Source organism: Chenopodium quinoa, unplaced genomic scaffold (assembly GCF_001683475.1).
Source record: "Chenopodium quinoa cultivar QQ74 unplaced genomic scaffold, ASM168347v1, whole genome shotgun sequence".
In the NCBI taxonomy this organism is placed as follows: domain Eukaryota; kingdom Viridiplantae; phylum Streptophyta; class Magnoliopsida; order Caryophyllales; family Amaranthaceae; genus Chenopodium; species Chenopodium quinoa.
The window spans coordinates 864,063-925,010 of NW_018742733.1; the positions used below are offsets into that span (position 1 = coordinate 864,063).

The 60,948-nt window shown below is 35.0% G+C and overlaps 6 protein-coding genes across 7 annotated transcripts in view; 3 read left to right on the forward strand and 3 right to left on the reverse strand.

The window, feature by feature from the left end:
• LOC110723725 (kinesin-like protein KIN-14N) overlaps nt 1-2,245 on the forward strand; it is a 6,750-nt gene extending 4,505 nt beyond the window's left edge. For both annotated transcript variants that reach the window (XM_021903094.1, XM_021903095.1), the window contains exons 12-17: nt 196-357; nt 491-696; nt 973-1,054; nt 1,142-1,246; nt 1,339-1,443; nt 1,701-2,245. In XM_021903094.1, coding sequence (XP_021758786.1) covers nt 196-357; nt 491-696; nt 973-1,054; nt 1,142-1,246; nt 1,339-1,443; nt 1,701-1,880 — 840 coding nt within the window. In that variant the 3' untranslated portion in view covers nt 1,881-2,245. The remainder of the gene's footprint in view (nt 1-195; nt 358-490; nt 697-972; nt 1,055-1,141; nt 1,247-1,338; nt 1,444-1,700) is intronic.
• LOC110723727 (photosynthetic NDH subunit of lumenal location 3, chloroplastic-like) lies at nt 2,192-4,095 on the reverse strand. Its single transcript, XM_021903096.1, has 3 exons — nt 3,710-4,095; nt 2,520-2,806; nt 2,192-2,433 (listed from the first exon to the last, which is right to left on the reverse strand). Exons 1-3 carry the CDS (start codon nt 3,996-3,998, stop codon nt 2,335-2,337), a joined length of 675 nt encoding a protein of 224 aa, XP_021758788.1. The 5' UTR covers nt 3,999-4,095; the 3' UTR covers nt 2,192-2,334.
• Nucleotides 4,096-16,899: 12,804 nt separating this feature from the next.
• On the forward strand, nt 16,900-20,251 carry LOC110723728 (transcription factor ILR3-like). Its single transcript, XM_021903097.1, has 5 exons — nt 16,900-17,396; nt 18,502-18,564; nt 19,083-19,160; nt 19,320-19,482; nt 19,572-20,251. Exons 1-5 carry the CDS (start codon nt 17,245-17,247, stop codon nt 19,833-19,835), a joined length of 720 nt encoding a protein of 239 aa, XP_021758789.1. The 5' UTR covers nt 16,900-17,244; the 3' UTR covers nt 19,836-20,251.
• A 12,203-nt stretch (nt 20,252-32,454) lies between these two features.
• LOC110723730 lies at nt 32,455-33,628 on the forward strand. Its single transcript, XM_021903099.1, has one exon. It carries the CDS (start codon nt 32,513-32,515, stop codon nt 33,551-33,553), a length of 1,041 nt encoding a protein of 346 aa, XP_021758791.1. The 5' UTR covers nt 32,455-32,512; the 3' UTR covers nt 33,554-33,628.
• LOC110723729 (probable galacturonosyltransferase 12) lies at nt 33,594-36,839 on the reverse strand. The gene is made up of 6 exons (XM_021903098.1): nt 36,362-36,839; nt 35,897-35,949; nt 35,624-35,782; nt 34,925-35,515; nt 34,226-34,528; nt 33,594-34,132 (listed from the first exon to the last, which is right to left on the reverse strand). Exons 1-6 carry the CDS (start codon nt 36,570-36,572, stop codon nt 33,848-33,850), a joined length of 1,602 nt encoding a protein of 533 aa, XP_021758790.1. The 5' UTR covers nt 36,573-36,839; the 3' UTR covers nt 33,594-33,847.
• Nucleotides 36,840-38,283: 1,444 nt separating this feature from the next.
• On the reverse strand, nt 38,284-47,177 carry LOC110723731 (autophagy-related protein 18f-like). The gene is made up of 8 exons (XM_021903100.1): nt 46,108-47,177; nt 41,830-42,279; nt 41,313-41,753; nt 40,788-41,012; nt 39,905-40,696; nt 39,659-39,822; nt 38,983-39,329; nt 38,284-38,679 (listed from the first exon to the last, which is right to left on the reverse strand). Exons 1-7 carry the CDS (start codon nt 46,315-46,317, stop codon nt 39,047-39,049), a joined length of 2,565 nt encoding a protein of 854 aa, XP_021758792.1. The 5' UTR covers nt 46,318-47,177; the 3' UTR covers nt 38,284-38,679; nt 38,983-39,046.
• Nucleotides 47,178-60,948: the final 13,771 nt, after the last annotated feature.

Consider the following 60,948-nt stretch of genomic DNA (forward strand, 5'->3'; position numbering starts at 1 on the left):
GGATAATTCTGATTGATTACATAATGATTTACAGTTGTCCTTGCTCCTATTTTGATGTTAACAAAATCTTTTTTCTGGAATCCTTGTACCATGCACTATGGCTTCTCTCATGTTACTTCAATTTGCGATTTTGGAAATTTGTTAAATTATACTGAACTATATACTTATGAATTCCTTTATTACTTCCAATTTCAGGTATGCATTTTTGCCTACGGTCAAACCGGCTCAGGCAAAACATTTACCATGATGGGTAATCCTGGAAACCCAGATAGAAAGGGATTGATTCCTCGATCATTAGAGCAGATATTTGAGACAAGACAGTCACTGAAAGCGCAAGGCTGGAAATATGATTTGCAGGTGAATAATGAATCTCTCTGATACATCTATGCTTGACATCATTATTTTTTTTTCACAAAGGAGGCATAAAGGTGAAGTATTGTCATTTGTGGATCACCAAGATGTACTCCTTACTTTACTCTTCTGATTGTAGGTGTCCATGTTGGAAATCTATAATGAGACAATCCGTGATTTGTTGTCTCCACATAAATCAAACTCATTTGATAATGGTACTCCCGGAAAACAATACACTATCAAACATGATGCAAATGGCAACACACATGTCTCTGATCTTACCCTAGTTGATGTTCGAAGCTCTAAAGAGGTCGCATATTTGTTGGATAAGGCTGCCCAAAGCAGGTAACTATCTTATTTTATGCTAAAACAGCGCATAATTATTTTACCATAAGTATTTTCTTTCTCCTCTTTCACAATGCTTTACTGCAATTAAGAATGGAAGAAGTTAAAAATAAAAGTGCTACGAAAGTGAAGAGTACAAAGTTTTCATCTTACCTACCCTAAAAAAACAAAAATGTCAAATGCTTTTTATGAAGTTTCACTCATTATTGTGGAGAATTTTTTATGTTTTTGAGCTAAGGATCACATAATTACTATATTGTATGTGGTTTCTTGCAGGTCAGTGGGCAAGACGCTGATGAATGAACAATCATCACGTAGTCATTTTGTTTTCACGTTACGTATATCTGGTGTCAATGAGGTATTTAAAATTTGACAATAGCCTAAATTTTATCATATTGTTGTAGTGTGTAGCAGATTTACTGATTATGCACTTAATTTCCTTAAGAGCACTGAGCAACAAGTACAAGGTGTACTTAACTTAATTGACCTTGCTGGAAGTGAGCGCCTCTCGAAGAGTGGGTCCACTGGAGATCGACTGAAGGAAACTCAGGTATTGCAGTACTTTCTAATCTGGAATGTGAAGTTATGGATTTTCCTTTGGTTTGGACTTAAAACATTATGGTTTTATTCTGTATTTATCAGGCCATCAATAAAAGCTTATCCTCTCTAAGCGATGTCATATTCGCTTTGGCGAAAAGGGAGGATCATGTGCCATTTAGAAACTCCAAACTGACTTATCTCCTACAGGTATGTGTTCTGTATCTTTTGTCACATAAAACATAGGTAGTGTTATATACCGATACATATATTATTTGTTGAATTGAATGCCAAAATGTGACAAGGAATGTTAAAGGTAGTTAGGATGCAAATATGTTGCTTACGTTTAAAATTCTGTACGAATAAGGCATTCAGTAATGATTATGATGATTGAATATTTTGGTCTAATACGAAGTATAAATTCAATGAATAGTGTTTTGATTATCAATTGCTCAATTGTGGAATAGCCTTGCCTTGGTGGGGACTCGAAGACCTTGATGTTTGTGAACATCTCTCCTGAAAACTCCTCGTTGGGAGAGTCATTGTGTTCGCTCCGATTTGCAGCCCGAGTTAATGCTTGTGAGATTGGAATTCCCCGGCGACAAACCAATATGCGGTCCTCAGATAATCGTCTGAGCTATGGTTAATCTTCTGATCAAGATCAGCTTTGTTCCTGTGATACAGCAGGTTGTGCATTTTGTATTTTTCGTTGCTAATCTTCACCCTCTGAAGCGTAAAATAAAGACTAGAAGAGCAGGGAAGAACAAGGAAAGAAACATCGATCGATAATTCTAACGTAGGTGAGAAATGATTTTGTATAGTAGTTAGTATAAATGGAAATGTTGAATATGTAATTTCTGATATCGGGGCTTCATTTTAAACGTTACACTGAGGCTGATGTTTATTTTTTCTCCTCATGTGTATTTATAATTTTAATACTTATGTGAATCTGTTCATGTATTTTTACTCGAACCACGGATAAATATATCAGTGATCTCTATCTTGCTTAGTACTCGTATCTTTGTTCTGTTTAATTCTCGGAAATTACTTGTACAATAACAGAACGAAGAAGAATGGAAGAAAATTATCTGCAGAGTTGAGTTACGCAAATCTATCCATCACTTCTTGCAGGATGACTGTTGTGTCGTCGTAACAAGATTGTGTTCGAGCAAGGTCCTTCAGTTTTATAGCTTCTTGAATCTGCCAACATATTGATGATTCATAAATCAGTATCTCTTAGAAAAAATTGACAGTTGAGGTATGAATCTGTTTGGTTGGATAAGTACCTTTTCGAAATTGTTGAAGAGTCGATTTGCAAGATCTGTGAGAGGCTGTTTATCATCGACGGGTGCAGCAGAGATGACCTTGTCGAAATCATAGTACATGAAGGTGCCCTTAAGACGGAGGTACTTTCGGACGTAATTCAAGGTATCTTGGCCTATTAGATCTCCCAAAGCCATGAGATCAAAGGCATATTTTCCAAGCCTGTATGCACTTCCTTTGGTTCCTATGTTAGCCATGTAGAGTCCCGTTTTCAGAAATGATCTTGTTCCTGTTTCCTCATTGTATATTTCTGCAATAATGCACAGCCAAGTTGGTTTTAATAAAACCCGAAAAGTAAGCCTATAAATTCTTTTGTGTAAAGAGAAGACGGGACACAACTATCACATTGTCACAACCCCTTTCATATCACATTGTCATAACCCCTTACGCTCGTAGAGATGATGACATGATTTCATATGAAAGTAATATTAAAATTAATTTAGTCCGTTCTATCATATGATCATCAACAAGTGTCATTTTGGAAAATCCACCCCCAAATCACTAATGCTACAAAACATACGACAACTTTTACCAGACATCTTAAAATAGTATATGACTACTAATTCTTGATAGAAAGAGAGGAAATCGAAAAAGTTTTGAATCTCTGAACCTAGAAAAATATATTTAGCTACATTTACTTGGACATTGCACATAAAATTCAAGCAGCAATGCAGCATTGGAATTCTTGCATGGAATTGGCTTAAATTGACCCCTTTATTTTTTCTGTCACCATCCTATATTCATATACAGCTTGAACTCATGAAATATGATTCTTAGTTGAATAGTTTGAATTACTTAGTCTATTTGACGTCAATTTTTAATTAAACCAAATAATCAACTAGTCATATTTTTTAATATTTTGATTAGGTACCAACTAGTCGTTGTCTAAGAAGATCATGATTCTGCTTCTTAAACAAATGCTTAGTTCTTAAAAAACATTATCTTGGATTATGTCTTAGCTAAATTTATTATGTACATAGCTTATATGAGGCTAAGTAAGTCATAGCCAATCATAGAAATTTGATAAAATATATAATCCAATCTCCAGTGTCTTTATTTTAAAATTTCTCACAACACAGTCAGAATACTCCCACACGTCCCTAAATATACACAATATAGAAACAGAACAATCTTAAAGACCGCCAATACTTACTGTTTTCGGCTGGACGTAATCCAGGAAGAGGGTAAGGGTAATCGAGCCACAACTTATTTTCCTCCTCAGCCAAAGAAGCATTATTAGTACCAAGTTGTGAAAGAAGAGCAATAGAAGCAATGCTAATAACAGACCTTCTTGAAGTATTTTGATGAGAATCCTCTAATTTTTTGGCATGGCAAATTATGTTACATGATTTTTTAGTAGGTGCCCTTAAAATGTAGGGAACCTTAGGAATTGCTGCTGGTAAACTTTCTGTAACACCATATAAGTTTCCCAATTGAGCCATGAGGTTGAGGATTTTTGAGTTGTGTATGAAGATTAGATGAAGTGGATGTAATCATCTTTGGACATTAGTTTTTTACAAGTTTGTGAAGTTTTGGATGAGTTATTGTGTATTATTGACCACCCAAATTGATATACTTATTGAGGGTAGTTTAGTAAATTAAGTTTCAATATTACAAATTTTACATTTTTTTTTTGAAGAATTGTCATTTTGCTTATTTTAAGCTCTTTAATACTACAAAATGTGTTGTGATTTCATGTTTTATCTTTGTAATCCGTATTTTTTTTAGCACAAGGAAAAAAGTTATATTTTTGGAAGGTATGGCAATTGTAATTAAAATACTCGTATTATTTTATACTAATTGCTATAAATTTAGAGCTAATTGTGATGTGTTTGGAATTTAAGAGAAATTCAGCAAGCTTATAAGCTTTACCATGTATAAAGGGGAAAATGTATAGGATGTACAACAAGAGTCTGTTCATTTCAGCTTAATTTCAGTTCAGTTCAGTTCAGCTCACCACCAATCAGTTCAGTTCAACTCCTAATTTCCTTCTCTCATAAAATATTCATTTTATTTCAGCTCAGTTCAGTTCAGTTCAGATCCAATCAGTTCAGTAAATGTGAACATGCTCTAAGTATAATGACGAGAATGATGACTAATAAATTGGAACAAAATTGATGACTAATCAAATTGGAGCTAAACTCATCTTAATTCCCAATTATCAAATTATACCTAATATATTAAAATCGTATTATCTGATAACCTAATTTAACATTTGACAAAAGTATTCATCAATTAAAATGTGGTAAATTATTGTATCATTTCATAAGTCAAACTATCACCATCTCATCTAAAGTCTTCTTATGACGCTACATCTTAAACGCTTACACGTAAAGGCATTGCTCATTAACAGCTTGTTGCATTGAGATATTGTCATCAAGATTAATCATAAAAATAGTTAATTAAATTATTAATTAATTGATCATGAAAAGTAGCCTTATATTTTAAATACCCTTTTTCTAGTGCTGACAACTGAAACCTAAAAACACAAAATCACTCACAAAATTAAAGCTTAAAGTAAACAAATGGAAGCAAACATAATAGATTTATTTATTAATTTAGGATACTTCCCATTCGTTTGGTCATTTGGAAAATGGATTAGTGATGTAAAACACTAATTATGTCAGTGGAGAAAAAATAATGGTCACATCAAATTTCCAAATTTAGAGATTACTCATGCATTAACTACTTAGATGATGTATTTGACAAATGATTAGAGTTTGATAACCCGAAAAAAGTTCTTAAATATGAAAAAGCCATAATGAATGAGTTTAATTTTACACAATAATTTGGTACACTTTAGGTAAATGTCATTGTAGCCTTTGTAGGTTAATAATACTTGCATATGATCATTAAGCATGTTAAATTTGGTTGGGTCCAAAATTGTAGATTCCTAATTTAATCCAGCTTCGACGATTAGAGATTAATTATCTACACTTTAAAATTAAAAAAAAAACTCCGATATTTTGGATTCGAAAGATGAATCAATACATCAAAAAAATGTGGTATGATGAATGTATATATTTAAGCTTGTACGAGCTAACCCTGAAGAGTTGTTAAACAGGGTTGCAGCTTTATCAAGCCTAGTCTAGTTTGTGCATGTCTATTGATATTCTCCCTCTATCAAATGTTCCATACTTGACACATAGATATCGTAATTTAAATTGACAGTGTGACGATTGAATGTAAACGGAGATTTTATTATATGTGCAAAATTTCAACAAATTAAAAAAAAAAATTATTTTACACTACTAAAATTCAGTCAAATTGCGACCGCTTCAAACGGTCGCAGAAAATAGCAAAAACAGTCGCAAAACATAATTGCGACCGTCAACGATCGTAACATGACGGTCGTTATTCTCTTGGTCGCAAAAAAACAAAATTACGACCGTTTGACGGTCGCAGATTATTTGCGACCGTTTTTACTATTTTCAACGACCGTTAAGAAAACGGTCGCAAATAATAATAATTGCGACCGCTTTATGAAACGGTCGCAAATCTTGAAATTAGCGACCGTCATAAGCGGTCGCTAAAAGTTTTAAATAAAACAAAAAAAAAGGAAAACAAACCCACCACCCACTCACCCTTGACCCAAATCCACCGAAACTAGATCCCACCTACCCAAGCCACCACCATTGCCCACCCTAAACAACCACTATCCGCCGCCCTCTACCCACCACCACCTTCGCCCACCTTCAACCATCAATACCCACCACCACCCACCCACCCTTAACCCAAAAAAACATAAATTTATAAAAAAAAAATCAACCTAGAAATTGAACCAACAAAAACATCCAATTAAACCAACAAAAACAACCCATATAATTTCGAACAAATTTACAAAAATCAAACAAAAAATCGAAAAAAAAACAACATAAATTAATCAAAACAATTTAACCCACAAATAAAATGCACAAAAATTAAATAAAAATCAGGAAAAAATACGAACACAAATCAAACCCACAAACACTAAGCAAAATTTGAACAAAAATTCAACTAAAAAACCCACAAAAATTCGAACAATCACACAATTTCGACAAAAATCGAACCACTATTTGAGCAAAATCAACAAAAATTCGAACCAAAACTCAAACAAAAACACACAAAAATCGAACCAAAACTCAAACAAAAACACAAACAAATATCGGGAAAAAATTGAACAGTCATGGAAATTAGAAAACAAAATAAAACAACAAAAATTGAGAATAAACAAAAATATAATAAAAATTCAGAGAAGAAATACATACCTTTCACAAAACTTCTTCCTCTTTAGGTTTATATGGTCAAATTCGACCGGTAAAACTCCAGATCTGGAATTTTTATGGTCGAATTTGACCATTAATACCAAACTTTGACGAAAATACAACACCACAGTTCATTAGTTGACAGAAATCCTAAGAAAAAGATAAAATGAAGAAGAAACAAAGATGGAGGAAGGTGAGGAAAGAGAACGAGAAGAGGAAAGAGTACAGGAGGAAATTTAGAGAAAGAGAATTAGAGAGAGGAACGTGAGAAGGAAAGAGAGGAGATACGAAAATGAAGGAGTAGCGGCTGTGAAAATATTAGGGTTAGGGTGAGTTTCCATCTCTTTTATACCCTATTTTAAAAATTAAAAAAAATATATAATTACGACCGCTAAAACGGTCGCAAAATTAGAAATCTGCGACCGTTTTAGAGGCGGTCGCAGATTCTGACATTTACGAACGTCTCTTTGACGGTCGCAGATTATGAAATTTACGAACCGCAGATTATGACACACTACTACTAGAAATCAGCCAAATACCGATGGCCAAAATTCATTGGTAAAAGTATAAAAAACCATCGGTATTCAATTTACCGATGGCTGCCATCGGTATTTGGCCCTCGGATGACAATTTATCGGTAAAAACGAAAATACCGATGGAAAAGCCATCGGTAAACCGGATACCGATAGTTTTACCGATGGCCAAAAACCATCGGATTTTTTTTAAAATACCGATAGCTTAAGCCATCGGGATATTTTACCAATGGCAAAAACCCATCGGTATTTTCGTTTTACCGATGGGAAAAACCATCGGTATTATTTAAAAAAAAAATTAAAAAAAAATAATACACCCCCAAACCACCCACTGCCCATACCCCTACCCCTACCCCTACCATACGTCCCAAATTGCCCACACCACCACCCAAAACCATTTACCGCCACCTCAAACACCAACCGACAATCACGACCACCCTCCGCCCTGGTAAAACATGCAAATCAACCCAGAAAACAAAAAACAACTAAACTCAAGAAAATAACCAAAATTAAACAATTAAATGAAAAACAACAAAAAAATCAAGAATAATAACCAAAATCAAACCACATAATGCAAATCAAGAAAAATAGCCAAAATTAACCCACATACCAAAAACCAAACCAACTAAAAAAGCAAAATCAACCCACAAAATCAAAGTATTAAACCTACTAAATAACTCAAACAACCCACAAAATCAAATAAAAAAAAATATAAATCAACACAAAATCAAACAAAAACGAACATACCTTTAATTTTATGGCCAAAATTCATCTACTTAAGGTTTAAATGGTCATATTCGGCCATAAAAACTCCAGATCTGGAGTTTTTGTAGACGAATTTGACCAAAAAGACCATAATGTCGCCGAATTCGCACAAAATTCATCTACAATGACCCTTAAAATCCACGAAGACCATGAGAAAAATAAATCGGAGGTGAGAAAATAGGACGAAATCGAGAAAGAGAAGAGAAGAGAAAGATAAAGAAGAAGACAGGAGAGAGAGGAGTAGGTGTGTGAGGGAGGAGGCGTATGAGAGAGAAGAGGAGAGGAGAGAAGATAGAGGAAAGAAGAAAGAGGCGTAGGAGAGAGAAATAGAGAAGAAAGAGAAAAGGGGAAAGGGGAGCGCCCGGATTAGGGTTACTCTATATTTTTTAATTTTGTAAAAAAAAAATATTTTAAAGAACACCGATGGCTTAAAGCCATCGGTAATTTTTTTTTTTTACGGATGGCTTTTAACCATCGGAAAATAATTTTAATTTTCTTTTAAAAAATATACCGATGGTCAGGCCATCGGTATTTTAAATACCGATGGATTGAAAAAACCATCGGTAAATTATTTTTTTACCGATGGCTTTTATTGACCATCGGTATTTTCCATCGGTAATTGAGCTTTTTCTAATAGTGACATTTACGATCATCTCTTTGACGGTCGCAGATTATGACATTTATGACCGTCTTTGACGGTCGCAAATGATTTAATTTAATTTAGAATTATTTTTAATTGTTCAAACATCCTAGTGACCGTCTAAAAGGCCAAAAACGGTCGCAAATTTTCGTAATATTGCGACCGCATAAAAAACGATTGCAAATTTCATAATTTGCGACCGTTTTTCAGACGGTCGTAGAAATACGGTCGCAATTTAGCCGAATTTTAGTAGTGTTAAAAGAAAAGGAAAATTTGATTCTAATAATCCAACCTTTCGCCGGTCTTATTTTATTAATCCCACCTTTCGATTATTGCTCATTAATCCCACCTTTAAGGGGCATCTCATTCTATTAGGCCAACCTGACTGGTTACCTATTATACATGTAATTTTTTTTTTAATTTTTCTAACAAAACAAAAAGGATTTAAAATTAAAAATAAAATAAAAAACACAAAATTTTAAAAAAATCGGGTGTACAATAATTATTGTACATCCATTATAAAGATATCATAAATTAAAATGATTAAAAGTTACCCTTGAAATGAGTAAAAGTTACCCCAATATGCGTAAAAGTAACCCAATTCAAATAAAAATTATCTACGCTTTATTAGTAAAGAATCACATTTTAATTGACAAAAATCAATTATTAGTGATTGAATGTAACTAAATTACCTCAATAAAACTTTTCTTGTTATCTATTTATATAAAAATTGTATTATGTTTAAAGTTACCCAAAGAAAGGCAAAAAGTTACCCTAAAATTAGCTAAATGTTACCCTTATACTGCTCGATGTACACTAATATTAGTGTAAATCGGATGTATACAAAAGTTTTTGAATAAAAAAAGCCTCAGCAACCACCCATGACCCACCTTCCCCTAAGCCACTCCCAAGTCCCTCATGGATTCCGGCAGCCTAGCTGTCACCCAATTTCGGCCAGTCCTTCCCCCCTAACCTTCCTTTTTCGACTCCCCTTTCCTCTCTCTTTCCATTGTTCCGACCAACCCTTTGTAGGAAACCCTAAACAACCTTCCGGCCACTCTTTCCCCTCCCCCTAACCGCCTTGTTCCGGCCAACTTGTCCCCCTTCCCCTCTCTTTTAGGCAAACACTCAAAAATCTCTGAAAATCCTCAACAAAAACACTCGAAATAACCCAACCCGTTGGAAACCATCATTGAAACCTTTGAAATTCGAAACCCCACCCATCGAAATCCTTGAAACCCGAAACCCCACCCACCGAAATTGAGAAGAGAAATTAGGTTGGGGTTTCGGGTTTCCGCCGGACTATATAATAGGGCGGCAAGGGGGAGATCTTGGTCGTGGTTGGTGACCCATCGAAATTCTTGAATCCCGAAACCCCAGCCATTGAAACTGGAAAAGGGAAACTAGGTGGGGGTTTGGTCGTGATTGGGGTGGCTAGGGAAGTAGGGAAGGGTAGGAGGGTAGCTAGGGTGGTTGGGGAAGGGCGGTAGAGGTGGCTAGCTGGGGTGGCTCGGAGTGTAGTATTAGGTTTCATGGAGGTGAGGGGCAGGAAAGAGGGGAAAGGTAGGGGAAAGAAAAGAGGAAAGACGGTAAAAAAAAAGGATTATAAAAAAGATTTTTTTAAAAAAAATTTCAACCAACCGTAGTAAGACACGTGGACAGGTAGCCCACTGTAGAAGGTGGGATAACCGGTTGGGCCGGATAAAATAGAAAAGGGTGTAAAGGTGGGATTAATTAGCAATAATCGAAAGGTTGGATTAATAAAATAAGACCGGTGAAAAGTTGGATTATTAGAATCAAATTTTCCAAAAGAAAAAGAACTATCTTTATTTATTTATTTGCAATTGCACCTTAATATAGAGTTGTTTAGTTCATGTCTCGCCTTTAAAAATGATCGAGTTATCTTAATTTGTAAATCAATTTCCAATTTATCACATATTGCTTTGTCACTTTGATAACCCTAAAAATTTGTTCTCCTTAAAATACTCAAATTCAATTCTATTAAGACTTGCAATTATCTTTATAAGGGCTATTCAAATTTAATTTGGCCGTTATGAGTAAGCTATTCTTAATTTCTTATCACTCAATTTTAGATATAGTGTTAATATCGAACTCATATCATTATTAACTTGGGTAAGAAAATGTGACAACTTTTTCCACTTTTAATGTGTACGGTCTATCATGTTTCATGTATACATCTATCACGGTTTGTGATAAACCTAAAACATATGAATTGAACCCACTAAACAAGTATTGTCGCATATATGAGGAGTAGCTCCTTTTAAAGATTGATGGTGATTAGACAAATAAACACACCAGCTAAAAAAGAATGGTTTTCAAAGGACAAATAAAATCTTCAAGGGTCAATTACAAAGAAGAATATATAAGATAGCTCCATGTAAATAAAGGATCATATCAAAAGAAGTTGTTCCCCATTATAAGTCTTTTCAATTCTTAGTAAATTCTTTCAACGTAATTTCAACTTTTTAGAACTGTTTGGCAGTTTGGTTTGGATAAGGGTTTTATTTTTTCCTTGATATTATTAAAATTAATTTCTATTGAAAATAGTGATAGATCTTGCTTGAGATATTCTAGATATTTTAATGAAGGTTAAACGTAAAAGAATCGTGACTTTTACTAATTGTCAAATGATAAAATACAAAAAAATAAATAAATAATAAAAATAAAATCCAAGTCTTTCTTATAAAAAGAAAAACATATACCGCCTTCTAAGAAGTTAAAAGTAGAAAGATAAATAATAAATAAACAATTATTACACTGATTTACTCATAAATTGTCAATAAATTTTCAACTTAATACGAAAAAAAATATTAAATGCTTATATGCAACACATTACCCCTTATATATAAAATGATAAGGGTTATGCTATATCTAAAGTTCTATATAAACATTAAGTACACTCCTTAAAATTAAATAGTGTGAATTTAGAAATTCATGACAAAACACGCATAGATCAGTGTAATTAAGATTTATATTTAAAATATCCTTACTTTTTTAGCATTAATACATTGATTTACACATGTTTTTAGAAAAAAAGGAATTAATAACATTGATGTACATGTGTATTTTTTTTCATAAATTTCTAAATTTGTACAATTTTAGAATTAATGCTTATACGTATCTCTTAGGAGGGTTGCATGTAGCATTACCTATCTCGAACTCCTTAATAATCACTTGACTTTAGTTATCAAAACACAAAAATTTGATGATAATATTATTACTCCTTATAATATATCATATCTAGTCTTAATGTGCACAATTTTTTATATGTGGTTGGTCACACCGTGCGACCGGGGTTACTTATTTTAAAACACAAAAATTTGATGATAATATCATTACTCCTTATAATATATCATATCTAGTCTTAATGTGCACAATTTTTTATATGTGGTTGGTCACACCGTGTGACCGGGGTTACTTATTTTAAAACACAAAAATTTGATGATAATATCATTACTCCTTATAATATATCATATCTAGTCTTAATCTGCACAAATTTTTATATGTGGTTGGTCACACCGTGTGACCGGGGTTACTTATTTAAGGGTTACTTATTCAAGAATTATTACTCGATCGGTCAATGGTTACCCTGTCGGGGGTTACTTATTCAGGGGTTACTCGGTCGATTAGAGATTACTCTCACACAGAAAAGATGCTAACCGAATGAGTAAATTTATAATTAGTAAACCCTGACCGACTGAGTAACTAAATAAGTAATCTAGGTGAAAGCGCGTTAACCAACTGAGTAATAAAAAATAAGTAACCCTTGACTAACTAAATAACCCTTATAAAGTTATAAGTAACCCCAATCATACAGTGTGACCAGATATATAGAAAAAACACCACTTAGGGCCCGTTCTTTAGAGCTGCTCAGCTGCTCTGCTCTGCTCTACTCTATTGAGCCCTGCTCTGCTCAAATCAAATCTGCTCTGTTTTGCTCTACTCTGCTTAATTTTCAAATAATAATTAATAATAACAACAATAATAATTAATATTCAATAATAATAATTAATATTGTATTGATGATAATAATTTATTATTTTGAATAATTATAATAATTATTAATATTAAAAATAATTTTAATACTTAATAATAATAATAATAATTTTATTAATAATAATAATAATAATTTTAATAATTAATAATAATAATAATTTTAGTAATAATTAATAATAATAATAATTTTAATAATTAATAATTAATAATAATAATAATTATTATTATTATTATTATTATTATTAATTATTAATGATAATAATAATAATTAATAATAATAATTTTAATAATTAATAATAATAATAATAATAATAACAACAACATTAATAATAATAACATTAATAATAGTATTAATAATAATGTTGAAATCTGCTCTGCTCGGCTACCCTGAAATCTGCTCTGCTCTGCTGACCCCTGCTCTGTTCTGCTCTGCCCAGAAGCTCAAAAGAACAGGGCCTTAATGTGGTTGTAAGAGTTTTGATTAGATTATTGATTCGAATTGATGTATTAGCTCGATCATAAAGTCATATTAACATGAATTATTCCAAATTTCACTCGTTATTTTTAGATTATTGATTGGCTAAATATTATATGTCCAATGTTGGAGCGAAGGTTTAATTTTTAAAAAGCTAGTCTCAAGTAATTTTTAACGTACTTTTAAATTGGAAAAACTATATCCCCCCCCCCCCTTTCCCCCTCTATCTCAAATCAACGTATTTACCATCACAACAATCATGCACAACGTCGAAGGCCTCAAGGGTGGTTAACTGGTTACTTTAGATTTTAGAATATTTTGAGACGACAAAATTCCAACATAAAATAACTTTTTTTTTTTGTTAATTAAAAGTGTGGCTAAGGAAGTAAGGAAGCCAACATCGGTGTGTTGCTAAACCAATTGTTAGACATAATAATATGTAGATAACTAGATACTCCATTATTTGTCCATAATATTTACATATAATTATGTCTAACAATAATAAACTAGTGTTAGATATGTAGATATTATTTGTCCATAATTAGCTTTGTATATACTAGTGTATTGTGTATTATTGTAAACCCTAATAGAGTTGGGGTGTATATGTTGTGCTTAATCAATAGAAAGCCTCCGAGGAGTATTCTACTATCTTACACCAATAACAATTATTGATGATAGATTGATTAGTTAATGTTCCTTGTCACAACTAAATTCTCAGGGTGCCCTTCTTATCTTTTCTTTATTTATTATACTTGCATATTTGGAATAAGCCAAGGACACTCATCCTTTTGATAAGCCAAAGACGACACTCATCAGTTTAACTTACATGCTAAAATTTAGTACGTCATTTTATATCTTCTCGACTTTTTTATAATGATTGATCGAAAGTGGTAGATGTATTATATCTTCTCGACTATCAATTTAAACTTTAGTTTGAGTTGCCCTTTAACAAAATGACTAATTTCTATTTATTAGCGTAGTAATTTATATGAAATCCTTAATGTTTACAAGAATAAATAAAGTATGTAGTTTGTACTTTAGCGCAGACAATCCAGACATAAACTCATGTTATAATATTCTCATTCTCTCTAATACATGATGTTTTCACGAACCTATTTAAAAAGCTAATCGATCATATCTTTGAAAAAAATGCATAATTTGATTTACTCCATTTTGTAGAGGTTAATACTATTTGACCGCAACTTGAAACAAGTCTTGGCATCTTCTTAATTAAAGAAGAATCAAGTTCCAATTTAAACGGACCACATGCTAAGAGAACTTGTGCACATAAAATAGAAACAATCAAACGAAAACGATGTATGATGTATGTGACTATGTGAGAGTGTGTGACACATACTTTAAGCCACTAAATCGCATAAATAAATAAACATTATCACCCTTTTTGTATTAATATAATCATTTGATGGCCAATAGCTTGGTTTTTTTTTTTTGACTAAATTTTCAGCTTGCGTTATCCTTCCACTTTCATTATTTGTTTTTCAACTCTAATTCACAAAAGAGTAAATGTGCACTTACTTGTATTGTTGTCCCTACATGATTATTCTATGGCTCTTTACATCCTTTTAACATAGTCCGACCCTTTCCTTCTCTTATTAGCTAGTGAAAGGTAGGGAAAATAATCTTACAACAAGGTTTTGTTTGGATGGATGATATTACATTAGGCTCCACTTAAAAGGTGTTTTTTTTTTCAAATGAAATTGAGAAATAATGTAAGAAGTCATATATAGAGGTGTTTTGTGTACAAATGCAACTTCTATATTCCTATAAGATAATAAGATTGATCTGTAACTGATTAATCAAAATCAAACTATCTGATTTGGACTCAAGTTGTACTTGAATTAAGATAACTCGATTATGATTGATCTTATTGAAATTGACCTCAAAGCATATTAGTTTTCGATTCAATATACACATGCAATATAACTTGGAGCATCATTTTGTAATATAAGTATAATTAAGAACTTTATATACAATATATAAAATTGTGAATAGACCTAAACAAGTTAAAACTTACCTCCTTCGCTTTATTAAAGAATATACTTATTATAATAGCTTATGTTATCTTGTAATATGGATTGATTGGATTGAGTTCGAATGTGATGATTTGACTTTTGGTTCAAATGTCAAGTAATTTTTGGTTCAAGTCCATCAATCAAAACTTGTTCAGATCCAAAGCATTTTGGTTAAATGCATAAATGATTTTTTTTTTTTGGTGCGAAGGAGGAGCAAGCCCCTAAATGAGAGAAAAGATGATACATAACTAAAAAGAAAAAAGCAAAAGCATAACAAAAACAGCAGAAAAACAAAAACAAACTAAAGCAAAAAACAGAAAAACTAAAAAAAAAAAAAAGAAAAGAAAAAAGAAAAAAAAGAAGAAGCCTTGACTAACTAGTTACCCTAAGACGGTACCATTCTAGGCCCTATTACCCCTCTTAAATCCTCCAATAAAACGTTTAAGCTAAGACACCTTTATTATATACTCATTTTTGTGCAACACATATGTAACAATCCTCTCCCAACAAGATATACAACCCTATGTCACGTATATGTAAACCTATCTCAACAAGACATACAACCATACATGACGTATAACAATTTTTGTAAAGTGATTCATACAAAGATATGGGCTTAATTACGGTGGAATAGTATAAGTGACATATGGTTATATTAACGTGTCAAACCTCATTCGACCGATTCGATCTAGAAAATACTCGATTCAGATTTTGACTTGTATGAACACAATATTATTAGATGACTGAAATTTGAAATAGACTCAATTTAACACGACCTTACCAAATCCAATCCGAACACCCGAATTGACACCTCTAGATTTATACAAGTAAAAGCAAGTCGAATCCTTAATTTTTAGTTGATTAGTGTTTACTAGCTAGGTTTAATTGTTGTCCATTTAGTTAGAAGAGAAATGGAATCGTTAAATTTACCTATATGAGTTTAGGTCGATTAATTTAATTCATATAACTTTCAAGTTTATTAGCAAAGATCTTATCATAAAATATAGACCAATTTCAACATTCATTACCATATTTATTTATGAAACATGTCAATGTAGGTTAAGTAAATTCCAATTCAAAAATTAGGGCCATCAAATGTATATACATGGTTCCAAAATTTCACATCGGATCATTTTTGCAATGTCTTCAGTAGACAAAACTAACTCATCATATGTTGAATAACCTAAACCCAACCAAATCAAAAGTGGATGACCAAAGACTTGCATGAACTGAAATTGACTTGACTTAAGGTCGAAACAAAATGAATAGAAACTTAAATGGATTGAAATTACTGCATCTTCAATGATATCATATATATAACTAAAATTAATTTGTTCTAGTAAGTTTATCATCAACAAACTTGAAAATGACCTAATTTAATAGGACCCAAATTTGACTTGTATCCGATTGCACCTAACTCGTATTCAACCCAAAACTTTTGTCACCTGAATACAATGCATTTTGAATGAATTTATCCTGTATTTGATCTAAACGACCTATTTACTACCTCTACTTTTAACTATTTCGTATGATTCTACGTGTGGAGAGAACGAAAGGGATGTAGAATTGATAGGTTGGGTTAGCAAGCCCATGTACATAAGTAGAACACGCTCACACAATCACACCCAAAGAAGAAAGAAGGTTCCTCTTTTTTAAGATGGTGAAATCAATCAAATCATTGATTATTGGTTGATGCTTCTTGGAATCTCCTAAAAAACAATTCCTCCAAAAAAATTCACTCTTTTTTTCAATTGTCACAGATTCTCACCCTCCTTTTTTGACACTTCCAAAAAAAATAAATTTAACTAACAAAAAATAAAAACAGTTGTATATTATTAAAAATAAAAGAAAAATACATCCTCTCTCTTCCACCGCTTTCTCTCTCCACCCTACCCCCGAAAATCCCTCTCTTTCTCTCTCTATTCTCGCCGGAAAATTCCGACCCAATTTTTCCTGGAATTTCCCGGCAATTCTACCGGAGATGGTGTCCCATGAAAACCCTAATTGGTTGTATGATTATTCTTATATAGATGATATCCAGATCTCTGTTCCTGATTGTAACTTTTCTGCCCCTAATTCTGCCTTCAATAATTGTCAATTGCAGCAAGCTTTGAATGTTCCATTTAATGTCAGGTAATTTCCCTTTATTTTTGTGTTGTTTGTAATTTAATTTTTGGGGGAATTTCATGTGAATTTTTTTGTGAGGTTAGGGTTTTCAATTTTGACCCCACTTGATGATTTTGTTAATTATGTGGCTAAAAATTAAAATTTTGGGGAATTTGTGAATTACTTATTATTTTTTGAGGAATGAATTATATGGGTTTTTATTTTAATTTGATTTTGCTCTTTTAATTGAATTTTCGGATTCGCCTTTCCTCTGTTGGAATCTGGTGAATATATGATTAGGGTTTGTGTTTTTTTGAATTATTTTTCGATTTTTCATGTACTTTTGTTAAATTTGCAACGTGCATATAATTAGTCAGTCTTGATAATGATTTTATTAAACATTATTGTATAAAGTTATTTTTTTTTAATGCATCAATGAAGGATAGATGTTTCAAGTTTGGTAGTGTTATGTGATAGCTTTTGATTTCGAAGTTGTTCATTAATACTAGTGAATTGTGGCGCCATCTTAATATTTATCCACCACCTCTTGTTCGAGTTTGAGATGATGCTTCATACATTTTGTGAGTTGGTAATATAGGAAGAAACCATCAATATATTTTATGAAGTGCATTGCTGAATGAATGAATGGTTAAGTAAAACAGGTGGAGTTGTTTGGGGAGATCGAATACTAGGACCCGAGAAAATTAGGTGATGAGTATCGAATTTAGGATTTAGATGGGATTATGGAGGTGCAATAAGTTGTGTGATTTTTGATGTCTAAAAATTGTTCCTGTGGCGATGATTCAGGAATCCTTGCTATTACTTTGATGTTTAGATTGTGGAGTTATAATGTAAGGGTTCCATTGTGCACAGTTGCACACCTTAAGCCAGTATGAAGAGCTCAATATCGGGATGAGTCATTCTGCATTGGGATAAAAATTTCCTTGTATTACTTTTAATGCTAAATCCTGGTTGTGATTAGTTACTTTTATTTTGTGGTGTTCTATGCAAACATGACACACTCTCTAATACTCATAGTTTTTCTATGTTAAAAGGTATTCTTGGGATCACACTCTCTAATCTCAATACATAATATCAGTATTTTCTTATACTTGCTCATTGTTTATCTCAGTGCGGACATAGATGGAACTTATGGCGATTCAGATGCCCCCAAGGAGATCAACTCAAAAAAGAGGTATGCTTTATGTTCTTTTTATTTCATTTTGCAATCTTTTTCTTGGACCTTTATTATTTAGTTCTGCAGCTACTGATTATGGCGAAAAAAGAGTTCAATAGAGTTATGTGACTTAGAACTTGGAAGATCTATTCAAAATGTGCTAAGTTGGAGAGATTAAGAATGAATCAAACTGGCAGAACCTTTGTTCTTGGACTGTGAGCTTGTGAGAGATTGTGGCCTTGTTTTTTTTGGTCCTTCTTTCAGGTTACTGCCATTGTGTTTATTGACAAGACATGAAAGGTGGCTTTTATTTTTATCAATAAATAATAATTGAGTATCAATCTGCATAATGTGGTAGGCCTTAAAAGATATTTAATCATACTACATCACTTTTCCATCATATTCAATTTATATTTGTAAGACCTCTCTACATTTATGCATTGGGTGCCTCATGTGAGGCATTAAGGGAATGTTGTTGTGTTGAGGTATGTTTTTATTGGTAATGTTAGTAAATCATATCATGTTCCCTATTACAGGGGAAGATCAGAATCATGTGCTCCATCTAGCTCCAAAGCTTGCAGAGAGAAGGCACGTAGAGACCGACTTAATGACAAGTTAGTTCTCCTTCCTTCTATATAAGTTTGTCAGATTAATCGGTTTGCACTGGTTATAGATACGGCTTTTTATTAGAATTGCTTGTAGCAGGATACACAATAGGTACTTATTGTTGCTTTGCATGTGTTAATGAAATATTGTTGTACGTCTATGTGTAGGTTTATGGAATTAGGTGCAATTTTGGAACCTGGTAGAACTCCTAAGACTGACAAGGCAGCCATTTTGAGTGATGCTGTTCGAATGGTGACACAGTTAAGGAGTGAGGCCCAAAAGTTGAAGGACTCGAATTCGAATTTACAGGAAAAGATAAAGGAATTGAAGGTCTGTGTTGACTATCAGTTTTTGCTTAGCATTGTAAATTTATAAGATCTTTGCAAAATGATAATAAGTTTGTTTATTGTCCTCTTTAGACTGAGAAGGTTGAACTCCGTGATGAGAAGCAAAGGCTGAAGGCTGAGAAGGACAAGCTAGAGCAGCAATTGAAGACCATCAACACCCAGCCAGGATATCTCCCCGCCCCAACTGCTATCCCTGCTTTTGCTCCACCAACTCAAGCTCCAGGAGGCAAGTTGGTACCCTTCATGGGATACCCGGGAGTTGCTATGTGGCAGTTCATGCCTCCAGCTTCAGTCGATACATCTCAGGATCATGTGCTCCGCCCACCGGTGGCTTAATTGGATGTCATTAGTCCTTTGTTCAGGATTACTATCATCACCTCTTGATTTTCTCCTCCCTCCCCTTTTTTTTCTCTTCTTTTCAGGGTCCTTTGTCAATTTGCCATTTGACTGTGCACTACTTTTGTGCTGAAGTCTACTAACAAACTACATTGATGGAATGTGGAATGTGGAATGTGTATGTGAACAGTGGAACTTCAATGAAAATGCCGCTTCTGGTGGTTGAAAATGAAATTGTAAATGTCTGATTAGTATTGCTGCCCTGTTTAGCCATCTTGTAAATCGGTTCTTCTGCCCCCTTGACTCCTAGTCTCAGGTTTACCTAGGTCTCATTTGATTGGATGTAAGCGACTTTATGAAAATTTTAAGGCCTTTGGAAGGACGAGAAATTGCAATGTCTTGTTCACTTGCTTTCATGGAATAAGTTTTTGGAATAAGTTTTTCCTTTGGTACATAAGTGTTGCTATTGTTACTTGGTTATATGTGGCAGTGGTCTTATTTGGTAATAAGCTGTTGACTTTTTTATCTAGCTGGTTTGACTAGTTGGTATCATCAAAGATTTTATAAGCAATGTTAGTCAATGGCCAACTCTTAGCTGTTTATATGATAAATAATCAACATTAGGATAATGCTATCAAAAGTCAATGTTTAAAGGTGGTTGTTGCCTTAAACAACAATATTCTCATTTTAGTAAGAATTTGCTTTTTTGCATTATTAGATTTTCTTGTATCAAATATATTTACTCTAATTTTGGCTGTTTGATCTCATGAAAAAAGTCAAAACACGAAAATAGTAATGAATTACTTGTATGGTCATATTCGTATATGATAGCTATTCATATTGTTATTTAGAAAGTTTGTAACTTTATCTAAGAACAAGCCTTGTTTGTAATTTTAATGTTAGGTGGAACACAAATTATGCAATTTTTATGGGTCTTTTTCAAAAATGGAAGATGAGGTTATTGTTAAAAAGTATGGTTTGATGATTTATTGAATCGCCATTGAAGCTCCATAATAGGATTAGGACATTATGACTAAGTCAAATGGTAGCAAATGCTTGGTAAGCACGCGTAAAAGTTGCCTATGCAAGAAACCAAATTGTGCGTAAAAAGTAGTGTTGAATTAGTAAAATTGGTCTTAAAGTATTTATTTATCTGAAAGTACATGTGATAACAATACTAGTGAATTGAAGTTTATGCCAAATTTATTTGTACAAAATACTGAACCAATATAAATTAGTCAAGCTTGGCTCGCACCACCAACCGTCAAGGCGCCAAATTAGACTGGTCTTCTAATGTAAGAATCCAAACAAAGTGAGTCCAATAATATGAAGGAGATTGGAAAATAGATGGAAAAAACTCATTTGGATCTGGTACAAATTCTTAAATGGACCTGGTTTACACTAATTTATTATGGACCATTAACATTAGAGATAATATGATTGTTTTATTAATAAAAAAAATAGGTCACTATATTAAAATAAAGGTAATTATGTTGTCTATTAAAAAAAAAAGGTAATTATGTTGAAATAAAAATTAGTGTGACATTATAAAAGCTATGAAAGGTTAATTTTTTTAATGAAATTTTTAATATAATGGTAAATATGAATAATAAAGATCACTATGTTAAAATTAGGTCACTATTCAACATAATGTCGTACTCTAAGTTCATAATAACATTAAAGATCACTCAAAATTAAAAAAAAAAGGATACTATGTTAAAAATAAGGTTACTATGTTAAAAATAAAGGTCACTATATTGAATATAATGTCAATTACGTGTGAATAAAACTTAGGCTCACAATAATGTTATTGTGAACCAGTCCACGCAAGATTTTATGTGGATCTGGTTCAAAAAAACATTATCGTAGATTTGTAGACATGAGTTTGTTGAATTAAATTAATATGATAACCCTAAATTTAATATAATGATCTTTATTGATATTGTGTGAATCTAACTCACAATATTATTAATTATAGATGTGAGGTTTACGCGTGCAACTAATATTATGTTGATTACAATGATCCTAATTTTAACGTATTGACCCTTATTATTTATATGGACAAATGTATTAAAACTCTCGTTATAAAATTTATTACTCTAATCTTTATTCCAACATAATAACATTAATTTTAATATAGTGATCTTTTTATTGATACACCAACCTATAATACAAAATAACAAAATTTAGTGTTAAAAAAAAAAAGTTTAAATAGTGACACTAACATAATTTTACATAAATCTGATGACTAATAATCAATTTCTCACAACGCTATTAAAGGATTAGGCGTATCTAAGGCTTTTTACTACTCAGTTGTTTATATGGATAGGTAAAAATTAACGTCTAATAACCATCAAATATAGACTTGGATACACCTATGACCTATCTTTATACTTGTATGATTGAATATTTGAATACAAGATATAGATTCTCTGTTATTTAGTATGTTCATTAATTAAGTGAAAAGAAATGAGGAGATGGAGGGATGGTTAGTCCCTCTATCTCCTCCCCATGTGATAGGGGTTCAACTCCTCGCAGCCCTCAACCTCTTCCATTATAACAAGCAACACTTGTCGTTTCATTGATATGCACCTATTCTTCTTTAGTATAATTTCGTACAGAAATCAACCCAAAAAAATAATATGTCAAAATCAATAAAATTTGGCTAACTTTAAACTTAAAATGATAATGTAAAAGATATTATTTGAATATATTTTATCTTAAATCATAATTTTATACTCAAATTAAATCAAAATTAAATAATTTATATTATAATTAATTATAAATTAACAAATTACATGAAACTACGTATATATTGGATACAACATCCCGTGCCAAAGATTTGACAACGGTTTGTTGGCCTAACCATTTTTGGAAGGCATGAACCCGCCAATGTTAGGCGGGATGAGCTTGAATTGCTAGGGTCATACATGATCCCTAAGAGTGAAAAGCTCAATATAGTCCACAAAATGGCCAACCACTTCCAACGGGTGGCCAATGCGGTCGAGGCGGGTAGGTCTAGGGTACCCATTTATTTCGATGGCCTAGTTACACACATAGCAGTCAAACACCTTAGCTTTGTCCCTAACGATGACGGTAAGGTAGCCGGCCTAACTATTATGGACCTACCCTATTTAGGTGGCCTTAATTGGGTTAATGTCATGGGAGGGGAGACTTGGTGGGTGATTCAACGAGAATCGGGTAGGAGGGATAATGCTTTCACTTTACCCAACCCCACCTTGACCAAATTTGAGAAGGGGAAACCTTCTTACACTTTCGAGATTCACGGTCAAGGTGAGGTTCAACCACCTCACCCTTCACCTCAACCCCACCAATCTCCCATAGACCACTCACCTCATCACCATTCACCACACTATCCACCACCTCCACCCTTTACATATGATATTCCCACTTCCTCAGCCAACTACAACATTGACCCCAACGCCCCTTATGACTTCTCGGCTTTTAGGAGCCAATTAGATAGGATTGAGAGGGGGCAAGGGAGAGTTGAGGGTATGGTTAGGGACTTGGAAGCTAGAGTAGGGTCTCTAGATAGAAGGGTGGGGTATGTGGAGAGGAACCTAGGGAGGGGTTTATACCCCATGTATGATGATTACGCCCGTCGGGGGGCTATTCCCCCCGATTCACTTGTCCCCGATTGGTTCCAATATCCGCAAGGTGGATATACGAACCCAAGTGTCTACGGTACCTATGTCGACTACTCATCGGTCCATGGTTATGGGACCGATGTACCTTTTGGTGGGCTTGGGGGGAATGTGGACCCTAACTACTTTGCAGGTGGTTCGGGTTATAGAGGTGGTGGCTCTAGCCATGGAGGAGCCGGTTCTAGCCACGGAGGGGGCTATTTAAGGATGGATGAGGATGAGGAGTAGACTACACTCCCAAGTCAATGAGGGCATTACTTGATTTGGCTTGGGGGGGTGTTCTTTCGCTTGGTAATTCTCTTCCTTTTGTCTTTTTATTTGCTTTCTAGTGTAGTTTTTATTGTTTTCCTTGTGTAGTTTTTATTGCTTTCTTATATATGAAAAATACAAAAAAATTGAAAAATAAAAAAATTCAAAAATACGTTCCAATGAATTGTAAATCATGCTTCCCTGTGTCCCATACTTCAGAAAATTTGTTTTGATTCTTGGTTATTGATAATGAGCATTGTGGATTTGTTGGTCATGATTTGAAGTTTAATTGATTGGATTCCTCAACATGAGTCAATTTTGCCAACTATATATTTGTGAATATAGTGCTTGACTAGTTGATTTGGTTAGGAAATGTGTGATAGTTCCATAATTCCTGGTATGTCAATGAATTTGAGTATTGATTTGCAACTATGAGTAGTGTTTCATGACTTATTATTATGTACACGAGGAGGACGAAGGCGTTCATTCTTTTAGGTAGCCTTCAGAGTATTTAGATACATTTGTTCCCTTCTTGTTACCCATGTTGTTGCTTGTGCCATTTTATTGTTTATTTAGCCACATTACAAGCCTATATGAGCCCCATTGGTTACTAGTCCCAAGCTTGGCTTGGGGGAGCTATTAGTTGGTGAGGTGAGGGAGTTGTGGTGTGCACATTATTTGCACAATGTGGGAATAAAAGAAGATTATTTGTTCTTTGATTTTTGATTGGAAAATATTGATATTGTGTTTCAAAGTTGAAATTTCCAATATGAGTTAAAAAGAAAAAAAAAGAGCAAAAGAAAAAAATTTAATGCTCAAATGTTCTATTTGAAGGTTGTTCAAAAAAAAAAAAGAAGAAAAAAATTCAAGTTGAAAAAAGAAAAAAAAAAAGAATGAGTTCAAAGTTTGTTTTTCACTCAAAGTTCTACATTATCATATTTTTATGAGTGATATTGTAAGTGTTGGGATTGTTTATGATGATTAGAGTTGTATTTGGTGATTTTTGTTAGAGTTGGTTGTGTTGGAGATGTATGATCATCATTTATTTTGATCATGGGTTTATTAGGATTTAGCTCCCTTAATGCATAGCTTTTGTCTCACATAATCCCAAATTTATCCTACCCTTTACCATAGCCTTATATTACAAGCTTTAAAGACCTTCCGACCTTGTGCATAGAAGTTATGTAAATGTGAAAGTGTTGTTTATCAATGCAAGTTATGACTTGGCATATTTCGAGTCGACTAGTAGGATGAGCGTTCATTGTTTTTATACACACGAGAGTGTGAGTTGGGAGGGCATTGTTCGCATTAAAGGGGTTGGTTGGAGAGCGATCGAGTACATCTTTTACTCGCCACATAAATGAGATTTGAGTGTGTGAGCGTTAGTCTTGAATTCTATATGCTCTTGTGGTTTGCTCTACTTAACAATTGTTGGGGAGGAAGGGTGATTAGATGAATAATATTGATTGATGTTGAAGCGTGTTCATTAGATTTGCCTTGAATCGTTGGTACTTGATTTGATTATTGGGGCGAAGTATGTTTTATATGTTCATTGATGAGCTCTTTGCTTAGGGACAAGCAAAGGTTTGGCTTGGGGGAGTTTGATGTATCCATTTTATGTAGTAATTTACCCCCATCCCTTGGTCATAATTAGTAGTGTTTTTGGCTCTTTCGAGCCACTTTTATTACTAATTTGTGTTTTCTAGTGTTTTCGTAGTCTTTGTTGAGTTTTAAGAAATTGAGCCTTTGGAGCATTTTCTCGGGTTTTTCATGGAGCGACTACGGGAATTAGAAGTGCACGACCATCTTTGAAGCCCAAGACCGGTTAGAGTCATCGAACCGGTGATTAAGGGCTCGGTAATTGGGATCCCGAGGTATTTGGACCGAGTATTCAAGACCCGAAGAGAAAATCCGGATTGGGCCGAGAAATCAAGCCCAATTGAAGTCCGAGCCTCAAAGTGAAGCAAGGGCCCGATCGGGCAACCTCTAGCACGATCGGGCGCGGCGCTGCTGGTGCTGTGCGTGGCTCATAGCGCCCCGATCGTGCGAGCGTCTAGCACGATCGGGCGATGCTGCGGAGGAGGAACGCGAAGAAAAAGGCGGGCCTGATCGGGCGGCCCTTCACCCGATCGAGCGCACGTTTTTATAGGACCTGTTTAGTTTAGTCTTAATTTTTGTTTTAGAAAACGTTTAAGTAGGATTTTTGTACGAAATTTTGATTATCTTCTTTCTTAGACTTTCTCTCTCTACTAGGATTTTTCTCTCTCTTAACTCTTCTCTCAACTCTTGTTCTTAATTATTTCCATTAATACAGATTAGTTTGGTAACGATTTCTCTTCTCTTAATCTTAATTATTTATTTTACTCCTTTCATCATGACTTATTTTATTGCTTTGATTAGTTTAGTTTTTAATATGTGTGAGTAGTTTTATTTCTAGGGTTGATGAGGATCCATAAATAATATGAAGGGGTAATCTATTGTTGTTAATTATCAATGCTAGATTAATTTCCTGTTGATTGATTTAATGCTCTGTGACTAGATTAGGCCTATCTTTTATGCATGAGTTTGACAACAATGATTTGAGATTCGACAGATGAGAATTAATGTTTAGGTCTAGTTTCAATAAGCAGATTAATTTATAAATGGTTAAGTCGAGATTCGAGAGATGAGATTTAATACCGGTAAATTAATTGTGTGATTGTAATACGTAGCGAAAGCCCTTTACAATCTGGTTAATTGATGCATTGATGGTTGACTATTATTGATTATTGGTATTGCATGATAATTTCTTGTTGAATTGTTTTAACGTTTTACAATTGCGGCTTGTAAAAGTATAGCAATATTGAATTGATGAATCGAGCAGATGTTGATTTGATATTAAAGGCTATTTTCAATAAGAACTTAGATCTAGTAAATTGCGAGAGCCTGTTAGATCTATGTTGATTAATATATTGCGAGAGCATGTTAATCATGTTATTTATGTAATGTCAATGATTGATTACTATGTTTTACCCTGGAGTATTATTTATTGGTGTACCTATGCCCTAGAGCCTTTTATATATTGTTTTCTTCCTATTCTCAATCTTAGTAGTCAAGTTTTACATTCAAATATAAATATTGGTTACTTTATAATCTAGATTATAATAGTTAATTAGGAATAAAAAGACTTGTTTCCCTGTAGAGATCGACCCTACTTCTCTATCTACATTAGTTAGAGGACTTAGGAATTACTTTTGATTAGGGGATACGACTTTACCCTGTCAACAACACACAAGTTCAAAACTTATATATATATATATATATATATATATATATATATATATATATATATATAACCAAATTAGATACAAATTGTTAGATTTGTTACTATATACTTTGTATGTCACACTGTGTAGGGTATTAGGGTTACGAGTTATGAGTTATGACCTCTCATCTAATGAAAAAAATAAGTACGAGAAAGTTAGTTATGTAAAATATTTAGATATTCGATATCACATCGCTTATATTTATATAATAGTGTACTTTTTGTAATTTTATTTGTAAATATACTAACTTGATAATTTTGTATTACACTAAACTTAAAACTAATGATCTAAAAGTATTTTTACTAGCTAATTAAAACTTATATTTACTGCTTTTCTAGTTCTTATTAAAATATATTATAAATGGATCCCATTTTAAAGAACTTTTTAAAACGAATTTTATGATGGAAATAGTAATAAGTTATAAGATATTTATTAAAAGTTATAATTAATTTTGTATATATGAAATATTAGAAGTATATCGATAATAAAACACTATACAACATTTTTATCACAAAAAATATATCCAAAATTCGCCTACTTAACATCCTACGTGTCACAATAATACCTATTTGTTGCTTACATGGCTCAACACTTGGCGAAAACTAAAATGCCAAGTGTCGATGTCTCGCATCTCGTGGCCTGGCTGCTAGACCGGATTTATATATTAGTGATATAGGGTCTGTTCGGCAAAACTAGCTATAGTTATTGGCTATAGCTTTTGAGTAGCTATGAGTTGTAGAGGTAGCTGTGAGCTGTCAAGTAGTAGCTGTTAGAGGTCAGTTGTTAAGGTAGCGATTCATACTATGAGTGTTCTGTAAATGTAGGGATTGAAACTATAAAATACAATCATTATTATTATTATTATTATTATTATTATTATTATTATTATTATTATTATTATTATTATTAAATAACAAAAACCTACAAAGTCAAAAGATTTACAAGAAATTAGTGGGGAGCCGAGATACAATCTGGGCCCCCACCCCTCTAGCTATAGCGAACCCAATCCTGTTAAAGATGTGAGCAGCCGCACGAGCTCCAATATCCTGAGTCCTAGCGAACGCCTGAACCCGTTTCAGCAACGCAACGGCATCCTTCTCTAATTCCCCCAATGAAGAAAAGGAGAAAGGAAGAAAACCATATCCAATAGCCCTGCAACGCGCCCCATACTTGTCTCACTTCCGCTGAGCCGCAACCGACATAACACGACCAGGAACGAAGTCAGACAACCCAGATTGAGTCAATGGAGAGGACCCCGTCAAGTCAACACATACATCTAGGCCTCTATCCCAGGAGTTAAGCAACACATCTGCTGGCCGAAGAGCCCCGTCGTTCCCTCCAGTTAACCCAACGTTCACCTCCTTCCTTGCAGAAATCCCAGAGCGGAAACAAATATCAACAAGGGTATCACGAACAACGTTATGCCGATGTTTAATACCCACCATCCCAGCACAAGACACTGCATGATCCCCATAAATATCCCCATCAAAAACTCTTGAGCAAGCAAAACAAGGTGCCGATACGGAGAACAAGGGAACACCCAACCGGTAGCAAAGGACACAACGGTAAGTCTTACCATTCATAGTCTGACCCAGACCTGATATCGGGACCGCTCGCAACCAGGCAGAAGAGTAATCCCCCTGCTGGGACTTCCATAAGGCAACCTGACGCGGAGACAAGGAGAAAGTGGATTCTGCAGATGCAGTGACCTTTGTGAAATATATATCTGCCAATTTCTTCATGAGTTTGGGGGCAGCGATCTCACCAGGGTAACGCAAAAGGTCAGTCTCCACAGTCCTATTAAAAAGACTAAGAGCTTCGTCGAAGGCCGGACCTGGACCAACAATACCAGAATTGCAAAGAAGCGAAGCCTGTAGACCAGAAGACTGCAAACGCGACGCAAGGAAAGCATAGTGTCGAACATCACCCGCTGAATAGACACCCAGTCCTCCATAAGAAAAAGGTAAGGTGGCAAGGCGCCATTGCCAATCACCAAAACCTAGCCCCGAAGCAGTTACAATGCGCTCCACAGAACCTCGAAGGGCCACATCAAAAGAAATCTGGGCCGCTTCAAAAAGACGAGGAGGACAAGTGCGCATAGAAAAGTAGAGTTTTGAAACTCCAGTACACGCACGAAGAAGTAATAACTCACATTGGGGATCCTCAAGCTTAGCAACAGCATCCATGAGCACAATGGTCTTCGACACCCTCTGCGAAACAAGCTCACCACAGAAAGAGGCATCCGCACTGACAGGACCCCCAAGCAACTTAACACCATGAGCAGGACGAGCAATATCTGGAGGAAAGACACCGGCCAGACGGCTACGAGGGTCCTTCGTGGGCCAGAAAACTTCCGTTTTCTCAACGTTAACATGGAGACCAAGACGAGGTCCCTCCACCAAAATCAACTCCATAACCTTCCCTACCACCAAGGTGTCACCAATAATAGTACCATCATCCAAATACCAAGCCTGCAAACATAAGTCAAAAGAATCCCTAATTTGACAAACCAACGGATGGAGCACCAAAGCAAAAAGCAAAGGGCCAAGTGGATCACCCTGCTGCACACCCTGACATGACCTTAAGGTATGCTCCCCATAATAGAGCCTGGCTGGAGTAGAGTAACAGAATTCAACCCAACGCGAAAGAGCTGGACAACGGAGACGAACCTCACGCAGTAAAGCCGTACGATCAACCAAATTAAAGGCATTCCGGAAATCCACCAGCAACATAGAGAGGCCAACATCACCACCTCGAGCCTCAACCAAACGATTAACAGCATGAAGAATAGCCTCGCCACCCGCCGGCACCCCAACACCAAACTGAAGACCTCCTAAATAGTTCCCCATACGCGGACCAACTAAAGCAGCCCCAACCTTTGAAACCAGACGCCGCCAAACAGTACCCACAGCAATAGGACGAATACCACCACCAGGCTTAACAAGTGGCGTGAGAGGAGCACTAGCAATATACTCCCCCAACTCAGCAGGACAATTTCTTGCGAGAAAGAGATTAACCACCTGCGTAATAGAGCCCACCAACTCATCTGAAATAGCAACCGCAGCACCACTCAAGCAATCCAGAAGGTGCTGAGCACACGTGTTATGTATCAAATGTTTGATAATCTAATATATATATATATAAAGGGGAGTTTTTTCCCGAGTTTTTAGAGAGCCACGTAGGATTCAATTTTTTCAGCATGCCACGTAAGATAATAAATTTTAGTGGTAGCCAATTAAATACGAGATTATTAATTTCTTTTAAAATTAAATAATTTAAATGACACGTAAGCAAAATTGGTGAATGAAATATTCCAATTTAAATTAATTAAATATAAAATATTATCTTTTGATATCAGGAATTTTATCTAAATATATAACAAATTTTAGCGCATAAATATATATATAAAAAAAATTATTTAAAAAAAAATCAAACAACCGTGCATCGCACAGGTTTTAGAGAGCCACGTAGGGTTTAATTTTTTCAGCGCACCATGTAGGATAATAAATTTTAGTGGTAGCCAATTAAATGCGAGATTATTAAGTTCTTTTAGAATTAAATAACTTAAATGACACGTAAGAAAAATTGTCGAATATTAATGAGATTTTTCAGTTTAAATTAATCAAATATAAAATATTATCTTTTGATATCAGTAATTTTATCTAAATATATAACAAAATTTGTATATATATATATATATATATATTTTAAAAAATTCAAACAAACCGTGCATCGCCCGTGCTTCATCTAGTTTTAAATATTACATAGTATAATATTTATTGCTAATAAATAACCAGTTTAAAAAATAAGATAGAAAAAAATACTCCTCATAAAATGAAAGGAAAAAAAAATATGAATAGAAAATTTTGATATTATGGTTGACTGAAACAAATAACACTAAGGGCATGTTCGGCAAAATATAGCTGTGAAGGTAGCTGTAGTTGTGGAGATAGCTGTGAGCTGTGGAGATAGCTGTTAGCTGTCAACAAGCTGTTAGCTGTGAAAAAAGATAATTTAGGTATGATTGTTCGGTAAAGTAGTGGTTGACTAGCTGTTACATTTAAGAATCAATATTTTATTTTTAAAACTATACATTAAATTTTCAAAAGGTACCTCTAACTTCAAAAGCTAATAATCCTAGCTTTTAATAAAAGCTACATTCACCACTAAAAGCTACTAGAACCATTACTTTGCCAAACACTCACATTTTTTGTTGAGTAGTGGTTTGACTTGGTCAAACCACTAAAAGCTACCTAAAAGCTACTCAAAAGCTAGCGTCGAACACGTCTTAAGTCAAAAACATAAAAACATAAAAAAAATAAAAAAAATAAAAAGAAGAAGAAGAAGAAGAAGAAGAAGAAGAAGAAGAAGAAGAGTTCATTATAAAAAACAAAAAAAAAAAAAAAAAAAAAAAAAAAAAAAAAAAAAGGTTGAACGCTACTTTACAATTTCAAAAGCTATCTTTTCTAGCTTTCAACAACAGCTACTTAAAAGTTACCTCTACCTCTAGCAGCTACTTAAAACACTAGTTCACCAAACACTAATATTATTTTAAGGTTGTGTTTTGACTAGGTTTAAAAGCTAACAGCTACGTTAAAAGCTAATGTCGAACAGACCCATAATATGTTAACTAACTTAATTTAAATGGTAAGGATGATACCTATAACTTATATACACAAGTGTGCGACTTTGCGTGCGCACATACATGTAATCTTGTAATTGCAACAATTTGACCATCAATATTCAATACCTATATTTTTATACTAGTAAAATCTATATATTTTTATACTAGTAATAGAGGGAGTAGTCCAGTGTTTCATTTTTATTTACTACTTTGCTACTTTTTTTTGAGGGGTACTACTTTGCTACTTCATTATAATTAATATTATCTTTATATGAAGTATTGATGTTATTATTGAATATGAGAATTACCCAATATGAGATGTAAAAATAATTTTTGTATACAAGTATGACATACCAAACACATGGACTTCTCATAATTAAGTGACGAGATGTTGTAACAACTATTTTCATATATGAAAAAAAAATGTTTAATTTTAGGGACTTTTTTAAAAAAAAAAACGGAGAACATTATTATTAAAATTCCTACTACCTCCGGTCCAAATTACTCGCAACTTTGGAATATTTTATATCTCACAAATAATACCCCAAAGTTGCGAGTAATTTGGACCGGAGGTAGTATAAAAAATTTTAAACTACCAAGGGAATGAGCTTATTTTTCTCCTTAAAAAATGTACCATGGGCTAGAACTTTTCTTATAGTCCAAATTCAATAATGTATTAATAGGCACAAATTGTTATAAAAAAAGGCCCAGAAAATCAAGGATAAAATGTGAGGCTAAGATTATCACTCCACCTTATCCTCTATATATATTTGCTGCACTTTCATATGATCATATTCATAATAACAAACCCTTGAATATCATATATAATCTCCAATGGCTACCAATCTGCTCAAACTCCCTATTCAGACAACAAAGTTTACAGGCTCTCCTCTTCCATTTTCGCAATCGAAAATCGAATCTCATTCTCTTCCTTCCTTTTCAAACCGCCCTAATCATCTTTCCTTACAAACATTTTTGCCTAGGAAACCTCTGAACACACCAAAACACCAAAATTTGTCCATTCAATGTTCAGTCTCTGACACTTCTTTCCCTTCACCTCCAATTACCAAAGAAGAAGCTATTCTTCAAGCCAAAAGTAGCCTTTCGACCGCCTTACAAAAGCCTCTTAACAGTCCCAAACTCACTGGCAAAATCAAAAAAGAAAAACAACCAAGATTCAGGGTGGAAATACCTTTGATTGATGACTCCCCTGAGTCACTCACCCAGCTCGCTTTCGACGTTTTTAAGGACCTCTCAATCAAGAAAAAAAGCTCACCGGTTCGAGTCTTACTTGTTTGGCCTAATCCCACTTCAATGGCTAGTGGAATAACAGTTTTTCAAGGCCTTCCATTTGGTTTTTTTGAGCATATTGAAATTAGTTCTGCTATGACAGTTAATAACAGAATTTTGAATTCTGCTGATGTGGCAGTATTTTTGGCGCCAAATTCTTCACAGTTGGCAGTTATGAAGTTAGTTAGTGACAGTTTGTACCCAAGCCCTTTGGTGTTGTTTAACCCGAAATGGGCATTCGAGGAAGAAGAAAGCTTTGGTGATTTAAGCGCCTTTGTAGCTTCGTTTGATGTGCTTTATGCATTCCTAGGATTGGAAGTTAGAGGGCTTTTGAGTAAGAGAAAAGGAGTGGTTTTCAAGTGTGTTAGAGACGGCGTTGTGAGTGGGGAGAAATGGAATGTGTTGGTGGAAGAAGAAGGTGATGCAAGTCAATTGAAGGTGGTTTCAAGATTCAAATCCCGGCCTTCGATTACTGAAGTAGAGTATGTTTTGTACAATCTGATGGCAGTGAATTCACCCATCACTAAGACAGCTAAATACTTGAAGGATTTAGTTTCCAATGTAACAGGAAAAAAGACTAGTTGATTAGGCTAGATGTGTCTGATTATGATTGCAATTTCTACCATTTTTTTCTGAATAAATGCATCAAAATTATTAGTATATTATGAACTGAAAGAATATAAGATAAGAGAATACACAAAAAAGAAAACTCCTAATCTAAGGAGGCTTCTGTTAAAGTACATGATTATAGCTTCTTTCTTGTTCTGCCTCCACATTTTGCATTTTGCTCTATAAGGCCCCTTGAATTGGCGAAAATTCTGTGCGCGCCCCTAGCTCATGTACAAGAATATTCACCTCATTCTCCTCTGAAAGAAACTCTCATGAATCTCTGATATGACAGCCTTTGATAAATTTATCAGAAAAGTCGATATATTTAGCCCATAATGGCCTAAGCTGTGGAAAAGCTATATCAAGCCAGGGCTTTGCCCTCCCATTAAAATGAATAACACCAGCATTTTCAGCATCTGCCAGACTTGTATTTTCTTGATATCCAAGACCCAACATATGCCAGAAGGGATCGATTATTTGAACGTGACCATGGAATGCTATTAGTCCCGGTGGTAATGTTCCTAGCTGCCATAAACTTAGGTCTGATTTCAAGTTCTGTTTTCAAAAATAGTCATATCAGTAGATAATATTAGCAGATTATGTAGTAATACTGATGTTATTAACAAATCATATTTCTGAAATATATACCAGTTGGAGCCAGTGATAGTAGGTTTGAGTAATGTCAGACTTCCTCCAAGCCTCTAAATCAAAAATGTTCATGCCATAAGCCCAAGCACATTCCTCTGGATGAAAATTATTCGCTATCAAAGGATGAGAGAAGTTCAAGTAGTTCTTTAGTTTCTTTGACATTACAAATCTATCATCCCCACTGCAAGTTTGTACTGCTCCATTGACCTTTCCATCCATATCAATGTCCCATAAGGGTGACAAATCAGTTTGTATCACGATATCATCATCGAGGAAGACAACCTTATTCAGGCTTGGAAACAACTGAAACCATGAAACAAAGAACAATTAACATAAATTTGGATGGTAAAATGAAGAAAGAAATGAATATTATCAATAGTTTAGGATCATATAAAGAAAGAAATGAAAAAGAGCATGTGGGCAGGATTTAGAGAGGTCTAAAATTCAGTCTTTCTCTTAATCAGTCTTACCAATAGAGATACTGTCTCTAACAGACCTACAGAAGAACATTTTTTTTTTATTTTTTTTTTATTTTTTTTACCTTATACAATAATCCGACTATCATATAATTATGCACCAATGGCTAATTTTTCAACTCTTTTATCAGGGAACAGTTTCTCTGGTAAGGATTATATTCCACATATCATCTGTAGTTTAGTATCATATAAAGCCGATTTCTATTAAACAAATTGACTATACCTCTGGGAGATGAATTCTGATGTGATTCATGATGGAGTTATATTTGGGACTCATAGCCTGAAGCTTAGCAGCAATAACATTAGGCCTTTCAGAATCACTAGCCACAATTGCTTGGGATCCGCCTCTAAATTGTGATCTAGCCATTTGATCCTTTTCCATGGCCTCCAAAACAGGCACTTTTCCTTTACTAATCCACTCAAACTGGTGCAATGCCTTGACCTCAATGACAGCAGGTGTCAGAGGATGTAAGGAAAACCAAGCCTGCATAGGTGCAAAGGTCTTTTTATCGGTGATGATGTGCAAAATAACCCTCTCAGGGTGGAGAGAATTACGAACAAGAGAGTTGGCCACAACTGATGCAGCTAAAACATTGTCAGAGGCCAGAACAAAGTGGAAGAACGAGTTGTCAACGAGGTAAGGGACTTGCTCAGGATTTGGAAGCTGCATACGAGCAGCTGAATTCATGCTGTGCTCATTGGCTAGCCTTAATGTCAGGCAGTAGAGTTGTTTTGGTATGCTACTAGATGCTACATGCCGGTATAGGTATTCTTGAATCTTAGCTGTTCGCGTCCTTTGTTCAAGATAATTCACCTGTAAAAGGAAATGCATGCTTATTTATACTGTTTCCCCTGATAAATCAGAATGTTTTTGAAGGGAAATTATGCGCGTTTATTTGACTAGACATATGCTATGATCTACCATTGTTTTTAGCTTCAGTGCAAACGTTCTGGCATCCGGTCTGCTCTCTCTTACTTCAGCCATAAAGTCTTCCAGTGACTGAGGAATATCAGGTCCCGGATTTTTTTCATCTACAAGACTACTTGGTTCTTCAAATACGTCATATAAGACTTCTGGGACCTGTAATAAGTATAAGATAAATATAATCGCTTAATGTTAAAAAGTTTAGGAAGAACTTCACCTACTGATTAGGATACAGTCACACAGAATTTCGAAAAAAGTCAAGGAATTTACACTTGAAGGAGAAGTTCCTAGAATTTTTGGTGCCAATCTTTTTCCCAAGCAACCTGAATCATTGAAACATGTTTAGTATTTGATCATACACCGTTTTTAAGACTAAAAATAGCTGAAAGAAGAGTGACTAAAATCTTCATCTAATAGCCTACAAGTACTCTGATATAAATTCATGTTTGTTGAGCTTGTTTTTTAGGACTTAAAGTGCATAAATGTATAAAACTTAGGTAGTTAGGTGCAAAGCAACCAAAATAATTGGTCTATACATGTTTCGAGCAATGGTAAAACGCTCATGTTTCGAGCAATGGTAAAACGCTCCCATTTGATATATGTTTCGAGCAATGTTTCCTTTGTAAGTATGCAAAGCAACATACACTCAACAAATTCTAAACTAAAGATATACACAAATGAATAAGACTTCTCTTAATAAAATACAATTTCAAGAAGGAAGAAAAGATGAATTACCTATAGAAGAACATTTTCTTTGGCCATCAATTGTTTCTACCGCGGTCATCACAAACACAAAACGCAACAAGAATGTAAAAAACAAGAGCGAGTACAACACCATCCTATACGAAAACCGCCTTGAACCAGCTTTTATTTTGATGAATTCTCTGACTCCTTTGCCCGGAAATACAGTTACATGCCTTAAACTCGGCGAAATATGAAGCTGCATTGTAATTGTAGTATTACCTTAACCAAAATGATACAAGATAGTTTATCCCAAAAATAGTTTAACCCAAGCTAATAAAAGCTTAACAAGCTAAACGCGCCGAAAAGACTTAATTTGATGTTTTCTACTTGCTAATAGTCATGTAGGAATGACTCAAAAATGGGAGTATGTAATGTAATGCAATGGAATGTAAAAACATAGGAATTGTGTAAAGGAAAGTTCATGGGGTTGTAGTTCAAAGTTCCTATCAATCACCTAACTTTGCTTAGCAAATAGGCATCTTATATAATTGTGCTTATAACATATAGTGTAATATTTGAATATTTGACCATAGTTTATGAAGTTGACATAAGAGTTGTTTGAAAGATTAAGACATTGGACTTACATAAAATTATGTCACACATTTTTTTGGGTCTTAATATTATTATTATTATAAGGTGAAAAAATGGTAAAACTAAAACAAGAAGCAGATGAGAAGGAGCTGTTTGGTTATTTGCTTTTCTTAAACTCTACATTTTCTTCAGAATATATGCTATGGGTTTATGTGGAAGCATGCTATTAAAGGATTCTTTTATATTTTCATCGTAAATTCGACTTCTTTGACAGAAACAGAGTTTCTACAAGGAAAATGACACTTAATTCTATGTGCTATTTTATTTTAATTACAATTTTGAGGAAAATATTATCTAAAATATGATGCAGTATTCCATGTATTAAAATATATGGTATTTTATTGTTAGGAAATTATAATTTTTTCTTAGCCTTTAAAAAGAAATGCTATGAATTGTTTGGTATTTTAATTATGCATATTTGGAAAAAAGTACATTTATTTTATTGAATTGATAGGAGAAAAAGTTACTTATTAATTAATATGTTTTCATGATTCAAAACTAGAAAAATACAAGTAATAATATTCTTGTTTGCTGCTTGTAATGTAACGTCATTATACATTGGTGACAGAGAATAAAATATGCCTACTCAAGAGTACAAGAGAATCATCTTCCATTTCTATTTCTAATACGGATCTTTCTATAGTTATGTTATAGTCTTAAACAAAGTTATGTTATGCACTATAATATACGGAATAGTAATCATAGTATAATCTGTATATGCATCTGGAACTCTGGAAGTAGTTGCATCCTGCACAACTAATCCTTTTCCCAGAAGCAACTAAGACCGAGGCGCGTGTATATACTTCATACTTTCATAAAGAATATACTTCATTACTGCTAGAGATATGAGATACAACCAATATTTTTATTTATTTTTTTGAAAGCATGAGATATAACCAATATCGGAAAATAAATTGATTATATCTCATATCTCTAATAATTACTCCGTCCTTTAATGTGATTAAGAACATCCAAGAACCTACTTGTGTTTGCTCTGGGCTACATTACTCTGAACCTGTTCAAATACATACAAATTGAAACGACACCCAAAATTATCTACTGAATGACTAGACAGAAAAGCTTTTCAGTTTCTAAATATCAGCAAGAAGGAAAAAAAAAATAACACTTTTTTAAAAATGTACTGTAGTAATATAGCAGAATATTTACAGTATTTTGTTTTTGAAAAAACTGCGTTCAACCAACACCACATGTTTCTAAAAAAAGTAACAGAGATTCGGTTGGAAATCCAAAAAGACCAAACATATCAATTCATCATATCAAGCAACAATAGAAGCATACAAAAATAAAGAAATGTTCCATCACAAACCAACCACAATAAGAGACTTCTCAATTTCATTATGGTGAGTTACTTTGCAACAAATTCTAATTTTTCTAACCATGGAAAATGACTGCTCTGATAAATCGGAGAAATATAAATAAAGAATATGACTGCTCCGAGAATCAGATCAAAATAAATAAATATAATGACGAAAATTGGAGACAGTGTTAAGTAGCTATTATGTACACAGTATAGATTATTGACAAGAACGACTATTATGTACAAATCCAATGTGAAGGAAACCGCCCAACACCACAATATTAACAAAGTTCCAGGCCCTGGAATAATCACAATGTCATGTCTTAGTCCTCTACAGATATCACGGTAAATATAAACACGAACTTATCACACACCTTGAGAATAAAAGAATAGCCGCATCCTGTAGAAGATTAAGGAAACTGGTTTAGTGTCGTCCAATATAAAACATAGCTGAAATACAGGAAAAGAAAAATAGAGACAATAATATTGCTAATTTCCTTTTACCCTCTCCCCACTCCCTAAAAAAAGAAAAAATCCTTTCACTGCTTCCAAACCATCATTGCACGGCCTTTAGCCCTTCACATCTCATAAGCTATTTATGTCATTTTGATTTCGACACTGGATGTTTCTATTCAGTAATTGTCAAAACTTGGAAAAATATGCAATCTCTTCACAAAAGTGTAACAACCACTAATATCCTTACCTCAATCAAACTTTCAAATCTTTGCCTTCAAACTGATTCTCCATTTTCAAGGCTTCGCTGTAATTTATTTACAAGCTTGGGATGAGTCATCCATTTTCAAGTGTTCTCTATCTCTATTATTTACAGACTGAAGCTCAGATGACTTTCGTTTAGGGCTGTCATTAGTATTTACATAGCCCATTGCATCATCTGCAGGCTTCAGTATACCATACTTGTTTTCTCCAACACCGCGATGGTTTTCAACACCATTTTCAGTCAACCCCAAAGCATAAGGCCTAACCCCATTTAGAATATTCCCATTTTGAGGCAGCTGCCCTGCTTCAATCTTGCTATCTGCAGCAGAAACTCTGAACAAAGAAGCACTAATTAGAACATGTGAGAAAGATTATACCTAAAAGACACAAAGCAAGAAAATAAAAAATTATTATAACACGTGAGCAACATGAACATCAGATGCTTTCTCTCTTATATCATCAGGACATCAGGTATGGTAGTTCATTGGAATTTTAGTCTATACATTAGATTAATTCCCCCACCAGTCCATTAACAGAAAGCATCACAGAATTGTAACATAGAAACTTGCAAAAATAGACATGCTAACGCAAAGTCAATAATACAATTAGCAACATTAAATTCCTGCCTTCCAATAGAAAAAATACAGAGACAGGGAGATTACCTTGCCAGTTGAGTTTTGGGATTGTCCAGATAATCAAAAACAGGAACCAAATTCTTGGACCTAGATTCGATCGTGCGTAGAGGAATGTTTTCAATCTCCATTTCCCCTCCAGCATTTTCATTGTCTATCTTAATGGCATCATCCATCATTGATTGAAAGTAAATCTGTAACAATTAGATGAAATGCGTAAGACATCTCATCTGTACAAAATTCTCATTATGAGTATAGATAGATGCCATAAAATACCTGAGATTTTGCCCAAAGTGGGACCTGCTGATCATGCATCTGCAGTTCAGCTTCGGAAATGTAAAGTTGATTTCTTTCTTCAACACTTAGCTTTGATCTAGTACCATATTCATTTCTAGTCCCTTCGCTATGTATTTTAGAGGACTCTGATATACCATTTTCACCATAGATATCAAAGTTCTCTTCTCTTTCCCTTCGTTTCTGACAAATATTCCATTTCTGAGTAGGCTCGACCATTAATTTTGAATCATTGCCTGGAGCCGATCCATAGGCAAAATTAACTCCAGAAACAGCAGCTAATGCATCTTGCGCAAGAGGAACTCGAAGTGCATATTGTATCAAACTACCAGAAGGAGAGAAAACCAGCATGTGGTACTTAGACTTCATAGCAAATTCATTAAGATGCATGTCATTGCCTCGGCATAGATGGAAAGCAGCAGCAACAGCACCAGATAGAGAACTATTCTTGCCTGTTGCAACAGCTGCAGCACCATTAACAGTGCCTTTCCAACCATTATTTCCATTTCTTATCCTGCTAACAACAGACAGGGTTATAGGTGGACCAGATGCAAAAAGATTGTTCTGATTTAACATTAAACCAGCAGGTTGAGGTTGCCATGGAACAACTGTACTGCTTGCAACACTAAATCCATTACTTTCAACATTAGTATCTGCAAATTGAAGATCCACAGTACCACCAAAAGGGGAGATAGCAAAGAGATGGTTTGTGCCCCTAGATGAACTTATCATGATCCAGCGGCTGTCATCACTGAAAGTTATATCCTGTATAACCTACAAAAAAGGAGAAGTGGAGTATAATCATCAGCAAGGAAGACACTTTGGCAAGAAGGGCTAGTGAGCAATGATAGAATAGTAGCCTCACCGCATTGGTAAGGCCGCGCTGCAGTCTGTAAAGATGAACATAGGATCCATAGGCATCCGATGCAGGATGTCCAGGCATAATGCGGAAAACATTGATGTTATGGCCTTGAACTGAAGCTGTCACCAACAAAGTCCCACTGGGATCAAAACATAATGAAGCAATAGGGCTTTTGTGTGCTCTAAACTGAGTGATCACATTTTTACTGACGACATCTTTAACAATGACCTGAAGAAAAAATGGGTTTAAACTATTATATAGCACAATGATCCAAATGATTACAAACCAAACATGCCCATAAATATCAATGAAGAATGATGAAACATATGAGTCAGCCAGCCAGGAAACATTTTATAATTGGAATCAGATTGAAGAAACAAAACATAAATAAAAACAAAAACACAAAGACAAAGACAAAGACTAGCAATCTCAATAACCAATCCCAATTTCAAGGAGATTTTAAAAGCAAATTTGCAATGCAGAAATATAAAATCAAGACAAGCAATTATGACGGTGAAATATACATACCATTCCAACACTATCTACGTCAGGCAGGTGACCATTATGCCCATTAACAGCGCCGTTGACTTTGCTTCCAGTAACTCCAGATTGAACTGAGTGATTAGAATCAGGCAATAGCTCAGAGCAATAACGAGACAGCTTTTTATAACCCATATCCCCCAGTGTCACAATTCCTGCAGCCAGATGCTTACTGGAGTCCACTGCATATTGAGCCACACGATTACCATTTGATTCTGAACTGGAAAAAGTTGCTGAAGGTGTAAGATGCTGTGGACTGACACGACCTGCAGTTGAAACATCTATTGGATTACCACTGTACGCCAGCCACCTAGGACCCAATGCAAGTGGACCATATCCTATGCCACCAGAACCAGGGCAGCCAGTCACAACAGGATTTGTAAGGATGGTATATTCCCTCTCCAAGGTAGCAGCATTAAAACAGTGCACCTAATATTATAGAATATTATCTTCTGCACTAACTTCTACAAAACTAAGAAAATCTCAAAATATAACACATAATTACCTGAGCTGCCTGCGAAACAGCTACGACCCGAGGACTGCACCTAACAGAATAAACAGCTGATCTAAACTTTAAACTATGTACATAAGACTGGGAAGTTAATGAATAAAATCGAATACTAGAAGGGCCATAGAGGCCATTCCCAGGAACACTGCCATTGGAAATGCTTCCATTGCACGGAGCAATTTTCCCATCCAGAAGACGAGATCCATCTGTATACACTACCAGCAGAGGACGACTGTCAGAAAATTTATCTTCAGATGCCATAGTTGGCAATGGTTTTGGCAGCATTTGCAAAAATGAAACGGGACCATCATGTTTGGACACCAAGTCATGAACATTGTGAGCTTCCTCCACATCCCATACCTGAAAACCAGATCGATAACCCAACAGCAGAACCTGCCGTACATTGTCTCCCTCAAATTCCAACTTGTCAAACCCAGCCCAAAGCACCTTCATTTGGGTAAACATTAATCAAGTTACTACAAGAATTCAGATAACAAACCACAAGCAGGTAGATGTAGTGATGTTTAAGAGATTCTTGATTGAAAGACACATTAGTATGATATACATTTACAATGGGGGAGGAAGAAATGAAGAAAACATCTTGATATCCTGAACCTCTTATATGAAATGTGTACAGCCATGTTGCGTAAAGAGACAACTAACAATGTTAGAATAATGGCTCAATTCATCCACTACCTCCATCCCATAATAATTAACACAGTCAAACTTGGTACATGCCAATGCACTAGTGTTTTTTTTTTTTTTTTTTTGAAATACATGCACTAGTTTGATTTAGATATATATAATTAAATACGAAGTATTAGAATTAAGAAAAAAAAAATGAAAAGTTAATATTATGAAACATTATATTTTATGAAACTTTATACCTATTAAACAACACATTTTATGATAAAATTTGTTCTCATACGTTACTAAAAACTATTGTCAAAGTTAGTATATAAATAATGAAAAACATGTCAAATGTGTAAATTATTCTTGAACAGGGGAGTGTTCTCTAGCAATCAGGAAACATAATGAATGGTTAAAAAATATCTATTCTGCAGAAATTATGTTTAATACAGAAAGTGCAAGAGATAGAAGAAGGAAAAAAAAATAGTAAGCAAAACAATCACAAGATGATTACCACATGCACACAATGAAACAGCGCCCCATATGAAATCTAGTGACACAGATTTGAGGTCTAAAGGCCCAACAATAAAATTAGTTAAAGGAAAATTGTATGTATATGATATTGTGTAAAACACTCCAAAAAGTCCAAATAATGTCTCAACCGAAGAAAATGGATCCGGCTCATGTCATAACACATTTAGGAGATATACGCAGAAAGTCTGCCACTGCTTAATAGAGATAAAAAAAAAAAAAAAAAAAAAAAAAAAAAAAAAAAAAAGTGGGACTCAATTTCTAAAGTCAATTGCAAGACTTGCAAAAAGATAATAGGTGGATCTAAGGATTGATATGATGGACAAAGAGCGACCTTTAATTCAAAGTTAATGTCTAACAAAATAAGGGCAGCATAATAAAGAGAAAGAGAGAGTGCATGAATGAGTGAAAAATATACAAATAACAAAATTTAAACAAAATATCAGGGCAGCATAATAAAGAGAAAAGAGGGCGCATGAATTGAGTGAAAAATATACAAATAACAAAATTTAAAAGCCATCAGGTCCAGCATGTCCATCAACAACCCACTCATTTAAGCGTTCCAAGAAAAAAAAAATCATTAAACTCTTATTCAACCCCTTCAGAGTGATTCAATTCAAGCTAAAAGCACCTTTAAACTTTTGCTAAAAAAACACTAATCACTGCCTCCAGCTGCAAAGGGCTAAGCAGCTGATCAAGGGCCTTAGGGGTAGTGAATCTGGGGCAACGAAAAATGACAAGTCAATGGGAAAGGATAAGGGAAAAGAAAGAAGAGGTTTTTTTTTTTTTTTTTTGGGTGGGTGGGGGGGGGATTCTTTCTTTCTTCATTATTTTATTTAAAAAAATGAAGTTTTTTTCATTTATAGAATTTTTATTATTGATTCTTAATTTCTGACAGAATATACGTGGAGACTCAATGAAGATGGAATATTTGCAATCCGCCTCCGGCAACACCATAATACCCATGTCATTATCTATAAATGACCCCGAGTTTGTATCTTGGATGGCAAACTCCCAAGGTTCATACGAAGTACTCCATATCATATACCACACATAGTTGAAACTTCATACTCCCTAACATACAACGAAAAACATAGTCATCCGGGATCTTGATAAATGTTATCAATGATTTCAAAAACTTTAAATAAATTTTGATGATACGGAATAGGAGATATTGACAATTAAAGCAGTGCATTGAAAAGTGTGAAAAAGCAAATGGGTATATCAAAAGAAAACAGAGGGAGTATTATTATAGCAAATTTCCTCTTCCGTGAGATAAAGGGGCCCCATAATTGTTTCTACAAGAAAGTAGAAGAACAAGGAGTTAATTAAATTTTCAATAAATGAGAGGGATCTCGACCATCCCCGAGACAAAAATATAAGGAATTATGGAGCCGTTGGCTCCTTTACATGTATATATAATGTGTACAAGTCTTTAATAATCCATTATGTATTGAACTCTCGTAATACACATGTTCTTATCGCACACATCTCAACCCTAGCCCTAGCCCTAGCCATATGAAGAGTTTGAAACCCCAAAGGGCATTTTCACCACTTCATATAGGATAAGAATCTACATAAAAGAAAAGTGCGGAAACAAAACCCAGCAAAATATGATAATAATTCCCATGAACTAAGTAGAAATAGTTATTCGCCATCAAGCCTCTAGAGAGTCTAAGGGTATCAAGAACATACAAAGTCCATGAAGTCCTATTCTGCACAAGTCAATCCTTCATTGCATACATTATTTCTTTAATGCATCTACCTAAATAACATAAGCAAAGATATTTTCATCAACCACCGTATTCATAATCATAGACAATTACTACGTAAACATAATGCCTATGTTTTTACACATCAGAGATCCACAATATAAGTCTCCAACGGAAAAATCTTTGGAGACAGCTCAACCAATTATTGTACCAACATTTCTCCCATTGAGGCATGAGTGATAACCAAATACCAGTAATTTAACAGAAATTATTTCAATCACCATGCTATGAACCAATAGTGTGGCAATTGCTTGCTAGAAAGGTTAGCGAGCAGAAATGACCTCAAGCATCACACAGAAAGTGAAAAGCTCTGCTCCAAATACTTGTCTTCAAAAGTAAAATAAAGGTACAAAAGACTAAAAGAGTATTGTAACATAAATCATTAAATAATCACTGACTGGTTTTACATTTGAAATCCAACTTAAAAGACTAAGTAAGCCTAACTAGTGTTACTGTTTTAAGAACTTATTCATACTCAACCACCATAGACTTTCAGTCAAGCAAATTAGCAACTATGCAACTCCAAATGCACCATCCCATTTATCAGCAGACTACATCACACAGTTAACAAAAAAGGCTAAAGTTTGGACAGTCCTCAAAAGTACTCCGAGTGACAGAATCTTGTATCCAACTATCCATTGCCACAAACCAACCATCCAATAATACAATCCCATAATATTATGTTGCTAAATTAGACCTATGGAACCTTGTTCTTCAACTTACGACAGCAGCCACCAAAAAGCACTAAATGGATCCATTTATATTACCATTAACCAAACGATTACTCACTTGACAAGCATGTAGTACCACCATGAATAACAGCCCCAATAAAATGGTTCCACTCAAAAACAACAAACCGTTGCATACCCTACAACCCATCAAATTGATATGCTGGCATGCTGCAAAACACAAAAGCAGCAGCAGATTGTGTAATCCAGTTATAGCTGTTAGTAAAGTATCTTTCACTCTTTCAGCCCCAAGTCTAGTCAAGTTGAAAATATGATTCTAAGTTTCTAACTCCAATTATCCAAGTCTGGCCTTATATCACTAAAATTGGACAAAAAACCTCGTCAATGCAACAAGAACACAGCTTTCAACCACAATTCATTACCATCTTCTTCTCATAATTCACAGAACATGAAGACTAACAGAAACATCCCGATTTATCATATACTCTTGTTTCAATTGCCCTATACACATTGATGATTGAACTAAATTCCAAACACAACAGATATGCATTACTTTCAACTGATGGTATAATTTTCAAGCAATAACTATAAAATGAATCATAATTTCAAATTGCAAGTTACAGCATAAAACCCGGGCACACTGAAACATGTACCTGATCATGGCGAGCATCATCATCTCTATCCACCACAATCGACGAAGCCGCTGACCGGACAGTGGACGCAACGGTTGAAGCACCGGACGATACGATCCTCAGATAACTCGAAAGCGCCCGGAACGAGCTCGGGATGATCCCATTGGGCCGGCCCGATGAAGAAGCAGCAGCTGCCACTCCTCCACGAGCTTTTCTCCCTTCATTCCTCATCAACCAGCCCTCTCAGTAAAAGAGGAGACAGAGCAACGCCCAGAAGTAATATGATTATAAATTGGGGATGATTTCCTCCAGATTAATTCAAAAGTTCATGTTCTTGCCTAATTTTGAAGCCCAGAAAAATTCACAAATTCCCCATTTTTGGAAAACCCAGCAATTTTTGAAAAATTAACCAAACCCTAATCAATCAAACCAAGCACAATTTTCATAAAAACACTGAAATTGATGGATTGAAAAAGAAGTTATTATTTGACAAAAAAACAAAGAAATGAAGAGATTATTCGAAGTAATATGAACAAATTTACAATATTTACGATTGAAAAAAGAAAGAGACAAATCAATCAATTCAAACCTTTAAAAAAAAACTGAAAATTAAGAAAAATGAAGTAGTTTACAATCGAATCATACTAAAAACAAAGTTCGATCATAATTTAAGTAGAAAAGATAGATTAGGGTTCTTTGCCCCTTTGGTTGGAGAAGATGAGTTTCCGTACAGAAGAAGGTTCCAGAGAGAGAAAGTGAAAGTTGAATTAGTTTTAATTTTATGTGTGATGATCGGATAATAATGCAAAGAAAGAGGAAATTTAGGGAAAGTGGGGAAATTAATTAGAGTTGAAATTAAAAGATGGAAGTTTTTTTTTTTTATTTGAGGATTTTTTTGAATTATAAGAGACTCAATGTTTACCGTTTACGTCTCTTGCTATACCTCATTACCACTAATTAAGTAATCAATGAATAGGGGATTAGGGGGAATATAAAATATGGTGTGTGGAGGGAGGAAAACTTGCCCGCACGTCTCTTGGTCTCCAAGGTCAACGTGGCTACCGACCTACCGCCTCGGCTCTTCCTCGACATCCACCATCGTCGTCTGTCTTATGGAAGAAAATTAGGAACGGCATGAATTCTATTAAATTGGTTTTTGTATATACAATGTGCATGTTTGAACATTAATTAATATCTTCGACGATATATTTCATATCACTGACATTATGAAAAGTTGAAATTTCAAAAATTGATAATTTGATATTGATCGATACAAATCTAATAAGATTCTTCTTACCAAAGTATTAAATTTGATCAACTAAATACGATCAACGTTATTTCACATTAAGCAAATTAAGAGTAGGTGGGTCATACTTTTAGAAACGGGGATAATATGAAATTAATTAGCAAATTTTGGTCAAGGTTTTCAACTTGATTAAGTAAAGCAAGTTGTCTGCATTAATTAACCAGTAGAGTGGCATGGTCCTTATGAGCAAAAAAATAACTCATATGGAGTGAAACACTTTTTTTTGAGTGAAACACTTCATAATAAACATATAGCTCAAACGCTATGACCATACCTCGTGATTGTTATGTTTATATAATTATATTATTATTTTTGTACAATATTTATATATGTCCATGTTTTTACTGTTATTTTTAAATAATAAGAGTCATTAATCGTCTATTGTATATGGCAAAAGCTAATGAGCGCCCCTGGGGCGTAAGATAAGAAAATTAAAGTGCTAATATTAGAGTAAAATTAACATTAATTACACCGAATGACGCATGATCTTGTCATGAATTCCTAACTTAATACCATTTCAACAAATATAATTTATCCTTATCTAACGCCTCGGGACGCTCGTTAGCAAGATCCATTATATATATATGTCATATGGCTTTAATCAATGAAAATTAGTGTGTTATATATGATTAAAAAAAACAGTAAACAAGAGTTCGAAAAATCTTTCTTTTCTCAAAAGCATGAGCCTAACTAGGTCAATCACCTGGATAAGTAAGTTAAAAGGGTCATTTATGCAATAAATAAAATGCATTTTAGTAAATAAGTCCTCCTTCCTTCATCTCCTTCTTATTCATTATAGATGGGTCTTGGCAGAAGCACACATGCAATACGACAGGGTTGGGTTGGAGTCTAGCGTTGGATGATGATGTTTTCCAGGAGGGTTGTGGGCACTATTGTCATTCATGCGGAAGTTCTAGCTCGTCTAATGGCAATTAGATGGGCTCGCACCAAGAACATGCAAAAGATCATTTTGTTCACATATTCTGCTATTCTAGTTAACATTCTAAGCCAGCAGCAGGTTCCAAACATTGATATATAATGGACAATTCGGGACATCCACAGGAAGGCGAAGTGGTTTACAGACTTACGTGGTTTGGAAGGTTTATAGGGACCAAGTTCCCAAGGCACACTTAATTGCTAATGGGTAAAGAACTAATTTAAATAGCTTTGTTATGTAGTTTATCTTTCTCTTTTGTTGTTGTCAAAAAAGAAAAGAAAAAAATACAATCCACCCACGTTCATCATCATCTCCTTCTTACTCCTCATTTCCTCATCTTCTTCATTCATCGTCATCTTCTTCCTCCTCCTTCCTTCACCAACTCACCCCACCTTCATCTTCATCTACTTCTTCCTCCAATCCCCACTCAGCATTGTCTCCTTCCTCAATTGAGATTTCACCAACAATGATGCTAACTCCACTATCTAGTTCCCATTGAAGTAAACGAAAAACCCTAAGAAAAAACATAATTAAATAAAGGACGAGATTAACACTAAAGGGTAGGTGACCTTTCCATTTTTCGTTGATTTCTCCATTGAAGTTATATATGATTTCTATTCTTGAGTTGCTTGTGAGCCTTCTCCATTAATGGTGAAGCAAGAAAGTCTGGATTTATCCATGTGTAGAGTAAGAAATTTATTATAATAGTTATACAGAAACTAATATTATTAAACATTTATATTTCTATAATGGATCTTGCTGCATACAACGAATGCTACCGGAGCGTTAGATAAGCATTTAAAATACTTCATAATATAAAGTGGTATTTATTTGGGAATGCATGTCAAAATCATGTGTCGATCGATGTAACTAATGTTCATTTTATTTAAATGTTTGTACTTTTAGTTATCTTATCCAATACCCTGGGGCGTTCGTTAGCTTTTGTCATCTATTGTATAAAACAAATAAAACATAACACATACCTTTATAAATGATTTGAACGGAACAACAACAACTATTAATATGGAAAAAGAAATTAAGGACTTGTTTGGTTGGTAGGAAATAGTGGAGGCAATCAGAATTCCCAGGAATTGGTAGCATAGGTTGTTGTTTGGTTGGCATAAAACTGAGAAAATGGGGAAAGTCAGAATTCCCAAAAATTAGAAATTCCCATAGATTGTGGGAAGTTACTTACCACCACCCCCTTAGGTAAGTCAGAGTTCCTGTGATTTATAAGCTCCATTAATTAGCAATTAAAGTAAAGATATCTTTTTTTGCTAAACCATTATCTCTCCTTAAGCTGTAGACTTGCAGATCTTTTTTTTTTTTTTTTTTGTGCAAACTTCAATTCAATCTTCGTTCTCGTACGTGGGTAATTAATTTTTGTTAACAGTCTTGAAAAGGTATTTATGTTCATCATTTCATGCGTTGAATCGTTGATATAGAGGTTAAAGAGTGTAGACACCTGATTATGTTTTCTCAAAAACCAAACCCAGTGATGAGTACCTTTCACGTCATTGATTAATCCAAAATAATTCATTTTATGTCCTTAAAATCATTCATTTTGTGTCCTTATAATAATTCATTTCGTGTCATTAAATCATTTATTCGTGTCATTAAATCATTTATTCGTGTCCTATTTATGAAAAACGTCCAATTCAATTTATTTTGGTCCATAATCCGGAGTTTTAAACATTTGCTCGATTTAAAAAAAAACGTAAAAAACGTTGCTCAGCTTCTTTTTTTTTTCTTTTTTTTTTTAATATATATTTTTTTATTGAGTTATTTACTTTTTAGATTTATTCAAACAAAAGAGAGTATAGTACAGTAGTTGATAATTACATTACATACTTAAATATTCTATGAAAAAAATTAGTTGATAATATTAAATTATAAGTTAACATCAATTTAATATAAAGCTATTGATATTATTACATGGGAAGTTCAAGTTCCTTAATATCAATCAAATTAAACATCCCAAACTCAATTCCTAAGAATTTTACTACGTACAAGGTATGTAAGTGAATTCCCATAAATAATTGTAATTTCCCAAATTTCCTATGGCAACCAAACGAGCCCTAAACATGAATAAAAAGGGGCAAATACTGAAATAACACAACTATTCATTATGTCTAATGAAGAGTTGATAAAAATAACACAACTATCTCACATTAAAATTACCAATGAAAAGTTACAGTAATCCAAACATACAATCCAAATATCCATACGACTACTCTACATTATTATTGTGTGGATAAAATAACACTCGTACTTCATCAATACAACTACCCACATTAGAATTACCAATGAAAATAGTCATACAAATAGCCATACGACAATACTCTACATTGTTATTGTATATATAGATACATTATTCTTCATTAATATACAAAATATAATTAGGAAAATAAATATCCAACAAAATTTGCTTTTCTTTTTTATTTTATTATGGTGGTATGAATATTAAAGTAATTAATTTACCTAATTGCCACTAAATAAAAATTGTAGGATAAACTTGTATTTCCTCCAAAAGTATAACCTGGCTCGACTACTTGAGCAACAAATGTTAGTACGTAGCATGTAACTCTAATTTACCACCCACAGGGTCCTAAGCAACTCCCCCCAACCCACAGACAAAAAAAAAAAGGTAAGAATTATTATTATTATTTTATACCACATTATAAATTACTCCCTCCATTTTTTTTATAAGCTAAAGTTCTTATTTTCGTCCATTTTTTTATAAGCTAAAGTTAGGCCTGCACAGAGTGCGATTTGCTGTTTGAAAATTGAGGTGCGGTTTTTGAAAATGACTCACGATTTAGACCGGTTTCCAAAAAAAATTGGACCAAACCGCATTGCAAACCACATTTTATGATTTTTATACTACAGTTTTATTTTAAAAAATATATAAAAAACAAGAATATATGAGCTAATCTTTGAGTATTAGATAATTAAAGGTTAAAAAAAAGAGTTTAATATTTTAATTATAAATTAATAACAACAAAATGAAAAAAGTTTTGTTTTTTTTTAAAAAAAAAATAATTATAATTTTAAAAAATATGGTTAAATCAAACCCATCTTTATCCATCTTTATCCTTATTCATATTTTTGTTATGCTTTGATTCATTTTATTCACCCATATTTTTGGAAAACATTTATTTTGCTAATACTTTCAATTTGGTTCACAAAGTTTGATTGTGCAATCAACTACTTTGATCTACAAGGTAATCACACTCTATCAATTTGGAGATGTTTGATTAATTTGATTGTATTATTTATTATGTGTAATCACCCTATCTTAATTAATTTTTTTGATTTGTTTGATTATAAATTGTTATTATTAATTGTACCCCGTATTGTTATGTGTAAATTTTATAATTTGTGAATTATATATGATCATGATTTATTTGTATATGATTAGTGTGTGGTATTATATGATTTAATTGTCGGATTGATTGATTGTGTTATTGCTAGGATTTTTAATGTTGTTGTTATAGGGAGTATTGTTTTATCTGTTGGGGTTTGGTGAGTCTGACTCACCGCGGAAACAAACCCAAAAACAAGACCGCACTCGCAATAAATAAAACCATAAACATAATTAAATTAATCACGAGATTAAGATAATCTAATTACCTTTGATGCGTGCTTCGCTCCAAAATGAGCTCTTACTTGAAAGCTTCAAGTCCCGCTCACATGAAGACCTCCAACGAAGTCCACCCGCACCAACAAAACCGACTAGGTCCAATGTCTTGGGGTTAGCAAGACCCGACCAATAAAACCCGAGTAATTATATTGAGTTCAAAGGTTTTCACTAATTGTGATGCCTTTTCCAATTCTTACTCAAGCATCATTCCCAATGCCCATACTTGGGTATTTATAGGAAATGATGGGAGTATCATTTACTCTCCCATCAATGTGGGATAGTATGATTTTTCCATTTTATTTTAAAGCTAAAATAAAATTAATAATCAAGCTAGTAATAAAACAACAAGTGGCAAGCTCATGTGAGTGGTTAGGTGAGGACCACTTGGAGAAGGGGGGGACCAAACTTTCTCCCCACTCCCTCTCCCATAACCGGCCACCTCACTCCACACACACTCAAGGACCACAAGCCACATGACACCCACCCTTGGGCACCAAGGCAGCCAAGGTGGGCTGCCATGTGCTGCTGTCCGTGGCAGCCACGCCCAGCAAGCCCAGCAGGCCCAGCACTCGCATGCGGGCTGCCAGGCGCTGCTGGCCAGCAAGCCCAGCATGCTTGTGCGGGCTGCTGCTGGCCTTGGCCAGCGCTTCTAGGCAGCAAGCAATGGCCTAGCCATGCTGCTGCTAGCTGTGGCGAGCTGGCGCGCCTAGCGTGCTAACTGCTGCAGCTTGTTGCGGCATGGCTTGCTAGCCATTGCGCGCACAAGGTTGCGCCTAGCATGCTAGCACGCACTAGGCAGCGCCTAGCCTTGCGATGCTAGCATGGGTGCGCTAGCACGCACCAGCCAGCCTAGGCTCGGCTTGGTGCGCATGCTAGCCACCATGCTAGGCCATACGCCCTTAACACTCGGTTTGCTTGGGCATTTCGATGCTAGGGGTATTTTGGTCTTTTGTTGATTTATTACTATTTCTCGTCTCGTCTTTCACTATTTTTCGACTCGACTTCTGACGCTCGGTTTCGACGCTCTAAGCTCGAATTTTCGACGTCTAAATAAATATTACTCGGTCGACTCATTAATTCCTTCCGAATTAATTCGTCGGTTCGGTTTGTTGAATGCTTGGGTGTGACCCGAAGGGTTCAGTCAAGATTAAGCTGTAATATTAATTATTCATTAATATTACTGATCAGAAGCGGCCTCCACCCAGGCATTCCGATCACTTGACCTCACTGAATATATTAGCTTTCTAATAATTCTGAACCCACTAACGGAATAGTACACTTGTTCGAAGGACACCATTCCTTTCAATCTCCCACTTGTCCTTCTGGACAAGTGTGCATTTTGTGTACAACCTTTTTCCTATGTCTCTTCATGAACTATAAGGTAAGATTTATTTTGTCATCCTTATTACGTCCAGAAGTGTTTCCCGATTCCGAGTTCGACTGTCAATAAACAGATGATTTCTAAAATCCATTCGAGCACGGCCATGCATTTTACAGTCTCGCTCTACGAGAGGCCTTGTATACAACAAAGACATCTTCCCTATTTTAGTAGGGGGACATTCCCAGTCTTGTAATGTAGCTCCTCTTACTGAGAGGACCTAGTCGCCCGAGTGTTGCCGTTATAATCCCCTATTACGGCAGACGTTTGACAACATCAAAGCGAACTAGTACTCAAACAAGAGAACTCACAATACTCATGGTCGAGGAAATAGGTTCCGATAGCCATAATGAGAAGTATACTTATGACAAATTTTTTTAATTTCTTAAAGTATTCTCATAGGTCGATCCAGTATGGTTCTAAACCAATACCTGTGCAAATGATTTATGACAATCATGTCCTTGTAGCACATGAAACGGTGCTATAAATCAAACTACACACTAATCTCAATCGGTCATTAATCGTCCATCGTTTAAATGACCTTGATTAGGGATAATTTTCGATTATAATATTCAATGTTCACTTAATAGGTGTTTCCTTACCAAGACTAGTCTTGATACCCTATTTTGAATATTCTCAGAATCGAATGGACTCATTATTTAATCCTAAACCACAATTAAATAGCATTACGGAGTAATAAAATATTGCATGAAATTTTATATTACTCCAAAACTTAAATGGTTTTCCTTAGCGTCTTACATTAATTTTTCTCAAAATTAACTAAAACACTAAACAAGGAAATCAAAGCCAGTCTCCTACATGCTTGATTCCCATTGCCTCAACGTGCTTGTTGTGCTTCACTTGAGGCAAAGGTTTAGTAAGTGGATCGGCTACATTGTCATCCGTTCCAACTTTGCAAATTCCGATTTCACCCTCTGATTTCCATTCTCGAATCATGTGAAATCGCCGCTTGACATGTTTGACCTTCTGATGTTCCCTAGGCTCTCTGGCCTAAGCAATAGCTCCATTGTTGTCACAATAGAGGGCTATTGGACCCTTTATAGAGGGTACAACATCAAGTTCACCAACGAACTTACGGATCCAAACAGCCTCCTTAGCTGCTTCAGCAGCTGCTAAGTATTCGGCTTCAGTTGTACTCTGCTTTGCGCTCTCACTACTAGAAAACAGCTTAATTCCGACAGAACCGTTCCGACGGACAAGAAAATCCGTCGAAAAGTACGAAATTTCCGACGGAATTAAATTCCATCGTAAATTTACGACGGATTTTAATTCCGTCGGAAATTATACCATTTACGACGGAAAATTCCGTCGTAATATATGGGCTTTCCGACGGATATTTCCGTAGGAAATTACTTTTTCCGACGGATTTTTAGTCCGTCGGAAATTTCAGACGGAATTTTCCGTCGGAATTTTTTTTTTTTTTAAAAAAAAAAAAATCAACCCTAGAATAACACTCCTCTCTTTTCCGCCTCTTCTCCTCCTTATCTTTCCTCTTCTCTCTCCTCCCCTTCTCTTTCTCTGAATCTCACTCCCCTTCTCTTTCAATTCGTTCTCACTCCTCTCTCTGATTCTCTTTCAATTCGTTCTCTTTCAATTCGTTCTCACTCGTTCTCCTTCTTTCGTTCTCTGAATCTCACTCGTTCTCCTTCTCTATCTCTCCTCTACTCTACTTTCCCCTCAAATCTCCCACCATAGTCGCCATCAACAACGAACAACGAACAACACCAACATCAACAACACCATCGCCGACATCAACATCAACAATAATATTCATCTATTTCGCCCTTACTCTCTCTCTTCATGCTTAAAACAAAGGTTTTTGGGTCAAATTCGACCATGAAAACTCTAGATCTAGAGTTTTAATGGTCGAATTTGGCCTCTTAAACCCAATTTCGAGGTTATGTGTGGTCTAATTAAGGTATGTATTTTGTTTTTTTCAATTTTGATTTTATTTTGTTGTTTTATTGGAATTTTTTTTTACAATTTATGGTGGTGGTGGGTGGTGGCTGTTGGATGGAGACCGTATTTGTGGGTTTTATTTTGTTGTTTTATTTCGTTTTTTTCAATTTTGATTTTAATTTTTTTTATTTTTTTGTTAATTTCTGGATTGTGATGATTTTTGGTGGTGGCTGTGGTGATTTTTGGTGGTGGCTGTGGTGATTTTAGGTGGGTGGTGGGGTGGTAAATATGGTTAGGTGGCGGTGGTGGTTGTAGGTGGGTAGTGGAGTGGTGGATCTGGTGTAGGTGGCTGGTGGGTAGGGTTCTGGTGTGGGTGGTGATACGGTTGGTGGGGTTGGGTGTGGGTTAGGTGACTTGGTGAGTTGCTGGTTGTGTGAGGTGGGGGTAGGTGGTGAGGGGTGACGGCTTGCGGTGGCGGTGGCTGGTACAGCGTGGCGGTGGCTTTTTTTTTGTTTTTTTTAAAGCATTTTCCGACGGAAATTCTGTCGGGCATTTACGACGGAATTCAATTCCGTCGGAATTTTACAAGGGACTTTGTCGTGCTTGAAAATGTTCTCGGCGGACTGAAATCCGTCGGAAATTCAGTCGGAAAACCCATTTACGACGGAAATTCCGTCGGAAAAGGGTGTTTTTCCGACAACAACTTTTCCGACAACCGGTTACGACGGAATTCCGTCGCAAATGGGTTTTGCGACGGAAAACAAGGTGTTTCCGACAAAAAATTTCCGTCCCAATCAACCTGTTTTCTAGTAGTGTCTTCCAACTAAACGCCCCTCCATTTAGACAGAACACATATCCAGATTGCGATTTGAAATCGTCTCTGTCTGTATGGAAGCTTGCGTCGGTATAACCTTCCACAACTAAATCCTCTGCACCACCATACACCAGGAATTTATCCTTGTTCCTTTTCAGGTACTTTAGGATATTTTTGGCCGCAGTCCAATGCGCCTCTGCTGGGTCTGATTGGTAACGGCTCGTAGCACTCAATGCATACAATACATCTGCCTAGTACATATCATGGCATACATGATCGATCCAATAAGCGAAGCATATGGAATCTGATTCATTCTTACCCGCTCATCAGGTGTCTGTGGACACTGCTTCTTGCTTAGGGTTATGCCATGTGACATTGGCAGGTGACCTCTCTTGGCCTCCTCCATGCCAAATCGAGCAAGTACCTTATCAATATAAGTACTCTGACTCAATCCAATCATCCTTTTCGATCTATCCCTATAGATCTTGATGCCTAGTATGTACTGAGCCTCTCCCAAGTCTTTCATTGAGAAGCACTTTCCAAGCCAGACCTTTACAGACTCTAACAACGAAATGATGTTTCCAATGAGCAATATGTCATCGATATATAAGACTAGGAAGGCGATGTCACTCCCACGGACCTTCTTGTAAACACAAGATTCATCTGGATTCTTGATAAAACCAAACTTACTGATGGCTTCATCGAATCGCAGATTCCAACTTCTGCTTGCTTGCTTTAATCCATAAATGGACTTCTTAAGCTTACAAACTTTCCTAGCATTTTTTTGGTCGACAAAACCTTCAGGATGTGTCATATACACAGTTTCTTCCAAATAACCATTAAGGAAGGCGGTTTTGACGTTCATCTGCCATATTTCATAATTGTAATATGCAACAATCGCTAGGAGGATCCGAACGGATTTAAGCATTGCGACTGGTGAAAAGGTTTCATCGTAATCAATACCATGAACTTGTCTGTAACCTTTTGCCACCAATCTAGCTTGTAAATGAATACATTTCCATCTTTTTCGGTTTTCAACTTGAAAATCCACTTACATCCGATAGGTGTATAACCTTCGGGTAAGTCAACCAAGTCCCAGACTTGATTTTCAAACATGGAATCCATTTCAGATCTCATGGCCTCTTGCCATTTAGCAGAGTCGGTGCTTGCCATCGCTTGCTTGTAGGTTGCCGGTTCATCTCCATCCATAATCAGGATGTCCTGATTCTCGGTTAATACTAAACCAAGATATCTATCAGGTTGAGATCTCGGCCTCTGAGACCTACGTAGGGTAATGGATTGAGCATTTGCATTGTCGGTTCGACTTTGCACATTTTGATCATTTTGACCTGCGTCAACAGATGCTGTTTGAGCACTTTGACTGTCATTATGATTTTGTTGCTCATCCTCACGAACTTCGTCGAGTTCGATTTTCCTCCCACTTGTCATTTTGGAAAGGTGCTCCTTCTCCAAAAAGACACCATCGCGAGCAACAAACACTTTGTTCTCCGATTTGTTGTAGAAGTAATACCCTTTGGTTTCTTTTGGGTAGCCCACAAAGTAAACCTTGTCATGTTTGGGATGAAGTTTGTCAGAAATCAATTTCTTGACATATGCTTCGCATCCCCATATCTTTAGAAAAGATAACCTAGGAGGTTTCTTCGTCAATAATTCATATGGAGTCTTTTCTACAGCTTTTGATGGAGCACGGTTCAGTGTTAGTGTCGCAGTTAGAAGTGCGTGTCCCCAGAAAGAGATAGGAAGATCACTAAGACCCATTGTTGATCGTACCATGTCGAACAAGGTTCGATTTCTCCTTTCGGATACTCCGTTCCATTGTGGAGTTCCTGGAGGTGTCAATTCTGAAAGTATACCCTTTTCTTTCAGATGGTCATCGAATTCTTGGCTCAAGTATTCACCACCTCGATCCGATCGAAGGGCTTTGATTTTCTTGCCAAGCTGATTTTCAACTTCACTCTGAAATTCTTTGAACTTTTCAAATGATTCAGATTTATGCGACATGAGGTAGACATAGCCATATCTACTATAGCCGTCTGTGAAAGTGATGAAATATCGATGTCCATTTCTTGTGGTTGAGCTCATTGGTCCACATACATCGGTATGTATAAGACCCAATAAGTCACTTGCCCTTTCTCCCAACTTGTAGAATGGTTGTTTAATCATCTTGCCTAATAGACATCCCGAGCAATTCTCAAACGATTCTAAATCGAAAGAGTCAAGAACACCTTCTTCTAGAAGTTTCTTGACGCGTTTGATGTTGATGTGCCCAAGACGACAAAGCCACAAGTAAGTCTGATTGGACTCTATGGTCTTAGCTCTTTTGGTATCATTATAAACAATTTGTCCAAAGACACAAACGTGTCATTCCATAAATATAAACAAGATGATATGTCTTGTGATCAAGTTCAAAATGACGTCCAACGCCACAAGATCAAAATATGGTAGATAAAACTAAACAAGTTTTAAATCTAGACAAAATATGAGATTACAAGCTTTCTTTGAAAGATTATCTTCTTCTTCCACTTGTGTACTCATATCCACTTGAAAAGCACCGCTCACTTTGTTCCTGAAACAAGAGCATATAGTGAGCCAATTTTCCGGTATCTAATACCTTATAAATGGCTTATGTTCAAGTGTAAAGATGATACCTGAGATTGAGGTTACTTTTCTTTTCGCCTCATCTTCTAGATACATGCTACATTCTCTTTTGTAGTGTCCGGGTCTACTACAATAGAAGCAGCACATCTTATCTTTGTTCTTGAACTCCTTCTTCTTTGGTCTCAGAGCAACCTTAGCCTTCTTGCAAGAATAGGTTTTCTGGAGCTCTTGAACAACTTCCATCAAGGACAGTTTGTTCCGCTTAGCCGTAAGTCGCATCTTTAATGCAACATACCCCGAATGGAGTGAGCTTAGTAGCATGAGAGCCGCTTGCTCATCGTCCACTGGTTTGCCAATTAGCTCCAGATGGGTGAATAGCCTTGTCATGTTGAGCACATGAGCTTGAAGTGGCATCCCGGGTCTAAGTCTTGCATTATAGACCTTAGCCCATACTTCTTATCTCTCTTTCGTGAGACAACCATCTTGCGGTGGCTTGATCCTCATGTTTGAGAGTGACCTAGTCACATCTTCCACAAGTCCATCATAGTTTCCTCTGGTACTTTTGGTGACTCTCAAATTGACTACATCTTCTAGAGCTTTGAGCATCATGTCCGGAAAATAGTTGGAGAACTTCCCCTTCCATTGTACCGGGATGGAGTTTGCCATGAGTCTGGAAACTCTTTTACAATCCACACTCCATACCTCATGTGCCTCATCACTCATAATCCCCTTTGAGTAGAAACTCGGGATTTGAGTGTCCAGAATGTGCTCTAGGTAGCAATTTCAGAGGGTCTTTCGGAGTTCCTCTTCCCATTCCTTAAATTTTACCAAGTTCAGAGAAATTGGCAACTTTTCGGGCAATTCCGGGAGCATAAGGTCGTTGACATTAGTTGAAGACATGATTCTACAATTGAAAGGATTTGAAATAAAAAACCATTCATTATACTTAAATAAGATTGAATTCATGCATTTTAATTAAACTTATTTAAAACGTCTTATTCACACATTAAAGATTGTCCCCATTTTAGGTGAGAATAAGTCGATTCCAAGATCCAAAGAAACAAAGAGTGGTTAAGCATTCTTTGGCTTGTCTTAACACTCAATCTCCTAAGGTAAGCAACGCTTTGCTAATGGCTCCAAGCCACTCTTGGTTGAATAAATCATCGCATCCAATGCTCTCTAAACAATTTATTCACTTTGTCACGACATGTTAGGACTCCATCACTTATATCGTTGAGTATAACCAAAACCACCTTGCATACCCGGTATGCCTTACGTTCCTTGGAGAAGTAGTGATGCCTCGCTTTGGCGTAGCCCACCACTACCCTCGCTCGGTTGGTAAGTGTGTTTTGGAATGGCAAGTTTTACTCAATATTTTAGGGACCTAGGGTTTCTATGTTGGTTGATTTAAGTGAACTTAATTAATCATCTCAACATTCGAAATCCTAAACATGCATCTAACATATAATTCATATATATATAAACATAAATATATACCGAAAACATAAATAAAGATGCATTTGGCAACTAGCATGACCCCTTGAGATCTTCAAGTCTTCAAAAGGTCTTCATTTGCAACTTCATGGCTTTGTCTTCTAAGAACCCTGTCTTCAAGACTTGACCAAAATATTACAATTGCTAGTATCTACGATTAGGACTAATCTAAATATTAAGGTACAAAAATACTCAACGGTTCGCAGACCGTATTTAGATTTACAAAAATACATCACGGATCACAGTCCGTATTTTCTATCCTAATCGGGCCCCACTAGTTACCATTTCATAAAACCTGTGAAAGAATTTACATTCCATTCTTCCATTCACTATATGTGAATGGCCCATGCATTTTACAACGATAAAAAGTAACAATGCATAAAACGCGCGAGAACTAGTAACTAATCTAGGTGGTTAATCCAATTAACACGCCTAATTAAACTAGTCAAAGTTGTTTTAACCGGTTATGGAAATAACTAAGAGACGCTCCCACTAAATTCCGCATCCAACTTAACTAATCCAATTAATTAAGTCGGTGAACCCAAATATTTTCCAAAATTAATTTTTGCAAATGTCGCTCAAAAACCGAGGCCTAGCCTCCAAAAATTTTAATTAAATAAACAAAATAATTAAAATAATTAAAACAACAATTTAAGCAAAATTCCGAATTCCAAAATGTCTAAGTGCCTAGCACTAAGACTTGGAGTCCAAAAAAAATACCCTTATTTACATATTAAGAAACGCTAAAATT

Coding starts and splice junctions, on each gene's coding strand:
- LOC110723727 (XM_021903096.1), bottom strand. CDS start 3,998: ATGGCTCAATTGGGAAACTTATATGGTGTTACAGAAAGTTTACCAGCA. Junction 2,807..3,709: donor ATTACGTCCAGCCGAAAACA/GTAAGTATTGGC, acceptor GCATTATTGCAG/AAATATACAATGAGGAAACA. Junction 2,434..2,519: donor TCTTCAACAATTTCGAAAAG/GTACTTATCCAA, acceptor ATATGTTGGCAG/ATTCAAGAAGCTATAAAACT.
- LOC110723728 (XM_021903097.1), top strand. CDS start 17,245: ATGGTGTCCCATGAAAACCCTAATTGGTTGTATGATTATTCTTATATA. Junction 17,397..18,501: donor AATGTTCCATTTAATGTCAG/GTAATTTCCCTT, acceptor TGTTTATCTCAG/TGCGGACATAGATGGAACTT. Junction 19,483..19,571: donor AAAAGATAAAGGAATTGAAG/GTCTGTGTTGAC, acceptor TGTCCTCTTTAG/ACTGAGAAGGTTGAACTCCG.
- LOC110723730 (XM_021903099.1), top strand. CDS start 32,513: ATGGCTACCAATCTGCTCAAACTCCCTATTCAGACAACAAAGTTTACA.
- LOC110723729 (XM_021903098.1), bottom strand. CDS start 36,572: ATGCAGCTTCATATTTCGCCGAGTTTAAGGCATGTAACTGTATTTCCG. Junction 35,950..36,361: donor AAGAAAATGTTCTTCTATAG/GTAATTCATCTT, acceptor TCAATGATTCAG/GTTGCTTGGGAAAAAGATTG. Junction 34,529..34,924: donor TCAGAATTCATCTCCCAGAG/GTATAGTCAATT, acceptor TCATGGTTTCAG/TTGTTTCCAAGCCTGAATAA.
- LOC110723731 (XM_021903100.1), bottom strand. CDS start 46,317: ATGAGGAATGAAGGGAGAAAAGCTCGTGGAGGAGTGGCAGCTGCTGCT. Junction 42,280..46,107: donor ATGATGCTCGCCATGATCAG/GTACATGTTTCA, acceptor ACCCAAATGAAG/GTGCTTTGGGCTGGGTTTGA. Junction 40,697..40,787: donor AGCGCGGCCTTACCAATGCG/GTGAGGCTACTA, acceptor CCTTTTTTGTAG/GTTATACAGGATATAACTTT.